Below are 72,089 nucleotides of genomic sequence, written 5' to 3' on the forward strand. Positions count from 1 at the left end.
TTGGAAACCAATGTATTTGTAATTGTGCATTGAAAGGAATTCAAGAGCACCTTTTGGCATGCAGGAATACAAAATGAACTGAAGTTTTAGGCATTGCCAAAAGTACCAAGATGACGCGGAACGCTTTGGCAATGGATGATTCTAGTACTGTACAATCAGTGTGTGCTGTACATGAAAAAGAAAAGGTTAAACACAGTGGTAAAAAAAAATTCTGCTTGCTGTGGGTGTGGATCAACATAGCATATGGGCCATAGCTCAAACTGTCCAGCTATAAGCAAACGTTGCAATGGTGGTAAGAAAATAGCCCATTTACAAAGTGTTTGTAGAGCTAATGGACAACAAAAAGTTGGTAATGTGAATTTAGTCAATGCTATAGTTTAAATTAAACAACAATTGGTAAAAAATGTATTACATACAGTTGATGTAAGGGAACATATTCAGAGTACGCATTTAAAGGACCATTAGCCTGGGCAAATGTAAGTGAAGTAGCTATACAAACTATTGCAGATTCAGGTTCGCCAATAACTATATCACCTGATACCAACTTTAATAAATATTGGAAAGATCTGGATTTAAAAAAAATCTGATGTGAACCCCAAAGCATTTTGGGAATTTGACATAACAACGCTTGGTTATTTTTATGGCTGATTAGGGCTGTTAGGTTGTTCTACAGAAACCAAAATATACGTGGTAGAAAAAGGTAAGGACATTATAGGATGGCAAGAAATGCATAAAATGGGTATTTTAGAAAAACCTAAAGCTGCTTTTGGATCTCCCATCGAGTGAACCAAAACTTCTGAGCACAAGATAAAACTCTAAAAAGGGGCTGTTCCTGTTGTGGATAAGGTACGACCAGTGCCTTTCAGCATCAGTGAGTCTTAACAAACACTGAGATAAATTGTCTGAAAACTGAATAACTTAGGCCACTGATTCATCAGCGTGGGTCTGAGCAGTTGTTATCGTACTCTATAAATAAGGTGAGATTTGCCTTTGTGCTGACCTATGCTCCTTAAATAAGAATTAAATGGTTGACTGCCATCCATTGCCTAAAATAGAGGAATTATTGGCAGCAATGAGGGGAGCAAACATTTTCTATAGAATATGTCTTAAGTCTGCTTACCATCAGGTTGCTGTATAATTGGAATCTCCGAGCACTCGGAGATTCCAATTAAGCATCGAGGAGAAGTTTTCTTTTCCAAATGAGGAAGATTCAGTGGCTCTCCCTCCTCCTTAGCACCGACTAAAGTATATGGAAATTAAGATATTTAGCAAAATTACTCTGTACCAGTATTGTGTGTGCGCTGATTTTCCCAGCCACCACCCTATTTTGTATCAGATTGCTGTATCTGAGGATTCATCTGATATAACAACTTTTGTTATGCCATTTGGGGCATATAGATATTTGAAGTTACCTTTTGAGTTGGTCTCCGCTGCCAGCGAGTTTTCAAAAACTAATGGATAACCTTTTTAAAAGTATTCAAGGAATACAAGCATTTCACTCCCAGTGAAAGCCAGTTTAAGACTCATTTGAAGACCTTTCTGTTTCTGGAATTGTAGATTCTGTTCTTACTCATATGTTCCTTTAGACCCAGGACGCTTCTCCTGAAGCAGCGACATATGCAAAAGAAACAATTGATGGACGGAATGCTGGATAATTCAAGCATTCACCCCCAGTCACAAGGATCTGGGTTAAATCCATCATTCTTTTTCTCACCACACCACCCCAGTTTGGACCCAGCCATATGCAAATCAGTCTTGACCCTGTTCCTTGTGGGAACAGTCCAGCCCGAACTGCCAAGGCAGATTCTCCCTGAACCAGAAACAAGCATCCTGGGACCGGTTTCAGGGCATCACCCTTCATCAGCCAGGCTAGCTAGAATCCAGTGGTGTAGTGAGGACGGGACCCACGTCTGAGCATACCCTTCCCACTTAGGGCGACATATGCAAAATAAACAATTGATTAACAGAGTGCTGGACAATTCAAACATTCACCCCTAGTCACGAGGATCTGGGTTAAATCTATCATTCTTTTGCTCACCACACCACCAAAGCCATATGCAAATCAGTCTTGACTCTGTTCCTTGTGGGAACAGTCCAACCCGAACTGCCAAGCCAGGTTCTCCCTGGACCGGAAACAAGCATCGTGGGACAGCAGCGATATTTCGATATGTGCAAAAACAATAGAAGAACAAAAGTTGTTGGACATGGTTTTACAAATAGTTGAGGATCATCACATGACTGTGTCTAAGAAAAAATACAAATTTAATAGCAAGCAAGTTGTATATTTGGATCATAAAACTGAACAAGGTATAGTTCCAAAAGATGATCTGGTAGATGCTATAAACAAAAGACTGAGAAACCACATGATATAGAGGCCCTAGGGTATTTTCTGGGTTTAGGAGAGTATTACACAAGATTTATTCAAAGCCATGAAGTGCACGTAGAACTTTTAAAAAGCTCGTTGAAGAAAGGTGAAAGTTTTATAAGGTCCATTAACCACCTCCATGCTCAGGACGGCTCCCGGCCGTCATGAGTCACGGTAGTCGTGGGCTCACGACGGCCGGGAGCTGTCCGACCGTTGCCGCTCCGCCCACGCGCGGCTAATTCCCTGCCTGTGCGGGCGAATGAATTAGTGGGCGGAGTTCGGACGGCTCCCGGCTGTCATGAGCACACGCCCACCGTGACTCATGACGGCCGGGAGCAGTCCTGGGTACCTGGGCGCCACGCCCAGCCCAGCCCGCCCCCCCTCACATCGCGGCGGAATTTGCCGCGCGTGGAAGGGGTTAAGCAACAAACTGCATTTGAGGCTGTGAAGAATATGATTGTGAATGCACCTGGACTTAAGCCTTTTGATTGCAACGGAAAATGCATTGTCACTGTAAATGCAAGTTCAATAGGTGTGGGAGCTGTTTTTAACCAAATTGTAAGGCAGGAAGAACACACTATTGCATTCATTTGAATGAACTGTGGGGGTGCCGTCACGGAACTTTAACAAAATGAGGCTTGTTATAAACACACAAATGGAACGTGTCATAAAAATAATAGTGGATGGTTGGCAGTCACATACCGATCTAGAGGTTAGTATGAGGAGTGTTGCTCCAGATCAGTGTAGCGCAGTGTCGAAGGGTGTAATCTTATTTAGTGACAAAGGGGGTAATAATTTATTTGTAATGCTGCAAGCTTTGAAAGAAAGGTTAGCACTCAGAGGGCAACCAGGATCCACTGCTACAATATAATGATTTAAACAACATTACTTGTGGCCTTTCATCGAGAGTAATGTGGATGCATTTGTTAATAATTGAAAGTATTGTTTATGTTAAAAAATTTAAGAAATTTAAAGAATCAATGCGTGTAAGTGAAACCCCAAGTGGTCCGTGGAAGGTTTCTATTGATTTTGCCGGTCTGTAAAATGTATTGCGGGATGGTATGAGATTTTTAGTAGTTCTTACTATTTTTTAAATTGGGTCATTATGCTTTTTTTTTTTTTTAAACAAAATCCTACTATGGATGCTGTTGAGTTTTTAGACCAAATATTAATTATTGAGGGTATGCCTAAACCACTTGAATCTGATAACGTTCCTCAATTCGAATATGATAAAATGGTGGATTTTTTGAAGTAGCATGATGTTAAAGAAGAAAAAGTTGCCTCTATGTTCTCCTTCTGTGAATGGCCTTGTAGAGTGCATGAATAGGTTTTGAGAAGAAGGAATAGACTGCACATGCAAGCAACATGGATGTGGTCACATTTCTTCAGGAAAAAAGTATGGACTTATCACAATACTCCACATACGGTTTCAGGGGTATCTCTGTTTAAGATGTTAATGGAGAGAAATTCTAACCATGAATTGACACAAACATTGAACTAAGGGAGCAAATATGCTCTATGTGAAGAAGTGAGAAGGCATAGTTTATTTTTATTTGTTTATTTGAAAAGTTTTATATAGCGCTGGCTAGACTCGGAGGTATCGAGCGCTTTACATGAGTTTCAGACCATAGTTACAAGTTACATAGTTACAAAGTTACACGGTTTCAGAGCATAGTTACGTAGTTACATGCGATTAAAAAAACATATACGTAAGGAAAAAAGCAGGCAAGGGTAGAGATTCAGGTGAGAGGGATTAGGAGCAGGGGGGTAGACAAAGAATGAAAGAGGGAAAGAGGTAGGGGGGGTGAAAGAAAAACTACCGGGAGCCGAGGAAGAACAGTGACCAACGTCTGGTGTGCTGTGATCCCAGTGGAAATGGTGTCAATCCCACACCTCCGTTGAGTGGGGCTCCCTTTACGCTGTGGACTCTCTCAGAGGGGTCTCTGAGACTCCAGGGCATACATACTGGATCCTTCCCTAACAAGGGGAGAGGGAGTGCTTTGGCAAGGAGCGCCATACCTACACCTCCGATGTGTGTGGCTCCCTTGATGCTGTGGACACTCTCAGAGGGGTCTCTGAGACTCCACGGTATAAATGTTGGATCCCTCCCCAACAAGGGGAGAAGGAGTGCTTTGTTAAAGGGCACAAGGTTACAGTAGTTACCTTTGCAAAGTCCAATAAAGAAGAAACAAGTCCCCAGGAGAGGAAGGAGGGGGGAGTTACAAGTTACATTAGTTACAGGGTTACATATTAAACCAGTAGTAGACCAGTTCTCTGGTGCGTAGGGAGTAGGGGGAATAGAAAGGGGGTAGGGAAGCAGATTTAGGTCTGGCCGACGGGCCATGGAGGGTAGTACGTCAGGGGAAAACACCACAGAGTCAGAGTAGGCAGGTCACCAAGACGGCAAGGGTCCAGAAGATCCGTAACATCCAGGGCCAGACTCCCTCACTGCGTTGGGTCGCATTAGAAAAGGAATAAGACCAAAGGAGGGGGCGAAAGGGTGCCTCACAGTGACGATACCTGAAAAGAGGGGTGGAGGAGATTCCAAGAGGGGATTGATCAAGGCGATGGACAGAATGGAGAGTACAAGGCCCTGGCCAGCAGTAGGAGATGATCAGGGAGTCTGTTGAGACCGCAAGATGGAGGATCCAGGACATGGACCTCGATAAATTACACATGATGCGGGTTGAGTGTCTTCTGCTGGGCGGACGCCATTCCACAAGTCGGTATAGCTGAGTATGAGGTCTGGACCGTTGCTGTTGTCAACATGCCCCGGGGACTTGTGCCCCACTGATATGACGCTATTTGAGTGCAAGCGCCACTTGAGCGGTCTCCATCTTAGGGCCAGGCAGAGCCGAGAACCGGAGCGTGCCTCCAAACTTATAGGGCTCAAAGGAACCGAAATTAATGAGAACCCTGTATGGTGGTTACCTTGTTAAGACTTGTGTTGCACTCTGTCCGCAATCCGTGCACGAGGAGGAAAAATGGAGCTCGGCTATGCAGCAAGCGCCGCCGAAGGGCACTCCGCCATCTTGCGCCCAACTAGAGCGCATCCGACCCAGTGAACTAAGGGCTGCTTTGCTGGAGCGGGTAATGCAAAAATGTTGTATACCCTCCCCATTTTGCATGTTTATTAATTAGATTAATTAATTAATTATAATCGAACTAATGGATTGAAGTGGAAATTATTAATCAACCTTATTAATGACTGAAATACACGTGGGATTGCTTTGCATGACTTTATTAAATTGTAAACTAAAATATGTACGCATACTAATGATAGACAATTAGAATATTGCATGATATTTGTCGCTTTTGTCATGTATTTGGGATTTGTGCTTTATTTTGTAAGTATAAAACCGCTTGAGTGTTGCTTATTGCTAGATAAATACACACACATATGGGTATTAGTGAGGGAATAACATTTATTTAGTCATTTCTATGTATTAATTACGTTTTGTGTTTCTTCTGCTTAAGTTGACCATTTGGGCCTGCAACAAAATGGCTGCCTCTGGTACCTAACCCGACTGTCGGTGCTGTATGAGGCTTGGGTGAAGTGCGCCTGCGCTAACGCCAGCTACAGGGGCCTCGTCATGACCCTAACCAGACTGTACCCATCAAGGTTATCCTGGGAAGCAAGCCAGCTTTTCAGAAAGAACAATAATGTGCTTCTAAAACCCGGAACAAGCAAGATTGATGACATCAGAGACATTATTTGGTGTGAACCCTGTCAGACGATTTCGATTAACCAATCAGAGGAACTGAAGATCCGTTTTTGTTACAATTTGTCAATGATTTTTACTATAAATTATGGTAGAATAGAGAGGTTGGTGCGGGTTCGTTTCTGGCCTTTCTCGATTTCTTGACGTTATGCTGACGGAGAGGACGGTGACACTGCAGGACAGCTGTTTCCCTGAATCTTTGACGGACTGAATTAATGCCCAAACTCCTGATGAACTGAATTTACTAAAATTGATGGGCATAGATTTGCGAGACTGCCAGATTTGACATAGAGGACGACAATTAGCCAGAATAGGTAAATATGAATGGCGACTTGATTAAATGAATGATTTAATTTGCATTAATTAGATAAAGATTGAATTGAATAACTACAGAAATGAGTTGGGTTGTTTATTCATTGAAAATGTGTTAACGAAAAGGTTAATTAGAGAATTGGAAATCAACCTAAACCTGCAACTAACTGATCCATCCCGATTTATGAGAGGAATACTAAAGGTGAAGTTCAGGGCCTAATGAATATCAGAAGGTTGTGTAGATTTGGCACTCATTAGGGTAAAAAGTGGTATTTCCTTTCATGCCAGCGTTTGGAAGATAATCGCCTCCTAAGAAACACTGATTGATGGTAAGTGAATGTTGGTTTTATGGGCCCCACCAGCGAATGTATGGATAGTGTGTGTCTGTGAGATCTGTGGTCTGTGACGGAGGGAGGGATTTTGCACTCCACGCTGGAGTAGTTTTTCTGGTAGCAAGATGATGGTTGTTATTGTTTTGGTTTGGTGATTATTGCTTGTACATTGCTTATTGATTATTGGTTATTGATTGGTATTGATTTATGTACTAACACTCTATGTTGAGTTGCGTTGAGTTTTATGTCGTTAGCTCGGCGTCTGGGATGTAGGAAGTCGGAAGTTTGTAACGGTTCCGTAGTAGAGCAGAGGTAAGCGCTGCTCTCGGGAAAGACGGAATTGTTGTTGCCCTGTAGATACACAGGGGAAACGTGTGACAATTGAAGTTGCACGACGCATTGTCTGGGTTCGATTCGGTAGCATCGTCGTGTGTTGCCATTAGAGACATTTATAGTGCGAGAGAAGAGTGTATGATAGCGAAGGTTACCTGTGAAGTTCTGGTCTTAGGTACCAGGGATCCAACTGGCATTCCGATAACGCTTATCACTGGAAAGGTAATAGCTACTCTCTGAGCTTGTTAAAAGGACAAAGGAGAGGTAAGCGCTGCTTTGTTAACGTATGTCATAATTCTGTAGTAGACCAGACTGTTCGCTGTTCTCGGGAAAGACAGGATTCTGTGTGAATGTACTACATTTTTCTTGTGTGAACGTGCGTGAATGTAAAGGCATTCGGGTTTATTGCGAAACTCTGGGTTTATTTCTCAGGAGCATTGGGTCTCCAACTATGTGTCTTAAATACTAGAGAAACAATTAGCTAATGCTTGTTAGAAGGGTGAAGTAGAGGGATGTGCTACTTTATCAACGGATGTAACGATTCCGTAGTAGGGCAGAGGTAAGCGCTGCTCTCTGGTGAAAGACGGAATTCTCGTGATAAAGGTCTTTTGCTATTCTTTGGTTAGCGAAGCGGACAATGGAGATGTTTCTATGTTGTTACTAACAGAAGTGTAGAAATTGAAACAAAAACTTACGGAGCAGATTTGTAAAGGAGGGGTAGACAGGGAATAGGAGCAAGAGTTGCTGCAGCGGCTGCTGACGTCAGAACGACCGTGCTGGGATTGGACAGTCGGTCAGAACTGTGAAACGCTCCGGATTGGTGCGTTAGTGTACGCCGCGCTTGGAGTGGAGAAATACAGGGTGACGTAGACGCTCCTTATTGGTGCGTTAGTGTGAGTCGCGCTGGGATTTGAGGATTGTGACAGTGACGTAGACGCTCCTTATTGGTGCGTTAGTGTGAGTCGCGTTGTGATTGGATAGAATAACGGTACTGTTGTAAAGAGAGACTAGCGACACACGGAAGACAAGAAAATGTATTACGATCCACCAGAAAAAGAGAAAAAGTCATGGTTAGGAAGAATCAAGAAGTGGTTTAAGAAAGACAAACCGGTCAAAATTAGGGAAGGACAGTTACTTCCTCCACCGAAAACCCCCGCACCCTTTATGATTGCGAAATATGGGTATCATACTTGTATTTGGTTAGACAATTGGGTGAGATATATGAAAGGAGACGGAGTATTAGCTTTTCCAGAACATGGTTCATTTAATTTGGCTGTTTTGAGAAATTTGAGAGAGAAAATTATGAATTTAGAACCAAGACCTAGACCGACACAGTTTGAGGCTTTAACGGAATGGGAAGACGAAATGCATGAACGAGAGAGACAAAGAAATGGTAGAGGAAATAGGTACCTGTTTGGAAGACCATACGGACATGAAACGCATAATGATCGAATGAGAAGATGGCGGGATGCGAGTATGACTGAGGGTGTGTTCCCTGTAAGAACTATAGGAGAGAATGAAGGACAAAAGTGTGTAGGAAAGAGACATAATGTGGAATCGAGAGGGTATGGAGTGAATGAGTCCGAGGATGATGTTCTTGATGATATGTTCTATAAGAATCCACCACCGTATCGACCAGAACCAGAAATATTAACTCCAGGTGCCCCAATGAGAGAAACAATGCGAATCATAAAATCGGAACCGAATGTTATGTTATGTTATGTTATGTTATGTTAGGAGCTTTTATATTGCGCACAGCTGCCCCAGCTAAGGGGCGTCCTGGCGCATGACCGGTAAAACACAACTAACACTGAAATTGGAAGTAAAAGAGGGGGCCGCAAAAGGAGGGAACAAAATTTAAACAAGAGGGTTTTTATAGCTTTCCGAAACAGAAGAAGGTCTTCCATCGCGCGAATCTCAAACGGAAGCGAGTTCCAGAGCGCTGCTGCTTTTACCCGAAAAGCTCGACCACCAACTCGACTGAGCTTAAACCTCGGAACTACAGCGAGCGCTTGGCCCATTGATCTTAAAGAACGGGTCGGAATGTAGCAGGTCAAAAGACTCGAAAGGATCTGGGGAGCTAATCCCCTCATAATCTTGAAAGCCAGGCATAAGACTTTAAAATGAATTCTAGACTTAACCGGCAGCCAGTGTAACGATCGGAGAGTACTTGAAACAGAGCAAGACCTAGGCAAGCCAACTATGGCTCTAGCTGCAGCATTTTGAACACGTTGAAGGCGGATGATTTCTGCCTGGTTTGTCCCTATCAGGAGCGAGCTGGCATAGTCCAGACGAGATATTACTGTTGCCTGAACCACCAGCTGCCTGGTAGGGGGGTCAAAAAACTTCAGGATAGGTCTTAGGCCCCGAAGGACCCCAAAACAGCAAGCTGCGGTTTTCTTGGTGTGCCCAACAAAGCTCAGAGAGGAGTCCATCCACACTCCCAAATTTCTCAACTCCGTAACCGGAGTTGGAGACGGCCCAAGTTCCGGAGGCCACCATCTATCCCCCCAAAGTTCCTTACCCCTCCCGACCACCATAACCTCAGTCTTCTTAGCGTTGAGCTGGAGACAGCTGGCATTCATCCAGCTCGCCACCGCTCTCAGACCATTCTGGAACCTAGGGGCATCCAAGTCAGCATCCCCGCTGATAGTAACCGCCAGCTGTGTGTCGTCCGCATATGACACCATATTCATGCCCCACTGCTTGACGACATCAGCCAGCGGTCTCACTTAAAGATTGAATAACGCGGGACTCAGCGAGGAACCCTGCGGCACCCCCAGGTCCAGGGGATGGAATTTGGACTGATACGGTGGTATAGCAACGCAGAAGGACCGGTCGTCAAGAAAGGAACGGAACCACTGTAGGGCTAACCCACCAATGCCAATCTCCTCCAGGCGATGTAAAAGGATGCGGTGAGAAACAGTATAGAAGGCGGCGCTCAGATCTAATAATACTAGCGCCGCCGTCTGTCCCCCATCCAGCACCGAACGCAAATGTTCAACCATGGCGAGGAGGGCTGTCTCCGTGCTGTGCCCAGCCCGGAACCCATTCTGGGTAGCATCCAGAATGTTAGCACGGATGAGATGGTCGGCGAGAGCCTGGTTGACGTGAGCCTCCACCAATTTTGCTGGCCAAGGAAGCAGAGAGATGGGCCGGTAGCTCTCCAACCTTAAAGGATCCAAAGATGGTTTCTTCAGGATAGGAGAGACTACTGCACGCTTCCATTTAGCTGGAACGATGCCCGTAGCCAGCGAGATGTTGATCAAAGAACAGATCGTGGAGCGACCCACAAAAGACTGATCCCTGAAAAGGGCAGATCTTACCGGGTCCAAAGGAGATCCAGATTTGATCTTCTGGGCCAGTTTATCAAAAACCTCAGGAAGGAGCAGGGGAAAACAATCCATAGTATGAGGAGCGGGAATAATATCCAAAGCCTCCGAGGGTGACCCCGTGCAACGAAAGGCCCGGTAAATGCCCTGCACTTTCTCCAAGAAGAAAGATGCTAAAGCCTCACAATGAGAGATAGAAGCCATTGCCGGAGAGGAAATTCTATTTGACAGAAGATCTTTAAGGGCCTTGAATATGGTTTTAGACGGGTTCTTGCTGTTGCGGAATTCTAGAGAGTAGAACGCCGCACAAGCTCTGCAAATGGCACGGTGATAAATCTTAATGGAGGCCAGATACACCGCTTTCTTAGCCGTCTCATAAGACCTCCGCCATTCTCTCTCGGCCCGCCTACAATTCCCTTTCAAAGCACGTAAAGCGCTGTCGTACCAGGGATTCGACCTTCTGGGGCTCAATTTACTTATAGTAATCGGAATCAAAGAGTCAAGCGCCCTGGTAATCCATTGACAGAACAGGTCATAACCCGTTTCAACGTCATCCAGGGGTCCTAGCGGATCGATAGCCAAAAAATGATGCAGGTCCTCTAACCTAAGTTTACTCCAATGCCTTCTAGGGACTGATCTGACCAAAGGAGTAGGAGGAATATCAGACAAGGAGGCCCGAATATCCACTAGGAAATGATCGGTCCATCCTACGGGTGAGATGGAAGAGACTGTGGCTTCAGTTAGATTCGTAAAAAAGGGGTCCAGTATATGCCCCCCTATATGGGTGGGTTGCGCTACTTTTTGAACCAACTGAAGGGCCTCGAGATCCGCTAGGAAATTCAAGACAGCCGGGGTGCTCTGACTATCAAAGTGGAGATTGAGATCTCCCAGAATAGAAAAATTGGCACAACCAAATGCCAGGGAACTTACGGCGTCAGGGAAAGCATCTCTAAACTCAACGTCGCAGCCTGGAGGTCGATATACCACCATCCCTGAAATCGAAAATTGTGGGCTGATCCAGATCTTGAAGGAGGCGCTTTCGCACCCAGCGATACTTAAGACATTCCAGCTGCAGGGGAAACTAGATTTAACAGCAAGGGCAATACCCCCTCCTCTAGTAGGATGATTAAGAGTGAAGATTGAATATTCAGGGGGGAAGGCCAGATTAATAATAGCTGCATCGTCCTCCTGCTGCCAGGTTTCCGTGATGGCGAATACATCAGGGGTCTTATCCTGCAAGAGGTCCAAGATGTCTTGGTGGTGTTGCACCAAGGACCTAACATTCAGGCTGAATATTCGAAGAGCACGCACCGAACCTTTACTTCGGGCGACGAAAGATGAAGGCTTCTGACGGGTATGAGCCGGAGAGGCAAGAGCCCATCTTTTGCAGGCACACCAGTATGGGCCGCTTAGAGGGTGGATATTTACCTGATCGCATTTAGGAATGGACAGTCCAATGGTCCACAGCGTCTCGTTGGAATATGCGATCATCGCGGCACATGAACTGAGAGTGCAAATAGAGCAACCCGCTATGCCCCGCGTGTCCTTAGCGCGGACGGGCGCAGACGGGCAGGACTCTGGCACGACTCCGGCTAAGCGACGGCGTCCCACAGCGCGATCCCGCTGCGCGGGAGAAAGCGACTTTAAGTAGGCGTCCCGCGAGGCTAACCGAGCGTAGTCACGCTCAAAATGGCGCCCGCCGGAGGATGCAGTGCCCAAGCCAAGATGGCGCCCAACCAGAACAACCCCCGAGACCCGGACCCACCAAAACGGCGGTGGATTTGCTCAATTATATGCGGTAAGAGGGAGGGAAAATGCCTAACCTGATCCCAGTTAAAACCAGGGACAAATAAATAAAAATGAAAGAAAATACAAAACAGGAATATATTAAAATATTAAAGCGCTAGCAGCAACGCGAGCGTAGGTAAGCTGTGCAGGTACCTTGTCTGGCAATCGGCGAAGGAGAAACCGCCTTAAGTAGGCGTCCCGCGAGGCTAACCGAGCGTAGTCACGCTCAAAATGGCGCCCGCCGGAGGATGCAGTGCCCAAGCCAAGATGGCGCCCAACCCGAACAACCCCCGAGACCCGGACCCACCAAAACGGCGGTGAATTTGCTCAATTATATGCGGTAAGAGGGAGGGAAAATGCCTAACCTGATCCCAGTTAAAACCAGGGACAAATAAATAAAAATGAAAGAAAATACAAAACGGGAATATATTAAAATATTAAAGCGCTAGCAGCAACACAAGCGTAGGTAAGCTGTGCAGGTACCTTGTCTGGCGAATCCCTAAGTTTGGGTAAAAACAATGCTACTAGAGAAGTAGAAAAGAGGTCGGAAGAAAAAACAGATGGAGAAAATTCTGTAGAATTAGCGAAAACGACCCTAGAATTAACTGAGAAAATAAGAGAATTGACTAAGAATCTAGAAGCGGTAACTGTTCCAGTAACGATAGGTCCAGTAATGCCTATTTTTGACAAACAGAAGGACAGTGAGCATTGTTTGACAGTCCCTTACAGAAGTAATAAACCGGTAGAACAACCAAGAGTGAGTCAGAATGAGAATCCATTGAGGCAGACTATGAGTGTAATTGAACCGAATTTTTCAAATAATCCGTTTGTAGGTCAGAATTGGGCAGAGAGACGTATGACAATGATAGAGACAGTGTCAGAAACACAAAAAGATTTTGGACAAGGAGATGTAGAAAAACCAGTAGGACCATCGACAGAGGAGTTAAGTGAATGGTTAAGAAGCTTGCAGAGGAAAGACAAAGAATCCCAATCAATTGATGTGGCCAAGTTACGAATGGTATTGAAAGAATTAATAGTAGGGACTATCCCAACAGAAAAATTGAAAACCTATCAGGATGAAGAATTATTATTTTTGTGCAAAAGTGTGACCTGGAGAGCAAAAAACTTACATGAAAGGTTAGAAGAAGTGGCAAATGAGATGGGCATTGATATTGAAAAGGTAAAAAACTTACAGAAACCATATCGAGTAGATTTCACTGAAAAAGATATTGAAAATATGAACACCACAGGACAAATAGATCAAAATAAGGACATAATCATTTTGCTGAGAAAATGGGGAGATGTGGATAAATGGAGAAGCAGGTGGTATAGAAAACGCGATGATGCCTCAGATAAAACGTTTTCAGCATTTCCTGTAAGAGAAAAGGAGAAGGTAGTGACAGAATGCCCCATGAGAGAGATTCCAGGAAGAGGATATGTACATGTCCCATGGACAAGACAGGATATTTTGTCTTTTACGAATGATTTCCCTCGACTGCGTGAGAAGCCCGTCGAGTGGTACAGGCAGGTAGACAGATTTGTGAAATTGTCTAAAGTATTATGGATTGATTTGAATAGTCTGTTTGACATAATTGTACCAGCAGATCTATGGACAGAGTGCAAGCTCATGATTAATTGGCCAACCCAGGAATATCCTAGGGATCCTAAAACAGGAGCTCCAGATCCCGAGGTAATGAAGAAATATGAGCAGGTTATGGTATTTTTGAAAAATAAAGTGCCCCCTAAAGAGACAGATTGGGTAAAAATTGATCGAACACACCAAGAAAGTAAGGAGTCAGTACATGCATACTACGAGAGGCTAATACTAGCTTTTAAGCAGTTTAGCGGAGATGAGAATCTGAGTGAAAAGGATTTGAGTCATTTTGTATACAGATTCGTATATGGTTTACGTCCAGAAATTGGTGAAATGATTAAACAGCATACGGTAGATTGGCAAAACAAGAAAATAGATGAAGTATTGAGGCATGCTAAATATTTCAGTGATGAAATTGAAGCAAAACAGCGGAAACTAAAAGAGAAGGCAATGTGGGCACAAGTAAAGGTAGCAGAGAGACAAGAAGCACAATTAGTGGAACAAGCAGGGTCAAAACCGAAATGTAATCCTGGGAAGTATAAAGGGAATATTGAAGAAGCTAAAAAGAAATTTCCGTGTCATAATTGCGGTAGGATAGGGCATTGGAAATCCAAGTGTAAGTTTCCCCCGAGTATTAACAATGAAAATCCATCATTGAACCCACAGGTGCAGCATGAGGTGAGTGGTCAACTGCAGCAACAGCAGCAAGTTGTTCCCCCACAGAATCAGGTGCCAAAATCGCCTTTTCCACAGAGCAGAAACTCACAGAAGTATAGTAGTGAATCGGGATTCTACAATGAAAAACAGGTAAATAAGCTGCCACGCGCTAGCGCTGTCTCGCAGTATTGGCTGTAACGCGATGAGAGGGACTCAGAAGAGAGCTATTGACAGTGCCGAAGGGAGGAAGGAGAGTGCGTACTTGGCGCAACTCTAGAAGTAGACCAGACAGGACCTTTTGTAGATGGGAAGGTTAATGATGAAAATATTACTTTCCTAGTGGATACTGGTGCTACTCGATCAACTGTTAGATCAGCTGATGTTAAGAATCTTCCTCTCTCGGATGAAACGATCCAAGTAGTTGATGTGTCCAACAGACAGATTAAAACATACCTTACAGAACCATTGAAAGTTAGCATAGGGAAATTTTCAGAAATGCACCGCTTAGTGGTGTGTGACACCAGTCCTGTGAATTTATTAGGTAGGGACCTGTTGTGCAAAATGAATTGCACTATATTTTGTACTCCGGATGGAATAGCTTTTGAAACACCGGATGATGATGTACTGTATAAGATGGCCATAGCTAACAGAGAACATGAAGTTACTGAAACATATGCTGTATTCAACCCTGATGAATTACCTAAAGAATTGAGACAATCTGTAAAAGCAGAAGTTTGGGATTTCACTGGAGGAGATGTAGGGCTAATGAGAAATGTAGATCCAATAATAATAACAGTAAAGGAAGGAGTAACATATCCAAATGTTCCACAATACAAATTGACACCTGAAATAATTGAAGGAGTAACTCCTGTAATAGAGAAAATGATCAGGCAAGGAATTTTGAGAGAAATAATGAGTAGTCCATGTAATTCACCGATAATGGGACTGAAAAAGCCTAATGGGAAATTCAGGATAGTGAGAAAGGTGAATAAAATTGTGGTATCATGTTGCCCTATAGTACCAAATCCATCAGTGATTTTATATCAGATTCCCCATGATGCAGAATGGTATACAGTAATTGATCTGTGTCATGCATTCTTTTCCATCCCATTGCACCACGACAGCCAGCAAATGTTTGCATTTCGTTTTGGTGACCGTATTTTGGCATGGTGCCGAATCCCACAGGGGTATACAGAAAGCCCCTCAATATTTAATCAGCTATTGAAGAAGTCTTTGGAGAGTCTAGAAATGCCCGAAATTTCTGTACTAGTCCAGTACATCGACGACCTTTTGGTGGCGTCGAAAACACGTGAAGCTTGTGAGGTAGACACAATAGCTTTGCTGAATCATTTGGCCGATGGAGGACTTAAAGTGTCACCATCGAAATTACAGTTTTGTAAGAAGGAAGTACAGTATTTGGGACATAACATTGAGAAAGGACTAAGGAAAATAACCATAGACAGAATCAGAATAATAAAAGGAATGAGAGCTCCCATGACTCAAAGAGAGGTGAGAATGTTTTTGGGAATGGTTGGATACTGTCGTCAGTGGATCAGCAACTTCTCCTTGATCGCAAAACCTTTGGTGCGATTGACGAGAAATGATGTGAAAGATCCCATCGAATTGAACAAAGAGGAATTGGCAGTGTTTAGAAAATTGAGAGATGGTTTGTGTGAAGCACCTGCATTAGGTATGCCTGACTATTAGAAAGAATTTGAGTTGTATTGCAGTGAGAGAAATGGATGTTCACTTTCTGTGTTGATCCAGAAACATGGAAAACTGAGGAGACCAATTGCATATTTTTCATCAATGCTTGATCCAGTAGCTGTAGCTTTACCTGGATGTTTGAAAGCGGTGGCTGCAACATATCGAAGTTTGGAGTAGAGTGAAGGAATTGTGATGGGCTATCCATTGAAAGTGTTTGTACCTCATGATGTAGCGATCCTGTTAACGAGGAGTCGTACTCAGTATATGACACACAGTCAGATGTTTGAATGTGAATCCTGCAACATTGTTGCCTGATGCTGAGATTGTGGAAGTAAGAGATGAAGTAGATCATGATTGTTTGGATGTACTTGATTTTTGTACAAAACCACGACCAGATATAAAAGATGTAACTTTGCCAGAAAGTGATTTTGTGATGTTCGTTAATGGGTCATGTTTGAGAACAGATGAAGGAGTGCTGAGTGCAGCGTATGCAGTATGCACAGTCGCAGCAGTAATAGAAGCATCCTATTTGAAAGGAGTGAAATCGGCCCAAGTAGCAGAGCTCATGGCTTTGACTAGAGCATCAGTGGCGGCTCACCCATTGGGGCGAGGGGGCGTCGCCCACTGCTTTCTCGCAGTGCGAGAAGGCAGAAACATAAATGGTAAAAACTACCATTTTATGCTTCTGCTTCTCGCACTGCGAGAGAGCAGAAGAGCCTGGCTGGGGTCGGGAGGGTGGGCGGTCCTGCTCGACGGCAGGGGGGAGTGGCTTACCCACTGTTGCCACTCCCCCCTGCCGTCGAGCAGGACTGCCCACTCTCCGTTTTGAGCTATGTGGAGAAAATGGCCCGCCTGTGGGGCGCTCTCCGCTGCGCCTCACCTATTGTGATTGGAGGAGGAGAGGAAGGGAGGCTGCCTTTCCTGATGACAAGAGCTTCTGGAATTCTAAAACGCAGGACGGCGGGAGTCGAAGCATCCAGAAGAAGCGGTGGCGCGGGAGTCGGACGGTAAGTTATATTATTTTTTTTTTAATTAAACCTCTCCCGCCTCCCCCCCCATTTCCCCCCACGATAACCCCATTCCCCCCCACCCGTCATGCCGGCCGCGACTGCTCACGCGATGCCGGGGAGCAGCCGGTGAGAAGTTGAGCTCCGAGCCGGCAGCGGCGGAGGACTCTCACTCTCTACCAGGGGTCGCTCTGGTGAGATACGGAGGACAGGGACCCGCAGAGAGGAGATCCGGGCGCGCACTGCAGCCGAAGACCCGAGGGAACCAGCTGCGTGTCCGCGTGAGACCCAGGGGAGGGAGAGGGAGAGGGTGCCCGGTGCCCGGGCATGGATGGGTGTGAGCGGCGTCTGGAAACAGGGTAAACTGCACCGCGACATGTGAATACAACGAAGGGGCATGCAGATCACATTTCAAATGCATCACGGTGTGGATGTGTATAAATGTGTCAATACAGCATGAGCTGCACTTTATTAACACTCACAGCACCCAGCACGCACAGCTACATTTGCAAAAATATATTATAATAAATAATATTAATACAGCGCAACGCGCATGCATCTAAAACTCGTGCAACACATTAGTAACGCAGCGGAGAGCGCGGGTACAGCGATATAATGATAGAGCTCAGAGGACATGCATAGCGCTATACAGATAAAGCTCAGAGTGCATGTACAGCACTACATCTATAAAGCTCAGAGTGCATATACATCCAGACCATAAAGCTCAGAGTGCATGTACAGCGCTATGATAGAACTCAGGGTGCATGGACAGCGCTACATCAATAGGCTAAGAGTGCCTGCACAGCGCTACATGGACAAAGCTCAGTGTGCATGTAAAGCACTGAATGCACAATAGACAGTCGTTAAGCGGGGGTGTAGGAATGACTTGCTTTTGACATAAGCAACAATTCCGTCGGTCCAGCCGAGCCTGGAAAATACAGCTTTTGTGTGGCGCTGCAGCTCGCACCTCGCACCCGGGGCTATTTTTCCACCCTGTCTGGGTGTTTTCCGCATGTGGCTCCCCGGGAGCCTGGTCTGGTTTAAGTGTGGTCTGGTTTAAGTGCGGTGGTGGCGGGAGACCAGGTGTCCTGACGTGCTGCTGTTGCAGAGATTTTGTAGAGTGACAACAGGTTTTTTTGCAGCGCTTCGGAGCTTGCTGCAGCTGTGTCCTTGCAAACGCGCAGGACTTCAAGAAGTACAGTAGTGCAGTGACAGTAGAAAACCATTGTGCAGTTCTAAGTTTAATGATTCTGTGTTAAAACTTAAAATATCTTCACAATCAAAAGGGTGGGTCACTCAAAATTAGAGTTCGTCATCCAAGTAACAACATCTCTCATAAATGTTCAACAATCAAAGACCACTTTCGCCCTAGTTGCTGGTCGGTGTTGAGTGTTTGACGTGTTTTGATAGTAGTGGACGTTCTGGTGTGGCTAGTAATGACACCATGCAGCAGTAAAAGACATACTCTACAGAGATAACGGAGGCAGCTACGGTCTGACAGCAAGATGCAGGTTATCAATTTTGATACCATATCTAGCGTTACTATGTCTATTTATTTTCCTGCTCTTTTGTTCCTCTTACAGTAGCATTGCTATCTTTTATCTATAAAAGTCAATTTGGATTTAGATACTTATTTTGGCACAAGAAGTTCTGCAAGTTGACATCCGCCTTCCCTTTATTCACGTTCCATGACAATACACATCACTTCTGCAACTACGATTCACCCAACTTGCACTGTACAGGCATCTTCCCACGGAAGTAGGCTGGCATACTCTAGTGTACTGCATTTATGTGTATCTCCTTTTTATAAAACACCAATCAACCTAGTAGGTGCCAACAGAACAATAGGCAGGCTTGGGTAATGCGAGAACGGAGAGGAAAAGAGAAGCGGGGTGCGCTTTTTGCAAGGCGGTCCTCTGTTCAATTCCTCTGCCAATAGGTGTGCATTGAAACATTTTATGAGATGGGCCCGTTGTGATCACCGTTAGAACCCCTCCCAGCCCAGATTCCTTTTATCGCTGTCTGGCATGGCGTCCCTCTTTCAAAAGCAACGTCTTCCAGGGTCACTCTCAGGACGCGTCGATGCCTGCAAACGGGATACTGGGCCAGCACTAAGTTTGTTCGAATTAGTTACAGACTGTTTTGCACTATCCTAGCCTTCCTTCCTAGTGGCAAGATATCGGGTGACACTCAGTTCGAGATCTAGAATCGTTTACGGCTACTACCAAAAGAAGTGCACGCTTTACAAATCTTTTCAGATTTGTGTTAGAAAAGTTCATATAAATCTTTTATATCACAAATGTGAAAAGATTTGTAAAACGTGATTGAGTGCAACTGCGTGCAATTCTTTTGGAAGTAGCAGTAAACGCTTCTAGAACTTCCCAACAGCTATGGTCAAAAATAGACGGTGGCGTGACAAGGCTCGGCAGACTGATAAAGCGCTGCAAATAATTTTGCTAGGGTGCCTATGGTCGCCTTTTCAGTGTAAAGAGGAGCAAGGCTGATAGAAGTGGGAGGTAGCGTGGTGAGGATTGGTGAATTGGAAGTGGCTGATGAGACCCGTGACCCTGGGCAGGGAGGGCAGCAAAGCATGAGTTGGTGGAATCAAATGTATGTTTGTAAAGGCAGAGATGTGTGTGTGTGTCTCTTTGGATTCATTTATTTCTCGGACATCTGTGGCCACCTCTAGGTGTGAACGGGTGTGAGGGCTGGGGTAGAATCAGCCACAGCCTGGCCTGCAAACTTCAGTCCTTTGTTGTTCTCAGTGATCTTTTCCCACACACAGTGTCCCATATCAAGCACTGGAGAAGCCCCATATAGATGTGTGCTTGCACTAAAACACTATATAATTGTTTTCCAATATAATGAAGTGGTCCTGGGTTTTTAGTTCCCTGCTTTTCTGGTCTTTGACACTATAGGTATTTGGCATGATAGGCACAGGCTAAGATGAATTATAATATAGTGTAAGGAAGTATAAGTAATACATTAAAAACTGCTGGGGTTCGAAGGAAGTTGAGTATAGTGTTTGTTATAGATGCCTTTGCAGAAGAGATGCAGAAGAGATGCTGTCTGCCCTGGTTTATCTCATACCGATCAGAGGGTTTTTAGGGATGCAGAGGAGATAGTGGAGGTGCTGGCGCAATTTTCAGAATGGAGGTAATGTCATCAATGTTGCGTGACTGACTGAAGTCATAGGGAGTGTGAAAACCTTCTTGCTTTCTCAAATTTGATTGAAAATGCACCCTTTGTCCATTCTTTTTTCCAAATATTCTCTAGGGAGAGGAGGACCCCGCCCCCCCTTATTATGCCGGTTGGGCTTGCTCGTTAACCACAAGGCACTCATCGCAAACGTTTACGCCTCACCACTTTCAAATGCCACCAGCCGCCACTGTAGAGCATGCAAGATTGGGAAGAGTGTGAGAATGACTGTGATAACCGACAGCCAGTATGGCTTTGGAGTGGTCCACGACTTTGGCCAATTATGGCTACAAAGAGGTTTCCTGACCTTGAGTGGAACTCCTATTAAGAATGCTGAAGTGGTTGGAAAATTGCTTGAGGCGATACAGCTGCCTAGACAATTGGCTGTTGTAAAATGTGCTGCTCATAGTCAAGGTGGTGATAATATCGCCACAGGAAATCGATACGCCAATGACATGGCACAGTATTGTGCACGTAATCAGAATTCGGTCAATCGGGCTAAGGAAAAAGAAATGTCTTCTTGCTCATTGATGTTTACTAACTTTGTAGGAACTTGGGAAGAGGTAAGACAGTTGCAAGAAGAGGCAGGAGATGCGGAAATGAGACAGTGGGTAAAAGCAGGATGTGCCCCAAGGGAAAGGATCATGTGTGGGTCTATCGAGAGGGAAGACCAGTTATGCCTGATAGCATGATGTCTACCATGGCACGGATGTATCATGGCCAGGGACATATAGGGAGAGATGCCATGATCAGGTCCTGGTACAATGCAAAATTCAGACTTGTAGCAGAAATTATTTGTCAAAGATGCCTGATATGTCAGCAATACAATCGTGGGAGGAAGACAGTAGTGAGTCTGGGAACAATAGGTCGAGAAGGAGGGCCTTTCACCAGAATGCAAGTAGATTTCATTGAAATGCCTCCCTGTAACAGACTGAGGTATGTTTTGGTTGTGGTCTGCCTATTCTCTAGGTGGGTGGAAGCATTCCCAACAAGGAGAAATGATGGGATGACAGTAGCCAAGCTACTGCTGAGAGAGTTCATCCCTAGGTTCGGGTTCCCAGTGACAATTGAATTAGACCGAGGAGGACATTTCCATAATGATAATGTAGGATTAATTTGTGAACCATTGAATGTACAACAAAAACTACATTGTGCCTACCGACCAGAAGCTTCTGGTGTGGTCGAACAGATGAATGGTACTATCAAAAATAGAATAGGGAAAATGTGTTTGGCCACAGGTATGAAATGGCCTGATGTCTTGCCTGTGGTACTCATGACTATTAGATCAATTCCAGACAGAACTACAGGATTGAGTCCTCATGAAATAATTATGGGACGAGCAATGAGACACGTGTTTATACCAGTCAACAGGCTGATGACTATAACTGATGACATGGTGTTGGAATACTATAAAGGCCTGGCTGACGCAGTTTATTCTGTGTTTCATCAGGTTGGAGCGGATGGCACCACCCTTGAAAAGAAGCCAGCCCATGATCTGAGCCCAGGTGACTGGGTAAGGATAAAGGTCCACAGAAGAAGAAATTGTTTGGTTCCATAGCGGGGAAAACCAAGACAAGTCATTCTGACCACGACAACAGCTGTGAAGTGTGCTGGACTGAAAAACTGGATCCATGCAAGTCACACATTGAGAATTCCGAATCCAGTGGACAGCACAGGAAAATAATGTTTTGATGAATCAGAATCAAGTACTGAGTCAGATGACGAAGAGTCGAAGACACGAGAAAACTCTGAAAGGGGGGAAACAGAAGCAAGTCTAGCTTTGGTCCCCAGAAGTAGCTCTCTGAGAAGAAGATTGCAGATTTCTGAATCCAGCGATTCCGGAAACGAACAAGAAGCACAGGGTTCTAGAAAAGAACACAGAAAGAAAAGAGGGAAAAGCACTGAAGAAACGATAAAAGAAATTCGTGAAAGGGAAGTTCCAGATGAGAGACTGAGAGAAATTCCACCGGAAATAACAAAGTTAAGTGAACAAGGGACAGGTACAGAGAGAAAGGGACAGATTTCTGCGGAAGACCCCGAGGAGGTGTAGGGAACTGCAAAATTCCAGTTAGGTGAAGGGACAAGTAGCCAGCAGGAAGATTGCGTGTCGGAGATCCGAGGAGGGACAGAAGTAGGGAAAACAAAACAAGTGGTGGAAGAAGAAATTATTGAAAAGACAAAGCAAGTTGAGACAGAGTCTGAAGAGAGTGAAAATGAAATACCTGAAGGTCGAGTTCTAAGAAAGAGAGCTTGGAGGAATGAAAAGAACGACAAAGGAAGTAAAATAAAAAGAGTTGCAAAATATGACGTTTGGCCCAATAAAATAAGGAAATTGAGGTATCGATTGACACGAGTGAATTCACCAAGCGCTGAACAGGTGAATGAAGTAACAAGTCAAGAAAAGTCCAAAGAAGATGAAATGACTGAGAATAAAGAGAATAAAAGAACAAGGAAACCTAGCCAGAAGTATAAGTCACCGGAATGGACGTACGTGGCTCTCCCTGAAAAGGGAGAAGAGGCAGATAGTCAAGGAAATCCAGAGGAGGCTGTACTGAAAGTGGTTGAAGAAGAAGTAGAATCGGAAATTCTGAGAGTTCTCTTGTCTGACATTGGAGAAGAAGAAACGGAAATTCAAGAAATTCTGTATTTGGATGATGAGAGGAAAGTGAAGAATGATGAGATGCCAAACTGAATAAATCAAGAAAGCTGTTGATGAAGAAAACAAGAAATCAAGTCAAAAGATAGATACTGGTAGAACCAAATAGGTGTCAGAGCCTTAAGTTAGAAAACTAGTTGTGAAATGAAAGAGGCTAAGTCAAAAGACACGGTCCATTTTAACAAAGATGGCTAACATAGATAGTAGCAAAGGTAGATGTACATTCATGAAAAGATGGGGTAAAATGTGTTGTTGTTGTGCAGGATTATTAATGCTTTTATGGAGCATCCTTGCTCTTGTTATTTCTTTTAAGGTCACTATAGATACATTAGAAGGACATAAGGAGAACAAAACTAATATAGAGAAGAGTCCAAAGGTAGTTCCAACTAGAATAGATAACAATTATTTGCATAAAGACAGGTCAATAACAGATTTTTCTAATAATGTGTTTTCAAAATTATTGTATGAATATGTAAAGACAATGGACGTACGGGACTGCTACGTATGCATGCAGTTACCTGCATCTGTTTCTGAAGGAGTGACTTATCATCACCTTCCAGCAACGTATGGAATAACATGTAGTGTAATAGCTAGTTTATTTTATCAGACAGGGAAATTAGAATATTATTATTCAGATGTTGATAACATTTTTGCGCAAGTACCTTCTTTTAATAAACTAAACAAAGTAAAACCTGCTAGGGTATTAGGTGAATTTTTCTTAGAAACTAAAGAACTAACATTAGAATATATTTTTAGAAACAATTTGATGTGCAGTTTGAAGAAAGAGGAAAGGACATTCTTAGACATGGTTGAAGAGAGGAGACTGAAAATGCAAAGAAAGGCAGCAGAAGGGAAAGTGGAGAAAACAGTCTGGGATGTAGAAAGATAGAAACACTTGAAAGGAGAAGCTAGTCCAACTATAGCTTTAGATTGGCCTCAGAAAGGGAAATTTTGCATTCAAAGGAAAAGTGTATGATAATTATTTTCTAGGTAATAGTGAGTTCCATGATACATATCGAATCATGGGTGGATGGGGATTTAAAGGCGGAAAAGATCCAGTCTTTCCTGGATTATATTTTATTTGTGGGAACAGGGCATATTATCGTTTGCCAGACCATTGGTATGGCACATGTTACGTAGGCCTGGTCTTTCCGAAAAAATTTCATATGGATAGAGGAGAAGATGGTGTACATAGTTTAAGTAATCATTTAGTGCGTAGTAAGAGAGAATCGTGGGCAGAAATTGTAGGTGACATTTTTGGAGCATTGATACCAGCAGTGGGAATATCTCTGAATGCAAACAAAATTAGAAGACTTTCAACAGTAGTGGATCGCTTGTCAACAAGCACCGCTGGAGGATTCGTATTGGTAGACACTGAAATGGTTGCCATGCGTGCTATGGTAATGCAAAATCGACTTGCCCTTGATATATTATTGGCAAAAGAGGGTGGAGTCTGTGGAATGCTGAAAGTTCAACATTGTTGTACTTACATTCCTGACGAAAGCAAAGATCTGAAGATTTATATTAGGACTATTACTGAATTGCATGATGAAATTGTACCTCTGGAGGTTGAAGGTGTTTGGGAAAAGATTGGAAAGAAAATAGCTGCTATTAAAAATTTCTTAGTAAAGCTTGGTAGTAAATTTGTAGGCAAAATATTGTTTCCATTAACATGTGCCATTTGCATAATATTAGTGATAAGATTAGGCTGTATTTGTTGTAAAAATAATAAAAACAAGAAAAGAGTAAAAAGCGAAAAATTAAAAAGAAAAGAGAAGAAACAAGAAAGAGAAATTGAGGAGATAGAATTGGAGGAGTGGAAGGAGAGTATGTATGAATCAGCAAAAAGAGAAGACGTAGGTGAAACTGAATTATGATTAAGGGCAAGAAAACATTTTAAAGATTCCGTAAAGACAGAACAACATTTTTGGGTGGTATGGTGATAAAATCACCAAAGGGGGGATTGCTGGAGCGGGTAATGCAAAAAGTTTGTATACCCTCCCCATTTTGCATGTTTATTAATTAGATTAATTAATTAATTATAATCGAACTAATGGATTGAAGTGGAAATTATTAATCAACCTTATTAATGACTGAAATACACGTGGGGTTGCTTTGCATGACTTTATTAAATTGTAAACTAAAATATGTACGCATACTAATGATAGACAATTAGAATATTGCATGATATATGTCGCTTTTGTGATGTATTTGTGATTTGTGCTTTATTTTGTAAGTATAAAACCGCTTGAGTGTTGCTTATTGCTAGAAAAATACACACACATATGGGTATTAGTGAGGGAATAACATTTATTTAGTCATTTCTATGTATTAATTACGTTTTGTGTTTCTTTTGCTTAAGTTGACCATTTGGGCCTGCCACAAAATGGCTGCCTCTGGTACCTAACCCGACTGTCGAAGCTGTATGAGGCTTTGATGAAGTGCGCCTGCGCTAACGCCAGCTACAGTGGCCTCGTCATGACCCTAACCAGACCGTACCCATCAAGGTTATCCTGGGAAGCAAGCCAGCTTTTCAGAAAGAACAATAATGTGCTTCTAAGAGCCGGAACAAGCAAGATTAATGACATCAGAGACATTATTTGGTGTGAACCCTGTCAGACGATTTCGATTAACCAATCAGAGGAACTGAAGATCCGTTTTTGTTACAATTTGTCAATGATTTTTACTATAAATTATGGTAGAATAGAGAGGTTGGTGCGGGTTCGTTTCTGGCCTTTCTCGATTTCCTGACGTTATGCTGACGGAGAGGACGGTGACACTGCAGGACAGCTGTTTCCCTGAATCTTCGACGGACTGAATTAATGCCCTAACTCCTGATGAAGTGAATTTACTAAAATTGATGGGCATAGATTTGCAAGACTGCCAGATTTGACAAAGAGGACGACAATTAGCCAGAATAGGTAAATATGAATGGCGACTTGATTAAATGAATAATTTAATTTGCATTAATTAGATAAAGATTGAATTGAATAACTACAGAAATGAGTTGGGTTGTTTATTCATTGAAAATGTGTTAATGAAAAGGTTAATTAGAGAATTGGAAATCAACCTAAACCTGCAACTAACTGATCCATCCCGATTTATGAGAGGAATACTAAAGGTGAAGTTCAGGGCCTAATGAGTATCAGAAGGTTGTGTAGATTTGTCACTCATTGGGGTAAAAAGTGGTATTTCCTTTCATGCCAGTGTTTGGAGGATAATCGCCTCTTAAGAAACACAGATTGATGGTAAGTGAATGATGGTGTTATGGGCTCCACCAGCGAATGTATGGATAGTGTGTGTTTGTGAGATCTTTGGTCTGTGACGGAGGGAGGGATTTTGCCCTCCCCACTGGAGCAGCTTCACTCGATCACTACTTTGCCCAACCGAAGCTCGACAGATCTTGAAGATGCTTCACAGCATAGGGACACCGAAGACGATCTAAGGTCCTGTCAGATTCACTGAAGTGCAGCATCGGCTGCACTGTTGTCTCGTTATCGGACGGGGAGACGCGGCCAGGCAGCCTCAGGCATCGTCGATTCTCGGCATTCTCAGGACGATCGGCAAGCCCGGTGATCGGTGTCACCAATAAACAGAACTGGGAGTCTGGGAGTCTGGGAATCCACAGGACACGATCTCTCGGCAAGGTGAGTCTCAGGCGGGCAATGTCCAGGGGCAAAAGCCAAAAGGCAAAACCCCAGCCCGGGAGCTCCAGGTCGGAGCTCCTCACCTGGCAGCCATCTTGCCTCAACGCGATAGTGTTGAAAGTAAAAGTCGTAGTATGGAAAATCTTGTCAAGGTACATAGGAAAACATGCCAAAATACCAGATTCGGGGGAGGTGCCCCCGATTTGATTTTTGAAGACAAAACTGTTTTTATTTTAGCTGTCTTCTGCCTAAAATTCCATTTGCTTTAATGTATGCCATGGGGGAAAATGAAGTTCCCTGATATATTTTTCCAAAACCTCCCTCATGTTAGTTTTAAAAAGTTGCTAAGTATGCATAGATCAAAAGGATAAAGTGATTAAGTAGGAGGCCGAGTTTTAGTTCAGAAACCGCGTAAAGTTACTCAAGGCCTACTGCATATAAAGCATTGAAACGGCTATCTGGGGGCGGCGGCAATGTTTATATACCAACTTCCCCGAACTCTGAGTCAAACTGGAATCTGCGCTGCCTGACTTCAAAATGGCACCTGCAGAGGACATAATGCCTCGCGATAACTCCGGGCCATCTCAAACAACCAGTCCCTCGCCAGGGTATCCTTTCCTATGCTGCGTCCCCTCTCTGACTCTACTCAATGGAATCCTGCCCTCTGTGTTCTTCTTCTGGATTCTTGACTTTGGTGACTTTTGTGCATCCCACCATTTTTTTTGGGAGATTGTCCCCTTCTATACCAATGACCCGGACCCGCCATCTTGTCTGACCTTTGTTCCATTCCTTTTTCCCCTCACGACTCCTCCTGATGACCCTTGATCATTTTTCTCTTTTTGCTGGACTGCCTTAAATGTGTGTGTATATATATATATATATATATATATATATATATATATATATATTTTGCTGGACTGCCTTAAATGTGTGTGTGTATATATATATATATATATATATATATATATATATATATATATATATATATATATATATATATATATATATATATATATATATATATATATATATATGGAGTCCATTTTGAGGGATGCAGTTCTTAAAATGGAAGCTAGAACCCGTGAGTCATTATTATTAACAACACCAAATTCCATTGATGATAATGACTCTACAAATAGTAACCAGACCCCCAGGCTCATCATAGCCTATAGTAAACAGGCGAGACAAATCAGGTCCATTGTTCAAGAACGATGGCCGATATTAAAAACTGATTTGGTCTTAAAACCCAGGTTATCGGATGGGCCAATAATTACATATATGAGGGGGCCCTCTTTAAGGACCCAAGTTTGCCATGAGTTTCCCGAGCTCAGAAAACAAGAAGAGTGGTTGAAATCCCGGCCGGGATTTAAGCGCTGCTCTACATGTAGAGCATGCAAATTTGGCAAAAATACCAACCAATATTGCACACCTTTTAGCCCAGACCCATTTAACATACGTGGATCGTTTACATGTAAAACCGAATTCGCTATCTATGTACTAACTTGTACCTGTGATCTTAGATATGTCGGGAGTACCCGGCAACCAGTACATGTTAGGATTCTTCAGCATTTACGTGCCATTGTAAACAATGATGCAGCGTATCCGGTGGCGAGGCATTTTAAGGCTTGTCACAATAACAATCTACAATGCCTTAATTATTTTGTAATTGCCTCAGTTCCTAAAATCAAGAGAGGGGGTGACCGTGACAAAATGCTTAGAAGATTAGAATCTGAATACATTTTAAAACTAGATAGCAGATTCCCCAATGGGCTTAATGCAACTGAGGATCTACATGTATTTCTTTAACTCTATATTTTGTTTTGTATAAGGATAGATTTTTATGGAGTGTATTGCCCTGCTTGCTTCCGCGCATATATATCATGAATTTCCAGTTTTGATCCCATTTCCTTTTTACACTCACAATGTTATTTTTCCTAATGTGTTTAATTACATGATTTAGGAATATATAACTGCGTTTTTTCACTTCATTTATTAGACATAGACTCTTTGACATGTCTGTTTGGACCATACAATGAATAATAGTGAATTCACTTGCGATGCTTTATAACATCTTTTCATATCTCAACTCTCAGGTGCTTAACAATACAATATGGTCATCATTTTGATTATGCTAATTGCATTATATGCGTTTAGATATTTTTTGTATTTTTATCTCCATGATTTGGTACCTGTATCCAAAAAACATATTGTATCATTGACAATTTTTGCATTACTTGCACAATTTTTTGTGTTTACATTATTGCGTAATTTGCACAATATTTGTATATATATTGAATTTTAATCTAAAATATTTGCACTTTATTGCGTAATTTGCACGGTCAATCTAGTTTGGATATCATTGAATCAATGAATATGGAGTTTTATGTATTTTACACTAAATAATGATCCTGAGTTTGTTTGGATTTTAACCTGTTATTCAATTGCACAGCATATTCAATGTGGTCCTAAATGTATTGTTTGGAAAACAGACTTTCGAGGTTGGAGTAGTGTGTCTTCACTTTCTAAATGTCACATGGTGCAAAAAAACGGTGAAAAAAATGCAGCCAATTGAAAGTCTTGTTGTATAAAATGGGCTCATTTTATTTAACTGATTGTCTGTGAGCAAGGGCGGATGCCCGAAACGCGTCAGATATTTGTGAAGACTCGGCTTTAAAATAAACTAACAACTATTGTGCCTGACTTTGGATCTGCGTGGTTTCTGCTTTCCGTGGACACGGATTTTTTGGAGACTGCAAACATGGGATATGTATATATATATATATATATATATATATATTATCTACTGGCGGTCGCCAGTAGATAGTTATAGTTAGGACCGTGTTTCCATAGGAAATCTGAAAATTCTATTTTGAATAACTTTGGCGCCGGTTGACGAATCCTCGCGAAATTTTCAAAATTAATGGGGCGCTCCGCTCAGCTCCTACCCTGAAAGTCTCGGGGTGATTCGTCAAGCGGGGGCTGAGAAAAAAGGGGGGTCCCAAAACGTGTTTTCCCCATGCATTTTCCCACAGGACCTTTAGTCGCAGGTACAGCCCGAACGGCTGAACAGAATTACTTGAAATTTGGCAAAGAGGTAGTCCTCAGGTCAGGCATGTGCCTTTTGCATATATGGTGTCAATCTGTTCAGTAGTTCCTGAGAAAATTGCATTTAAAAGCACATAAATATCTATAAGCGCGCACCGTGCGTGCTCAGTGCGCGCACCGTGCGCGAGCGTAATTCTGATTGGTGGTTACATGTCAGTCAACATTCGAATCGGTCGAAATCAGGAAGTGTCGGCCGCCATTTTGTGTGTTTTGTGTGTGACAGTGAAAAAGAAAGGTGAAGAACGTGAAAAGGGGGCAGGGTAGAGAGTTCCTGACCCCCTAGCCTTTGTCAGGGGGTCCCTGAAGGACCCCGAAGGGTGAAAAAACCATTTTTTTTTTCAAAAAATCGCGGGGTGCGCGCACCGTGCGCGCACGGTGAAAAACCTGAAAAAAAACAAAACATTTTAAACGAGCCATTCCATATTACAGGATACAGTCAATCTATAACTATATACATAGGTAGCTTATTGTAAAATAAATATATAAAAAATATAATAAAACATACATAACTTAGCATTTAAAAAAACTTTACAAATTCACTTAAAAAACCATAGGTTTCACACATGTTATAGTTAGGAATTAGCATTTAAAAAACCTTGCAAATTCACTTACAAAACCATAGGTTTCACACATGTTATAGTTAGGTGGACATTTCACTCGTAAAAAACCAATGAAATTCCCCGTTATAGTTAGTTCAGATAACTATAACTCGCGCGACCGCCACTCTATCACAAGGATGATGTCATCAGTGATGTCATGAGTGATGCCACTGACCATGTCATGAGTGATGTAATATGTGACGTCATGAGTGATGTAATATGTGACGTCATGAGCAGTGGATTGCGGGCGCGCGAGTTATAGTTATCTGAACTAACTATAACGGGGGAATTTCAATGGTTTTTTACGAGTGAAATGTCCAGCTAACTATAACATGTGTGAAACCTATGGTTTTTTAAGTGAATATATATATATATATATATATATATAAGTTTGTGTGAAACCTATGGTTTTTTAAGTGAATATATATATATATTCACTTAAAAAACCATAGGTTTCACACATGTTATAGTTAGCTGGACATTTCACTCGTAAAAAACCATTGAAATTCCCCCGTTATAGTTAGTTCAGATAACTATAACTCGCGCGCCCGCAATCCACTGCTCATGACGTCACATATTACATCACTCATGACATGGTCAGTGGCATCACTCATGACATCATCCTTGTGATAGAGGGGGAATTTCATTGGTTTTTTACGAGTGAAATGTCCACCTAACTATAACATGTGTGAAACCTATGGTTTTTTAAGTGAATTTGCAAGGTTTTTTAAATGCTAATTCCTAACTATAACGTGTGTGAAACCTATGGTTTTTTAAGTGAATTTGTACGGTTTTTTAAATGCTAAGTTATGTGTGTATTATTATATATTTTTTTTAAGGTTTTTCACCGTGCGCGCACCGTGCGTGCAGCCCACGATTTTTTTTTTTTTTAAATGTTTTTTCCACCCTTTGGGGTCCTTCAGGGACCCCCTGACAAAGGCTAGGGGGTCAGGAACTCTCTACCCTGCCCCCTTTTCACGTTCGCCACCTCTCTTTTTTACTGTCGCACCCAAAACAAACAAAATGGCGGACGACACTTCCTGATTTCGACCGATTCGAACGTTGACTGACATGTAACCACCAATCAGAATTACGCTTGCGCACGTTAGGGTGTGCGCACGGTGCGCGCCTATAGATATTTATGTACTTTTAACTGCAATTTTCTCAGGAAATACTGAACAGATTGACTCCATATATGCAAAAGGCACATGCCTGACCTGAGAACTACTTCTTTGTAAAGTTTCAAGTAATTCTGTTCAGCCGTTCGGGCTGTACCTTCGACTAAAGGTCCTATGGGAAAATGCATGGGGAAAATGCGTTTTGGGACCCCCCTTTTTTCTCAGCCCCCGCTTGACGAATCACCCCGAGACTTTCAGGGTAGGAGCTGAGCGGAGCGCTCCATTAGTTTTGAAAATTTCGCGAGGATTCGTCAACCGGCGCTAAAGTTATTCAAAATAGAATTTTCAGATTTCCTATGGAAACACGGTCCTAACTATAACTATCTACTGGCGACCGCCAATAGATAATATATATATATATATTCACTGAAAAAACCATAGGTTTCACACATGTTATAGTTAGCGGAAATTTTACTGATAAAAAACCAATGAAATTCCCCCGTTATAGTTAGTGCAGGCAACTATAACTCACGCGACCGCAATCCTCTGCTGATGCTAATACTGTATTTAGACACTTATTTGCCCATGTCTTCTTCCATACATTTTTAGCTATACATATATTACAAATATTTTTTTTTCATAAAGACACATATGTCATCAGCAGAAGATTGCGGTCGCGTGAGTTATAGTTGCCTGCACTAACTATAACGGGGGAATTTCATTGGTTTTTTATCAGTAAAATTTCCGCTAACTATAACATGTGTGAAACCTATGGTTTTTTCAGTGAATTTGCAAGGTTTTTTAAATGCTAATTCCTAACTATAACGTGTGTGAAACCTATGGTTTTTTCAGTGAATTTGTACGGTTTTTTAAATGCTAAGTTACTTTACGCCATTCGTGGCGTGCGCGCCCACTTAACGCAGTTCGTTCCGTGCGCGCACCGTGCGCGCACAGTGAGCACGCGGTGCGCGTCGCGCACCGCGCGCCCACTTTACGCAGTTAGTGCCGTGCACGCACGGTGGGCACGCGGTGCGCTACGCGCACCGCGTGCCCACGTTACGCTAGATGGGCCATGTACGCACGATGCGCTTCGCGCACCGTGCGCACATGGAGGACATATGATGCACTTCATTTTGAAAGGTAATATTTTAATTTTTCGTATATTTTATAAGCCATGCACAAATGGTGCCCTTCGGGCACCATTTGCACACGGGGTGGAGAGAGTGTGGATAATTTTTTTTTTTATTATTTTTTTTTTTAATATTTTAGTTTATCTCATGTGTAATAAGCCATGCACAATTGGTGCCCTTCGGGCACCAATTGCACACGGGGAGGAGAAAGTGTGGATAATTTTTTTTTTTTTTAATTTTTTACCGTACGCGTACGGTAAGCGTAATCGGCGAAATTACCGAAAAAATAAAAATTCCGTTTTTGGCCTTGGGGGATCTTTGGGGACTCCCTCAACATGGCTATGTGTGTGGGAGCTGTCTAAACAGCCCCTTTACATGTTTTTGGGCTTTATATTTTAAAAATCACTCTCAGTGCGAGAGAGAAAATGGCGGCCGCCGCTTCCTGGTTTCGGCCGATTCGAATGTTTACTAAGATCTAAGAGCCAATCAGAATCGCGCTCGCGCACGCCACCGTACGCGTACGGTAAGCGTACCGTAAGCGCACCGTAAGCTGGCTCAGATATATATATTGATTTAAAGGCTATTTTCTCAGAATCTACTGAACAGATTTACACCAAACATACAAAAGGCACTTCCTTGACCTGAGGACTACCTCTCTGCCAAATTTCTAGTAATTCTGTTCAGCCGTTCGGGCTGTAGCCCTGTCTAAAGGTCCTATGGAAAAATGCATGGGAAAAACGCGTTTTGGGACTCCCCTTTTATCTCAGCCCCCGCTTGACGAATCCCCCCGAGACTTTCAGGGTAGGAGCGGAGCGTAGCGCCCCACCTATTTTGAAAAATTTGTGAGGATTCGTCGACCGGCGCCAAAGTTATTCAAAATAGAATGTTGCGGATTTCCTATGAAAACGTGGTCCTAACTATAACTACCTACTGGCGACCGCCAGTAGGTAATATATATATATATATATATATATATATATATATATATGTGTAAATGTGTATTATATAATTGTCCAAGCCAAATTGCTGTTAAGATGTAATCCTGTGTGAATTTACTATTTGTATATATAGAACTCTAACCACTAGTATATGTAGTAGACCTTTGTACTTACTACCATTCCAGGAAGAGGTGTGGCTCTGCGGCCAGGGCGACTGACTCCAGAATGTGGGCATCACGGTTCGATCACTGGCGGCAGGTCAGCCCAGCACCATGTGACTCTGGGCAATAGCTTGCTTAATCTTCCTGACGGCCCCCAGCGCCTAGAGATCCTTATGGGTGATTATGCCGGGCCCCGGGGGAAGCAGAGTCGCAGACTAGTCTTCCCCGGGGTCATTCGCGCGAGGGTAGGACCAGGTAGGGTCAAGGGGTGGAGTTAGGGGGTGGGTATATGAGCGCAGGGGAGGAAGGCGACTTCCTCTTCCTGCGCTCGGCCCCATCGAGAGGGTTTAGCAAAGGGAGTGTGACGAGGGTTGTGTAGGGTTAGGCCTTGGTTAGTTTTCGGCGTGTTTCACAGTTTCAGTGGCAGGCAGGACGTTGCGGATGGCGTTCAACGGAGCCGGCGGTGTGGCAACCTCTGAGGAGGTGAGGCGGGCGCTGTTGGTTCTGGGACGGGCCGGGCGGGAGGACCTCCTTGCGGCCCGGTGTGCTGGGGGAGGCGTGGGTGGGTTTTGAGAGGGCACCGCGGGCGGCTTCGGCGGGGGTGACGGCGGCGGTATTGGCATGCCAGGAGGAGCCGCCGCCGCCGGGGTTGTGCAGCCGGTGGGGTCCGCGCAGTTTGGCTGTGGACTGCCTGATGGGGGGTCTTTGGGCGCCCGCCCCCCCCTCTGCTCCCGGGTTGGGGCGCGTGGATGTGGGAGGACAGGCTTCGGGAACAGCGCCTTTTGGCGCAAGTGGCGGATGCGCGGTGGGCGAAACAGGACGGGCGGTGGGTGGGGGCGGTGTGGGAGGATGAGGCTGAGGGGCCCCCGTCGCCCAAGTCGGAAGAGGAGAGGTGGGCGGAGCAAGAGGAGTTAGTGAGGGCAGAGAGGGCGAGGTCGCGGGTGGGGGGGGCTGTCAGGGGTCCGCGGAGGCAGGCAGGGACGGCCAGGACGGCTTTGAGGCCCGATGGTGCCGGGGCCCACCCAGGTTCGAGCGACCTGGGGGGTGGGGGGGGGATCCGAGCCGGCGGCTGTCGGCAGAGTTCGGGGGAGTACGGTGGGGCGCAAGACGGCCCCTTACCGCCGTCAAGAAGCAGTAGAGCGGTCCGCGGCGGCCATCCCTCCAGCGCGGGAGCGGGCAGCGGCAGCGGGGGGAAAGGGGTCACGCATGTCTGGCGAGGCGAGCAGCAAGGGTGTGAAGAGAGCGGTGAGAGAGGTGTTGTGGGTGCCTGACAGTGTGGAGTCAGCGGTGGAGTTGGATTATGAGGCGGAAAGTGATGAGCTTGAGGACGGGGAGGTGCGGGATGACTGTGACGGGACGGGCGCAGGCCAGGACAACAGAGATGTTTGTGTGTTACAGGTGCCCCGGAGACCGGCGGACAAGGAGAAGGTAGAGACGCGGCGGGCGGCCCCCTCCGGAGGACGACTCAGTGGGCGACATCCGACTTTGACAGGTGAGCGGGTTTGGTGGTCGGTGTGGGATGGGGGTCCCAAGGGTGGAAGGAAGAAGGCTTGTAGGTCGGTTGGGGTTGGAGAAGGTTCCGTGAGGGAAGTGGTGGGGGCTCCCAAGGGTGGGCTCACGGTTGAGGGCAAAGCGGTCGGGAGCAAGGCGGTGGCGTCGGCGGGGGTGCAGACAGAGAAAGATGGGGGTAAGGAGGAGGCGTCGGGGAGTAAGCTCCCGAAAAAACTGCCTTACATGGGCCTGGCTATGCCGTTGGGGTCGCACTTGTCCGACAAAATTAAGGGTAAGATCTGGAAGCACGAGTACGTGGACGTGTTTAAATTACTGCATAGGGAGGTGCAGGCCAAGGAGGGCTCCAAGGAGGAGGAGTGGGAGCTGACTAGGCGGCCAAGGGTGCCGGTGAATATGGAGAATTGGACCTCGGCCTTTCTCATTTATGCGAGTATATATTGCGAGAAGCATCCCGATAGGGCGATCGCATTGTTGAAATATATGGATATAATCAGGAAGGCTCAGATGCAGTTTGGGTGTTTTCGCTTGGCTGAGTTACGATGAGGAGTTCAGGGCACGGGTCAGTGCACACCCCGAGAAGCATTGGGGTGAGGTGGACCAGGAATTATGGATGCAATGGATGGCGTCCACGCACTCATCCGCATCCACTCACATGGCGAGTGGTTTACCGGTCACGTACCGGTCTTTTCAGTCGCGTCCCGCCCATACTGGGGCAGGGGGGACCACAGCACCCACAGGTGGGGCCGGACAGACTAGCAAGCCCGGCACTTACAATACCGGGGCCTGTTGGAGTTACAATAGGGGATATTGTTCCAGGTACCCGTGCAAGTTCAAGCACGAGTGTTCTAAGTGCGGGGGGAAGCACCCCCTTACGCAATGTCTTACACTCACCACTCCTTCCGAACAATGGCGGAATTCCAAGGGGAGGGGGCAGACTGGACAGAAGGGCCCCTACACCGGTTAAGGTGGAGGCGATGGCCCCGTGGCTCTCCCTTTACCCGGACAGGGAGGCCGCCTTGAAGATTCAGTGGGGGTTTACGGACGGTTTTCGGGTCGGGTATCAAGGTCCCAGATCACGGAGATGGGCCGACAACCTCAAATCAGCGAAGGAATTGCCGGGGGTGGTGGCGGCCAAACTCTTGAAGGAGGTGGAGGAGGGGAGGATTGCGGGCCCCTTTTATGACTGGCCGATGGAGGATTTGATCATTTCTCCACTGGGGGTGGTGCCCAAAAAAGAGGAGGGTGAGTATTGCATGATTCATCACCTATCGTGGCCGGAGGGACAGTCAGTGAATGACTTCATCGCGGTGGAGGATTCCCAGGTGCTGTATGCGTCGGTGGATGATGCGATCCGCCTTGTGCGGGTGTGTGGGCCGGGGGCGGAATTGGCGAAATGTGACGTGAAGTCGGCTTTCCGCTTGCTGCCTATACACCCGGCGGATTTTGCGCTCCTCGGGATGCAGTTCGGAGGGGCCATCTTCGTGGACAAAGTCCTGCCCATGGGGTGTGCGATTTCTTGCGCCTTGTTCGAGATGTTTAGCACCTTCCTGCAGTGGGCATTCACGCAGCGGAGTGGGCACCGGGATGTCATGCACTATCTGGACGATTTCCTCTTCCTTGGGAGGGCAGGTTCGGGGGACTGTGGCAGGGCTCTGTCAGGGTTCCAGGAGTTGGCGGAGGGATTTGGGGTTCCGTTGGCGCCCGAAAAGACGAGTGGGCCGGGTTGCGTTTTGACATTCTTGGGCATTGAGCTGGATTCCATCCAATGGACAGCGAGGCTCCCGGTCGCGAAGGTAGTGGAAATTCAGGAGTGCCTCCAGTGGGCGATTGGTGAGAAACGGATTGCGCTGCGGGCGGTGCAGCGGCTGCTGGGGTTCTTGAACTTTGCATGCAGGGTGGTCAGGGCGGGGCGGACGTTCTGCCGACGGCTCGGCATGGCCATGTCGGGGGCAGTGCTTCCACACCACAGGGTCAGGATCTCCATGGGAGTGAGGGCGGATCTGCGGACATGGTTGTTGTTCTTGATGGATTTCAATGGAGTCTCCTTGGACTTTGTGGAGGAAAACACGGTTTGGCAAATCCAAATTTACTCGGATGCAGCTGGGGCGGATGGCTTTGGTATTTTCTGGGACGGGAGGTGGTGCGCAGAGACCTGGCCGGAGCACTGGAGGAAGCAGGGGAGGAGCATTGCATTTTTGGAATTCTTTCCTTTGTTGGTGGCGCTGGAAGTGTGGGGTTCTGAGTTTCAAAACAGGGCGGTGTTGTTCCATGTGGACAACATGACGGTGGTCGAGTTGGTCAACCGGCAGAGGGCAAGGGACCTGAGGGTGTTGCGCTTGTTGAGGAGTTTCATGCTGAAGTGTTTGCGTCTGAATGTGACTTTTCGAGCCAAGCATGTTCCGGGGGCGAATAATGACATTGCGGATGCTTTGTCTCGTTCGCAGTGGCAGCGATTCCGGCGACTGGCACCTGGAGCGGATCTGTGCAAGACGGGGCTGCCGGATGGCATTTGGGCCCTGGGGGAGTGAGGGTGGTTGGCCTAGTGGAGAATTATGTTGCTGTTACCACCAGGTGGACCTACAGACAGGCGTGGGCAGAGTTTGTCGCCTTTATGGGTTGGAGCGGGGTTTCTGAGGCTGGGGAACAAGTGGTGGTGGAGCGTGGAGTGTTACAGTTTGTGCTGCACTGCGTGGATAAGGGGTTGTCGGCGGCTACCATTTCAGGAAAGCTGGCGGGGGATGTCCTTTTATTGCTGTCTGTTTTTTGGTTTTGACCCTACAAAAAGTGTGATTGTTAGTAGGGTGTTGCGGGGTTGGGGTAGGGAGAGAGCGGGGGGCACTGTGCCAAGGGAGGCCATAACGTTTGAGGTGTTGGTTCGGTTGGTTGCGGCGTTGCCGCTCTGTTGTTATGATGAGTTTGAGGTTCGGATTTTTCGCTTGTGTATGGTCTGGATGTTTTTTGGGGCATTTCGGGTTTCTGAATTGCTGGGCACGCGTGCGGGGGAGGGGCGGAGGTATGAGGAAATCAGATTGGATGCGGGGCGCCTGGGAATTTGGCTCGGTCGGTCGAAGACAAACCAGTTGGGCCGGGGTAAGTGGGTTTGGCTGAATGAGAATCAGGGAGGGGGTGTGTGCCCGGTGGCTGAGTGGCGGGCGTTTGTGAGTGTGAGGCAGCTTGGGGTAGGGGAAATATTTTGTCACAGGTCTGGGGCACGAGTGACGGCTGGCCAGTTGTTGGCGGTGTTGCGCATGGCATTGGTGCGTGTGGGTTTGGAGCCGGCGGGTTTTGGAACTCACTCATTTCGGATTGGGGCGGCGACAGCGGCAGCCCGGCTGGGGTGGTCCTGGGATAGGATCCGGCAGATTGGGAGATGGAGGTCAAGGTGTTGTGAGCGGTATGTGCGGAAGTGACAGGGTGGGGTGCAGGGCATGGGGGGTCGGATGGGGCTGGGAGTGGCTTTCTTTGTGCGTCTCTAACCTATGTTTCTCTCTTAGGTTGCGTGGGAGGCCCTGGGGCCAAGACGGTCACATGGATCGTGGAGCATTCCTTTGTGCACTGGGCGTCGAAATACGCGGAGCAACAGGTGTACGGCCGTATCCTGGGACTCAGAGGACAACTTCACGAAGTGCACTGGTGGGGTAAAGGGGGAATGCGATGGGGGGCACTACTGCCCTGGCTCGCGAAGATGGTCCCACAGAAGGGTTGCCCGGATCTGTTGATTATACACTTGGGGGAGAATGATTTGGTTCGGCTGTCGGGTTTGGCGCTCTTACAGCTGATGCAGAGAGACTTGGAGGTACTAAAGCACAGACTGGCAGGGGCTTGCATTGCCTGGACGGAGTTTCCGAGGAGGATCTGGAGGGGAGCTGTTAAGCATGGGGCAATTGAAAAGGCGCAACGGAAATTGAACAGAGCTATGCGCGTTTTTTGTGGGAAGAAAGACATTAAGGTGATCAGTCACCCGGGACTACGACTGGAGGAACCACTGTTATTTAGGGATGACGGGGTGCATCTGTCTCGACTGGGGAACGCCTACTATATGATGGAGATGAGGGATGTGGTCAGCAAGCTCTGGAATGAGGCAATCTGGTGTCGCAGGGATGTGTGAGGGGTCCTGGCCTAGGGGGTGGGGCAGGTATCCGCCCTACAGGGGGCTACCTGGTTGGCGGTACTTTGGAGGGGTGGGGGGAGTCATTAGCGGGCACACCCATCCCTCGGGGGGAAGAGTGAACGAGGTGGGGGTATTGGAGGCGTGAGTGAAATGGCCGAGGAGAGCCGGGAGGATGCAAGGAGGTTTGGGGAATGGTGAGGAACGGAAGGGGCATGGAGTGGTACAAAAGGGGAGTGTGGAGTGGGTGAAAGGAGTGAAGGATGGTAGAGTGTTGTGGGAAAGTTTATTCAGATAATGTTTGGTTATTGTTTAATGTTGTGCAGCCTGGTCCTAATAAATGGCCTTTTACGCTAAAGACACGGTGTGGTCTGTTTATTGCGCGATGCCGGGCCCCGGGGGAAGCAGAGTCGCAGACTAGTCTTCCCCCGGGGTCATTCGCGCGAGGGTAGGACCAGGTAGGGTCAAGGGGTGGAGTTAGGGGGTGGGTATATGAGCGCAGGGGAGGAAGGCGACTTCCTCTTCCTGCGCTCGGCACCATCGGGAGGGTTTAGCAAAGGCCACCCACCCGCCCTGCAGTTGAGGGTTAGGTTTCGGGGTTGGCTACAGCGTGCCAGTTTAGGACAGGCTGCGGGGGTGGCGGTACTTTGGAGGGGTGGGGGGAGTCATTAGCGGGCACACCCATCCCTCGGGGGGGGGAAGAGTAAACGAGGTGGGGGTATTGGAGGCGTGAGTGAAATGGCCGAGGAGAGCCGGGAGGATGCAAGGAGGTTTGGGGAATGGTGAGGAACGGAAGGGGCATGGAGTGGTACAAAAGGGGAGTGTGGAGTGGGTGAAAGGAGTGAAGGATGGTAGAGTGTTGTGGGAAAGTTTATTCAGATAATGTGTGGTTATTGTTTAATGTTGTGCAGCCTGGTCCTAATAAATGGCCTTTTACGCTAAAGACATGGTGTGGTCTGTTTATTGCGTGCTTTGCGCTTTACAAATGTGGATTATTATTATTATTCCTATGTGATTTTAGAGTTTTTCTGTTTGTATCTCTTCCTTGAGTGACTTTACAACTTGTACATTTGCAATTTTTTTCTGTTTGTATCGCTCATGCAACTCATGTAATCCAAAGTCCTTATGTAACGCAACTGGTTCTTTTGTAAAGCGCTCTGACACTTTCGGGTTCGCGCTATAAAAAATCGCATTAAATAAATAAAAAAAATATTATTTTTTTTCATAACCTATTCGAGCGAGAAAAGTATCATCAACTGCCGTACTCCTAGGGGGCAGAGGAGGGTGGAATAAGAGGTCAGTAGTTAACCTCAATCCTGGTCAAGGTGAAAGCTCGTGTACTTCTGTTGTATTTCCCCATTGGGATATAGGCTTTCACTTCCTCTCACCAGTTTCGGGCAGCTACACAACCAAATGAAGTGGTGGGCGGCACAGCACGTACTTTCCACGCCCCAGGGCCCTGCTGACGTTCGAGAACGCACGCACGTTTTCCAGACGTATCCGCCTCACGTGATGTCGTGAAAGCTTACTTAACATGCTCAGCCGGGGTGCGGCCATCATTTATTTTAAAAACAGTGAAAGAAAAAGACGAATAGTGAAGTCGATGAGGGAGTCCGATGAACGAGCCAGATGAACGAGTTATGGCCGTGAGCGATAGCAGGAGGTGCCCGAGGAGTAGGGACAGACGCCGCGAACAGGACCCTACAGCTGCTGCTTTTTGTTGGAGCGCTTACCTGACGGGCTGACGTTATCTGGTGAGTGGTGTTGCTATCCGTTTCATAAGTACCAGTGGCGTTAGTAGTTCACATACCCAGTTACAGCGGGAGACTCGTGTTTTTAGAAGCCATAAATGGCTTTAATATATCTGCCTCTCGTCTAAAATTGCCTCCATTTCGGTTAGTTCATATACGAACGTAAACTGCCCTTTTTTGCTCTACCTACTTCCGGTTTCTAAATGTTGACCTGTACCGTCGCCCCAGCTTAGTGTTGAGTAATTATAGCTCAGTCAACAGTCGGTACTGAGGTACCATGGTCTTAGTGGACTTGGTCTGCGATGTTGTCGGTGCTAATGCTCCGTCCAGCTCTGACCTGTAGGCCACATAACGAGTCCCAGTTGTCACTGAGCGTGACATTCTAAACTAATATTGGTAATGGTGTCTGCGTGTAATGCAATTACTTCGGGTACTGTTGTCTTTGATACCATCCGTGATGGGTTCTCGTTTACAGTTCTCTAGTACCGACACTGGCATGTTAGGACAGATGCCGCGGTAATGCAGTTCTGAGGTATTAATGTGGCTTTTGGAATATCGCCTATTCAACGGGAGCGTTGGTTGTGTGGTTAAAGATGCTGCAGCAGTCAGAACGGATGTTGAGACAGTGGTAGTGTGTATATATTACTGTACTTGGCCTAACCACAGGAGTTAAGGCAGATTAACGCTAGCGCTGTAAGCAAACGGCACTGACCACTACTACACTTTTCTAGAAGCGTGTTGTGTAAGGCTGTTGCCTGTTAATAGTCCCCCTGGTTCCGTCCCACCTCTCACTCAACTTTCATTTTCGACAAGTGAAGTAGGCTTTCCACATTCAGTGGTATTTCAGTGCAGCGGACTCGGTCTCCATTCGCAACCAAGTCACTGCTATTAGTGACTTACGTGAAAACGAATTTCCCATTGCAGGTGGTTGTACGCAACGTTATATTAAGTTGTCCACAGCCTCACCCTGATGACCTCAGAGCGTTGGCGTCCACTTTTGCATCAGGTAATGCCTAATCGTGTTTGCGGTAGTCATAGCAGAAGATCACGTTGTACTGTAGACGATGCCTCTGTTTCTATGTGGAACCGGGACTGCAATCGTTACGTAAGCAGTACGACTGTCATACGATGTCCCTGTGAAATATTAACGCACGTGTCAGCGTGATTATATACTTTCGACTCCCATGTTCTGAGTATCTCATAACCCAATTGCTTGTTCCAAAGGTGCACACATGTCCAGGTGTAGGGAAGAGCAGCAATGCCAAACTTGATAGATTAGCTGGTGGGTATTTGATGGCCAGGAGTTCGTTATTTTTTTCTAGTTTTGTTTCTTATATAGGTCGCCTGGCATAGCTACTTTGGGTGTTTCATCACTTCACGTTCCAATTGCGGGTAGATGTCCTCGCTTTAGTAAAAAGTGAGATATTACCATGGGTGACGGTTTACCAAATGGTGAGATGTAGCTGATGCGACACCCTGGATCCTTTCAGGTCCAGTCCTGCTACAGAATTGCCTCCTAGCCCGCCCCATAACCACTTAGACACTTAACAGCCTCCATTTTGCTGACCTGGGCTAGCAGGGGGATAAGGAGTGAAAATTAGAATATATAAACTGGGTCTCTGATAACTGTTTGATTTATGTTCTTGCTGTTGCCTGTGCGACCCTTATGATTAAGGATATCTGGAACACCAAAGGGAAGGCTGGAGCAGTGGTTGTTACCCTTCGGCTGCCCCGATTCCCATAAGGCCCACTCAAGCGCACTCCCTTGTGGCCAGTGGCAGACCCCTCCCAGTTTTTTCTCCTTTGTTTACTGACTTTCCGAGTATTTAGTCATTACAGATTTCCCACTTTCTGTACATGCCAATCCTGAGTTTTGTACTTTGTGATACAACCTTTTAGAGCGAGCAATGGTGATAATTTGATATACGTTGTTTTTGTATATTGGTGGGCTATCCCGTGCTTTCTGCATGGCTTGTTACCAAAAAGGGAAAAGCATCATAGAACTCAAAGGGACATATTTTGACTGTTGGACATTTTAATGGAGAGAATATCAGTTAAGCTACACTTTGCATATTTGCATAATCTAAATTCCTGCTTTTTTCCCACACAGAAATGGGTAATTGTGTGAATTCTGGCCCGAGCTACCTCAGATGCAATTCTGCCATGTGGAACCGCACAGGATTTGCCCAGTCTTCCCAAGGAGGCACCCTCTCCATCATGGATATTCTGGAAGGGCAGTGTTATGCTCCGGTGGATGCCGGCTTTCCTGGACTAGACACTAACATCAACGAGTTGATCATGGCTGCAAAAATCCTAGAGTATGTGATCTCTCTGGCCGGGAGACTCTTGGCCAGAGAGACCCACACTTGGAGGGCTCTCCCTACAAACTGGTTGAACAAGATAATCTGCATGGGCAGATGGGTCTATCAGAAAGTGTGGATGAAAGCCAGTGGAGGGCAGAAGGCTGGGCAAGGGAACCCCAGAATGGAACAAGGCACTGTAGAAGAAATGACTCCAGAAGAATACTCTTTAATTGGTGCAGTCACTGGATTGATGCACACAAACATGGAACCATACCTGACGGAAGGAAGTGACTATTCAGAGACCGCTGAGGGTGTCTTCAGCATGAGGGGAAGCCAGAATATGCTTCCTCCCCTACGGGAGGAGCAGAGAGAGAACGCAGCCTTCCTTACCTGCACAAACCCCTTTATTCTTTCCATGGTCTGTTGGCCAACGGAAGATGAAGACTCCTTATCAGACTGGTCCAGTGAGTCTGAGGATGAAGATGCAGCGCCAGGGGAAACAGTTTCATTGGTAGGTAAAATGAACGATGTGCAGGATGTCTCGGAAGAAAGAATTGAAATGCAGAAAGAAGAGGATGAATCCTCTGGCACAAGTGTGTGCTGGGTTAGTGCCTCCAAGGACAATGTGAATGACTCATTCTACTCTGTAAGCGACTGGTCTGATGATTCAGATGACGATTGTGTTGGGACATCCTGGGACTCTGGAGATGAGGCTAGCTGTAAGGATGAGGATGAAGACCTTTGGCTTTCCTTCTGTCGCCGTGATGACCCATATAATCCATTCTCGTTTGCAGTGCCCACCACTAAAGGTACCCAAACCTCAGATATGCAGGGACGTGGCCTCAAAAACACCCCTGGTGCGTACCGCACACATTCAAGATTAGAAGAGCCAAATAGTGAGAATTTAGTCAATCGGTTTCATGTGCCACCCAAGCTGTTCACCAAAGGACATGTCCAACAGGCCTATACTAGATCTGCTTATCACAGTAACTGTTTACAGACCAAGGCAAGCACCAGTGAAGTAGCAACCAAAGCTTCAGAGGACAACCTTGGGTGTGACAGCTGTCCGACTAAAAAGGTGAGTTGCTACAGAAGCTTTTGTATCGGTTGTTAAATGTGAGACTGGTGGGTTGAGGTTGGGGACTTTAATTCTACTCTCACTACTGTAACTCTGGTAGAGCCACAGCACCACACAAGACTGGCCAGTGCAAGGACTTCTCATTAGATCGGTCCTGCTGTTTTATTTCCCACTCCTGTATTTGAAATCTGCTTGGGCAGAATTTTTTAGGGTGGCAAAATTGATTAGCCCTATTTAGTCAAGCCTGGGCGTGTATCCTTCTCCCAAGTGGTAATCCACGGGAAATGAGTGTAGACTGGAGACCTCCGCAGTCCCCTTTCCTGCTGTTGCGTGAGATTGCGCGTGTGATCCTGATGCCACCGCCTGCAAGGGCTGTTCGAGTGAGGTGGAACAATGGCCTCTAGGGGAACACAGGCGGTGTTGTACGAGTAAAGGGACATGCGTCTTACACAAGGAGCTGCAGCTCCCAGTCCCTGGGTGTTCCCGTGCTGAAAGCAGATTCTAGTGACTCACAGCAATGGAGCTGTCAGCCGCGAGCTCTCCCCTAGCAGGCCCAGGCTCCCATGTGGCTGCCCGTGACTCAGTGACAACGCACGTGTTGGGTGAGCTGAAGTAAGAAGGCCGTGAAATACTTGCATCAGAAATATTCTGGGGAGTTCTTGCCGTTTCGCTCGAACTCATTTGTCATGTTCTACCTCGGTCTTATATGGGTTTCATATCTCGTTCTGGCTTGACAGCCCTCTGCCTCACACTGTTACGAATTGTTTAAACAATGCATAGGAGTGGGCTTTGGCTGCCTCCAGCGGAGCATTACATTAACCACGTTTTTGGCTATGTGGAGTATCATTCAGCCTTCCAGGAAGTGCTCGCGTTGAAATGAAGGAGGGACTGGCTTACGTCTGAAAAGTACACTGAATTATAGCACAGTTTGTCACTTATGGTCCTTTTATCTCCTACATACATTTTATACAGAAAGCTGACTGTTTGCTTTTTGCCAGAATTGCAAAGCCAGTAGGAGGGGCTTTAAAGGTGGTAAACCTGTGCACATAGTGCACGCAGAGCATTTGCACATTCCATTTACATGCATTGGCACATTTGCCAATGTTACATATTGTATTTTTTCATTTGTCAGTGGTCTTTGTTCAGCAAGCTGTGATTCAATCTTGGTCGTTTTTTTAAAATGTGCGTATTATCCCTGTGAGACCCGTCTCAGTTACTCTAGTGGGTGTGACATCAAGTTTTTCTCGACTTACTGTTTTTTTGCTCTATCTTTAGGTGAGATTTTCTCCAGTTGTCAAAGTACACCCGATTATTGCCTGGAGTTATGCCCATCGGGCTGCTCGACGTGGACCATGGGAGGAGCATGCTCGTGACCGTTGCCGCTTCCAGAGGCGGATCACAGAAACTGAATCTGCCATTGGCTACTGCTTGGACCCAGCACATAGGGAGTTAGTGTGGGCACGGCTCCATGGGAGTTTGGACATGGGGGTCAAAGCTATCTGTGCCAGCGACCAACTTTCTTGAGGTGCTTAACTACAATGGACATTAACTTGCCCGAAATGGAGCATTCGGCCACCTTGGGCATAATGTTTACATTTTGTTTTCTACGCTAGTCTTTTGGATAGTATCTTTACCTAAGGTCAGGGCCACTGGAATTGTGGCCGTAGGCCAAATTATATGGCAGGGCTGAGTAAATTATGTGGCAAGAAAAGGAAACTGGTATTATGCAGCACATTTTGTGACAGTATTACTTCATTATTTTGTCAATTTTGAACTTGACACTGTTTGGGTTTGAGTTGCACCTCTTTAGTGCCAGTTTAACACCAAAATGTAGCAAGCTACAGAAATGTGCCAGTCAACAGTTGCAAAGTGCCTTCTACCGTGCAGCAACACTTAATGCTGCGTTTTTAGTACATTTTAAGTAGTTTGTTAGAAAGTCTGTTGAACATCTGCAGATTATGCACCAGATGAAGGATTGTGCAGCAAAACGAACTATGCGAAAATCACTTTGATAAGTGTTGAGGGGGAGGGTTGCAGCATCTTATAGATTATGGAGTATTGATCCCACTGCGTTTACATTCCTTGTTGAGCTAATTTACCTGCATTCAAGTGACGGACTGAGCAGCACTTATTTTCAGGGAGACACCTTGTTGGGAAGTGTGCTTTGGTATTTCCTTTTTGCCAGACTTTTCTTTTTTCACTACTTTTTTGGCATGCAACAGTGTTAAGGAACTAGATGTGCATTTGGGAAATTCTTTGTTTAGATTTTTTTTGTATTAATAGCCATGTCAGCACAGAATGATCTTATTTATTGTAATTTATATGAAGCATGTAGTGGCCTGGTGCCATAGATGGCATGTGTGGATGGTTTCCAGGAACTACAAGGCTGGCGCTTGTAGGCACTACTTTGTAATTTGTGGTTTCTATAAATAAAGGAAATATTTAACACAACCTGGTTTTGTTTTCAGATGTCTCGTAATTTTGTTTCAAGTTAGTATTGTTAATGTTGAGTGTCTGGAAGGCCTGGACTGGGGTGGCATATAAATGGGGACCAGGGAAGTTGCATCTTTGTTTACGGTCATGTAGTTACCCCCGGGCCCTATGGGCGGGAGCCTGAACTGGATATAAATGCTTGATGTGCCGCTGAGAATATTTCTCTGCGACAATCTCAATAGATTAATGTAATACTAAATGGGGAAGGTAAAAACACTTTGGGCTCTACCAGAGTTGGTGCCCTTTCAAATTGAAGACAACAATTTTTGAGAACTCAACCATTCGAGCTTACATAATGTGCATGTGTGAGTTATGTGGAACATTTAAAAATGCAAATCTGCTTTCTATTTGGCTACACTTTCTCAATATTTCAAACTGAACTAAATCTAAGCTGCTGTAGTGTTTTCTCCTTTTAACAATTCCCATTAAGGTGATCACAAATGAAATGAAGGAAAGCAAATTTAATGTGCAGTTAACCCCTTAGAAAGCTAGCTCCATCAGAGAAAACATTGTGCCACATTTTCTTTTTTTTTTTTTAAATTGGTGGGGGGGCAGGGAGCATAAGTTTGTTTAAAAAAAAATGTAACCAAGGGGTGAAATAAAAAAAATACAGAAGTTGGTGCAGGAACATGCGTAGATGTCTACCTTGGGTTCACTCATGTAAGGATCTCACCCTAGTATCTTGCTCAGTTTGAGATATTAAAGCCCAAAGGGCCTTGCACCCCCCAATCCGGACTGGGCCGAACCTGTGGCTGTTGATGCTCATTGCCTGAACTCGATGCTCAATGTCGGAAGCTATTTATATGCACTTGTGTGTTGGTCCATTGATTCTTTTTAATATACGGCATGCAAAAAAGTGATGGCTGGAATGCTTAATCTCAGACACTGGTAATTACTATACGCCGCTTTCCTGTCCATTGTTTTTGACACCACACATTCCACCTCAGTTTGGACCTAGCGATATGTAAATCAGTCTTACACCTGCTCCAATATGAACAGTTCAGCCAAAACTGCCTGGCTAAGTCCTCCCTGAATGGGCAGATAAGCAACCCCAGATGGTTTCACACTGATTGGGGCGAATCAGTCAAGTGTAGACTGGTTCTAGGGATGCAGTGAGCGCAGGACCCACGTCTGGCCATGCCTGTTGGTCTTAGGCTGTCACACTGAAATATAGCTATGAAAGTGATTAGTACGTTTGAATTAATCTCAGCCACTGGTCATGGCCTCATCCAACTCCATTATTATATTGCATACCATCCACCTAAGTTTTGACCTAGCCAAATGCAAACCATTCTTGTCACAATAGCAACAGTGCAACCTGAATTACCAAGCCCTCCCTTAGCTGGAACTCAAGCAACCCAAGACTGTTTTCACCCAGATTGGTGCTAGTCTGGTGTAGCTCAGGCCAAAACTGGTCTAGGGTTGCTTGTGTTCCGGTAGGAGCTGGTCTAGTAGTTTGGGATGTACTGTTCCTGTTAGGGCAGTGTTAAGAATGATTTACATATGGTTTGGTCGAAACTAAAGTGACATAATGGCCTTGGATGCCGCCTGAGTAATTGCCAGTGGCTGAAATTAATTCAAGCATTCCATCCATCACGTTTTCATGTACTATTAATATCTAGTGCTATTTATATTAATTTGTTTCTGGTCCCATTGACTCCTAAATACATATCACTGAGGCAATGGATTTATGTAAAGATAACTGAATTTTACTAAACAAAAAATTACGGTGGACAATTGGTGAATATTGTGGCAAAACAACTTCTTGGGAAAACATTAAAGTGGTATCTTGACATCCACCATACTTTGTACCGGCATATGTACAGTACCACATCAATGATATCCCCAATGATATTGCAAATACTGGCACATGGACGAATTATTGCTTTAAAATGAAAGTGGGTACTCCAGCATACAACACCACAACTACAATCCTATGGTGTAACGAAAGGTCTACTGCATGGCTCTGGAGAGCGCCCCCTCACCTCAAGTTCATAGTGAGCTCTGGATCCGACCTCCAAGCGTAATCATATGGGTGTTCTGAAGGCCTTTTTGTGACGTGGATTGATGTGTGGTCTGGTGGGGCACACCATGCGCACCCTGCTTACTCCGTGAGTACACAGCAGCTCACCAGTCTGTAGACGACTGACATTAGTGGCGAGGCAGACCCTTTTGCCTGTTATTTGGAATAGTTTATTACTGGCCTCTCCTGCGCTTGGGTCCTTCACCCATCCATGTAGGATGTGCATGTCGTGTATACAATACATGTGTGGCGGATGTGTGGGCTGTATATCACAGTTGGCCTAAGGCACACTGGAATGGCTATTTCTAGTTCATGAATGAGGAAGAATCCTGGCAGCAGTGTGAGCTGCAGGGCTCCTGAAAGCCTTTCTGGTGGGTCAGTGTTGGATGTGGATTAGAGCAGACAGTGATCCATTTAGAAACTTTCCCAGCCCCTTCCTACTCCTTTGTACTCTGGCAGGCCTACCCCCTACTTGACCGGTTATGATGTGGCTGTCTCGGGCCGCTTGTGATGTGTTCTCCCCCGACTCCCCGCTTCGCCCCATCTTAATGCGGACACTTTAAAACAGTCTATGGCAGGACCCCTCTGAATGGATTGAACATAGGACAGGAACTGGACTCACAGCTGACTGATGGAATAAACCAGCACTAGCTACAACTCAAGTACGAAGATGGGGTAATAGTCCTAGCCGGTATATTTTTACAAGGGGTTTCCTACCAATGTAAACTCCCATCCCAGGTGGGTAGCAGCTGTGAGCACTTCAGGCTGGTTTAAGTGCCCTCCGCTGGTGTTGCACCTCCTCCAGCGCTACCTCCTTTTAAACCATCCCAGGCTGGTGCACTAGCTACGAACACGTCGGTGGGTGAGGCAGACACAGCCACCCTGCAGGGGAGGGGTGTTAGCCAGCATCAACAGCCCAGGCCAGTCTCCACATGGGTACTAGCCTTTCTAATACCGAAGACTGCTGTGGGTTACAGTGGGTATACAATTAACTCCCCACAGGGGCAGCCCCAGCTGTCTCCTTGGAACTGCTCTAAGATTACTGGAGTACAGCATAAAAAATGATTTTGCCTCCTGAGACCCCTGTGTACAGTATTGTATTATGTAAATAACTATCCATACCAATGTAGGAGTAGTAAAGTACTTTTTTCTCTACGATAAAACATTCTGTACTTTGTGGTGTTCATTTATTTATATCGCATGATTTAATGAGTTCCTAACCCCACACTACTTCACCGAGGCAGCCTTGGATTCCACAGCTGTGCTACCTTTAAGGTAAAATGCTAAAGGGGTTAAACCCCAGGACACCAGTGGTAAAAAGTTCAGATTGTCACAATCTCAGCCTAGCAACCCAGGTTTGCCCTGGGACTACTAACAAGTTTCCATGTTGACCTAGCATGACATATTTGGCCTGCTAACAAACGCAAGCTTTGAGTCTTCAGTATCATATGCTCTTTGTAAATCATGCTTGCTCAAACGATTGCACGTTTATACATTTTACTTCCTCTTATTGAGGTGTGTATATATACTCTGTGTATATTATCTACTGGCGGTCGCCAGTAGATAGTTATAGTTAGGACCGTGTTTCCATAGGAAATCTGAAAATTCTATTTTGAATAACTTTGGCGCCGGTTGATGAATCCTCGTGAAATTTTCAAAACTAATGGGGCGCTCCGCTCAGCTCCAACCCTGAAAGTCTCGGGGTGATTAGTCAAGCAGGGGCCGAGAAAAAAGGGGGTCGCTAAACGCGTTTTCCCCATGTTATTTTCCATAGGACCTTTAGTCAAAGGTACAGCCCGAACGGCTAAACAGAATTACTTGAAATTTGGCAGAGAGGTAGTCCTCAGGTCTGGCATGTGCCTTTTGCATATATGGAGTCAATCTGTACAGTAGTTCCTGACAAAATTGCAGTTAAAAGTACATAAATATCTATATGCGTGCGCGCACCCTTACGTGCGCGAGCGTAATTCTGATTGGTGGTTACATGTCAGTCAACGTTCGAATCGGTCAAAATCAGGAAGTGTCGGCCGCCATTTGGTTTGTTTTGGGTGCGACACTGAAAGAGGTGGCGAACGTGAAAAGGGGGCAGGGTAGAGAGTTCCTGACCCCCTAGCCTTTGTCAGGGGGTCCCTGAAGGACCCCGAAGGGTGAAAAAAACATTTTTTTTTTTTTAAATCGCGGGTTCGCGCACGGTGAAAATCCTTAAAAAAATATATATAATACATACATAACTTAGCATTTAAATAACCGTACAAATTCACTTAAAAACCATAGGTTTCACACACGTTATAGTTAGGAATTAGCATTTAAAAAACCTTGCAAATTCACTTTAAAAAAACCATAGGTTTCACACATGTTATAGTTAGGTGGACATTTCACTCGTAAAAAACCAATGTAATTCCCCCGTTATAGTTAGTTCAGATAACTATAACTCGCGCTACCGCCACTCTATCACAAGGATGATGTCATCAGTGATGTCCTGAGTGATGCCACTGACCATGTCATGAGTGATGTAATATGTGACATCATGAGCAGTGGATTGCGGGCGCGCGAGTTATAGTTATCTGAACTAACTATAACGGGGGAATTTCGTTGGTTTTTTACGAGTGAAATGACCACCTAACTATAACATGTGTGAAACCTATGGTTTTTTAAGTGGATTATATATATATATATATATCTACACAAGCTGTGTGTGTATATATATATTTATATATACACACACACACACAGCTTCCCATTTCATGGTGGGTGTTGGGGTAGTATCTCAACTGATGAATTCTTAGCTTGTGTTGTAGCCACAGTTGTCCTCCCAACATTCTTAACTAAGGGTTCTTCTGAAGAATGTTTGTGTGTTTTATATATCCCAGACAAGCACTACATTTCCTGTAGCTACGGAGTATTATGGACTGTGAGATAAGTTAAATCCGTCCACCAGGCAGGACACATACAGTATTTGAAGCCTGGACACCACGTGGCTAGATGCTAAGCAGGCAAGTCTGTCCTAATGGAGGGCTGCTTTCATCTTTGTCTCCACGACTGGTGTATTAGTTTGTGTTGCATACATCCTAGGAATTTTGGGGGTGGGGGGGGGGGGAGGTGATAATCACATCCCATTAAAGGCTAATAACTTGTATGAAGCTGTGGGCTCTACTATTTTGTACTTCAGTGGTAGTTCCCCGTGGAACTCCTTCACGCCACTCCCATTAGCAAACTCAAGTGTCGACCTTGGGCGTACAAGGAGAGGAAGTTCTGTTGAATTGCTCCGGCCAGGGAAATTGAGGGCGAGATGGTGAAAGATGCTTTTGGCCTTACTAGGCTCTCTTGTGTAGTTTGAGCCACAAAATGAATGAACATATTGTTGAGAGCTTTACAAACTTAAGACACATACAACCAAATCCTGCTGTTTGATAGGAAACACTGTAATTACACAGGAGTAATATGGTCCTATATAGTCTCTGCAAGTAACACTTGTAAAGTACATAGCAATAATTCACTTATGATGGTCAGCACCCCGCTTCAGGAGGTCACTGATCATGCAGGGGTTACTGGGCCCAACCAGTGTAGGCATTTTACTCCTGGGGCCTGACCTAGTACCCCATGACTCTCAAAGTAACTGTAGCCTGAGTAGTCCAAGGCTCCACCTAGGGGATGGGGGTAGTTGTGGATACCGCGGCATGAACACCGGGTCACAAGTCAACGTGCACACAGTAGTCCACTACAGTGTCTCCCTCAGTCAGGCCTCTAGTGTTTCTTTCAGTGGTTTCCCTGGTTTCTCTCCTTCCTCGTGGTAATTCCTCATTCACTACAGGCAACATCTAGGGTAAAACCCACTAGTAGTCTGAGACGCCAGTCCACTGACTATTTCAAAGTCAGCAATGACATTCACAAACTACATAGTCCCCCTGAGTTGGGGTTCTAGTGTTTCTTTAGATGGTTCCCCTAGGTCACAGTTCTTCCTCGTGATCATGCTTTTTTCCATTCTGTATAGCCAATATCCAGGGTAAGCCCCACTAGAATGAGACTACAAAATCCACTCTGACACTATTTTGAAGTCTAGTGTTCCAGTGCTACAGCTCTATGTAGCAAGCAAGTTCCCTCTGTCGCCTGGCCCAAAATCAATCTTGTGCAACTGCAAGCTGTGAGCGATCGGAGTTCCTGAGCAAGACCTGAGCTTAAGTGCTTGGAGTGACAGCCAATGATTTGGGTGAGTTTGCCGCACTCTTGTACGGTGGGCTGCACTCAGTGGGCATATAATTCCTCACACACGGCCATGCCACTTAAGCGACTGGAGGTTCTTAGCCTGTCCTTATTCACTGGGTATATTTCTGGTTTGTCTTATGGCGGAGGGGGTGGTGACGATCCTGAAGTGGGTCTATTGCCTTGATGAGTGTGCCAGTGCTTCCACGGGGGCCTCACTTGTCCAGCAAGAGGTTCCAATCCAATCGCACTTCTTTGCTGCTCACGGTGACCTTGTCTGGCATACAAGGTCACGGTATGCCCTCAAAGGCTCTGAAGCAGCGGGCACGGGTTGCAAGACTTGTCATCACATCTGCCTTACTCCCAATAGTTGACATCTGGAAGGGGTGTTTGGGGTGGACCCGCCTCATTATCGGACATTAAACAGACTCTGGCCCTTTGAGTGGCAACTAAGTAACTTCTCCCAGAGAGGGAGTGATGGGACTAGGACGGTTCCCTCTTGGACGTTCTGCTCGTGTGGTGAGACTTGTTGACTATGCCTTTGATGTGCCTGAGGATGGCAACTTTTAACGAGAACATGACTTGGAGCGGCCCTGTGACTTGGAGCGGGGCTGCTGCTTGGAGCGCAACCTGCCCACTTGCGGTTGGTAACGTCAAGATTCGCCTCCCCCTCCCTGGTGGCATTCAGGTAAATAAGGGAACACCTGTGCAAACCATGGGAGTCCTGCTTTCACCCTGGATATCACAGGCAGACATTGTGCGGATCTGTGGCTGACCTCTGCTTCCTACGGTCACAGCAGGTTTGAAGCCTGTGGTCCTCCGAGGAGACCTTTCCCAGCACATGTTCAGAATCGGTAAACACTGACAAAGTTGAGAGCCGAGCTCTGTCAAGGGGCTCATAAAGAAAATGACCTCAGAGAGCAGAGGTGGCATCTTCATACAACTGTCTGACACAGGCAAACGTCCTTTGATTTATGGGCTCTCAAAATACTAAACCTTTCTTGTTGTTTAAAGCAAACTTTCGTTTGCAGTTTGGGCAAACCTGGAAAAATGTGCTCCATGTCAACAAAAAAGTGTAGTCTTAAAGAAAACCTCACAGTACCCAGTCTTTCATTTGGGCTTAAGCAGCGCTGTAAAACGCCTATGAGTCCACCAATAAAATATATATATATATTAAAATGCATGGCTATTGCACCATTTAATGAGTAATTGGTTTTTGGAGTAAAGACTACATTTAGGAAAAGTCATGCGGGCAATATGGCTCACGTAAATATCAAAGGAGGGAGTGGAGAGAGGAAGTGTGCAGAAGGACACGGAGTGGATTCAATCTCCCCTGGCTATGGTTACTAAACAAATGGAATCCACCCACAAGAATTCAAAGGTGTGAAAAGACGTATGGTCTTGCGGGTGATGTGTATCCTACAATGGTAGGAGGCACACAGTGTTTCTTAAAAATACCCCTCACACACCAAAAGGGCCCTTGGTGTCATGCTTCATCATAGGGTCTTCGCACTCCTCTCCGGAGTGAGGCGTGCTACTAACCAACAGATACATGGGAGCACTTGATGTAACCACTATGTGTAGTGTGTGAGGGTGCGAGTGGTAGGGTCTATAGTGAGTTTAAAAAAATACCTGGCAAATGAGGACTAAGACATTTTTTATAAACACCTTTGCTGGTATTGTTAAAAGCAGTGAAACGGAGGTTTAACGTATTAATGTACAACACCTCTTGCGTGTCTGTGTCAACATGTTTCTAAGCCAAAAGCTTCTTCAGGACTGGTACATAGATTCCCTACCCATCTCACAAGACAGTAAATACCGTCAAAAAACATAGGGAATTCTATGTGTAATTTCATACCTTTGAATTCTTGTGGCAATATGGCTCAGCCGGAAGATGTGTTTACAAGGTTATAGAGGACACACGACTCAAACACTAGAATTCACTGCCGGATTGGTCTATTTCCCACACAAATGAGCAATATTTTTCCGATTTACGCAGGTTAAAACCTGACTGGCGGGAGTCTAATTTTTGGGCTTGTTTGGACACTGTGGGGGATATTCACAAGGAAGTGGCAGAGAGAGGCGTTAGCCTTCTTGGCTTAATGCTTCTCTCTACAAATTCGGAAACGCAAGGCTGCACCATATTCACAAGGATATGGCGCAGCCTTGCTTTTCCCCCTGTGATGGCGTTAAGTTTAACAACTTAGCGCCAACGCTGTGTGCAGGGGAGGATTGTGTATGTGTAGGAATGTGTCCCTCCCTGCACATAAACAATCCTAAATGCAATTCTCTCACTTTCATGTGTGCTGTTTTATGTAGCACACAAGAAGATGGCATTGTTAAAAAAGGTTTGTTTATTTACAGGAAGTGACACCTTCCTGTACATAAACAAACCATGGCATTTTGCCTTTTCAATATGTGCTGCATAAGGCAGCACACATGGAAAAAGTAAAAACGAGGAGAAATAAAGCATTTGTCCTCGTTTCGCCTGTTTAAGACCAGGATTTTCCTGTTCTTAATTTTGGCGCTGACTGCTATTTACGTCACACTTGTGAATAGGGGGCAGCGTCACAATTAATGGATGTTGCGATGGAATGCCCACCGCAACACCCAATACCCTTCTCTTTCACGCTTAATACAGTGTGAAAGGGTGCAAGGTTAAAGAAAACACCCCGCTGCTCTACCCCTCCGCCTTGCATCTTTCCCAGAGTTAAAAGGTGATTGTAAAACCTAATGGACGAGGGTGGTAACCGCATTGTTCAGGGCAGTAGAGCTCTTATAGCATGTCAATTGTTTTAAATGCCTGAAAATTATAACCAATCAGCAACTTAAATATAATGCGTGTTTGCGTGAAAAAAGACATACCTGCCCCTCTACCAATTTGCTGAAAGAAATCAATGTTTGTTTTCTGAACCTTTTACAAGAAAGAATTTGATAACAAGACAAATATAATAAAAACTCTATTCTGGCTTGCTTAACTGATCACAACAGTCTGCATTTCAACTATCATCTTGTCCAGGCTACAAACAATGGCACTTTAATAAATCGGGTAGTTAATGCACTTGATGGAAAGTTCTGTGTGCATTCTAATCAAAGGTTCAACTTAGCATAAAACTGCATGGACAGTCAATGTGCCTTCTGGAAAGCACAGCATGAAACATGTAGATCACAGATTTGTTTTTTATATAGATCGCTCAGTTGGTTATTGCTTTTGCTGCAGAGATCCTTGTGTTACCTGCATGTCACATATATACAGCTGGTAACTTCTAATTTTGCATCAAAGAAATGCACGCAAATTACATGGCATACGTTTAGAAATGTTGTTTTCTCAACATTTTGTTAATCTAACGTGGCTGAAAAAGGATTACTTTTGTTAATATTAAATACTAATTAGAAAGTGCTATATAAATGGTTACAAGTGTAATAACTCATTGATTGATATATCAGACATTCTTACAATGCATACAGATTTCTTGCATACAAAGCTTAGAACGGTTAAAAAAAAAAAACAACCTAGTCCTGCCCCACCCATAAGCCCACCAAACTCCACTTCTCCTTTTGGTAAGTACTTGCACTTATTTTTTATGTTCATTTACAGCCCTGACCTGCTGCAGAGCACAATGTGTAACCTCCAGGTCGTCCCTTCAGGTGTTCCGACATTTTAAGGTCCTGAAGAGACCCTACATCCTATATAGGGTCGAAACGCCGTCGACAGTTAACAAAGGCGAATCATTACTCAGCACTTATGATTGTATAAAGTGTTGTGAACTACATTGTCTTATTTCCTATGATCGCCAAAATGTTTAAAAATTTAAATCTTGTACATATGTCACGTAATATGTCACCATTAGTTTAGGTTCAATTATTTTCTCACTGGGACACCTCTCACGATTGTTTATTGATTTCTTTACTGTACTAAAATGCAGTTTCAACTCTAATATTTATGTATACACTGTCTATTTTGCTTATTTAATATATAAACAATTTTACAATTTATTGAATTCCTGATGTGTACAGCCAGCTTTCTTTCTGACATTATCCTAACCCTATATATTGCCATCGTGCATATTCTTATTAGAAAATTGATTATCACTCCACAGGAGCCATTGTTTCCCGACTAGAGTACTGCTATCCCACAACCGCTGGTCTAAGCAATCTCCAGAGCCTGTGCAGGTCCTTTATACATGTCACAATAGAATTTACCTGGCGCCGGTCCTAAAACTGACTTTAAAACGGATACCTACGTTCAACGCAAAAGCACAAATCAATTTCTCAACAATAACTGTAAAAACCTTATGGTAATCCATGGCAGCAAAGCAGCCCCGGTTTACGTTTCACATGCTTAACCTTAGTCATAAGAAAATCTGCTTTTTCCAGATGTTGTTTCTGTTTTATTTTCATGCAATATATGACTATTATTTAGTACATATTCAGAAATGAGTCCCACAATGGTCACATATATTCCAATTGCAAATGAAAGCAGCACTACAGGTGTGTAACAGGATTGGTATGGGACAAGAGGAATGATACATTGTCAACAGCGTTGAGGGAGCATCAATTTTCAGATCCTGGGGAGAAGGTGTTGCTGTATGTTCTGAGAAAAAGGGTAATTTTGACACCAAACAAACATCTGCTTCATGTCAAGACTGCAAGGTTTAGTCTGTTTTTTGCTGCAGCATGAAGGCAACACACACTCTGTATATGTTTTAGAGTGAGGAAAGCTGGCTATGGTATACCACTAGGTGCACCATGCACAGAGTCCAGAGATTCCCCCAGAAGTGTACGGGTCTCAATGCAACCCTAAGGTGGTCTATTTTTGGTAGTGTGGGTGAGCAGTCTTAGGCCTAACAGGGAGGTGTGCAAGACATTAGTTGTGCACACAATGACACATGACTCAAACATGGAATCCACACCAATTTTATGAAAATAACTTTTGCTCAAGTTTTATTTTAAGACCAAGAACTTCACAAAAAGGTAAGAATGTTTTTAAATAGAAATAATTTTTAGTTTCAGACGTGTACACTTGGTGCAATTTCAGTCTTGTTAACTGTGGAGGAAAACAATAGAACAAGTTACTTACCTTCGGTAACAATGTATCTGTAAGAGACGTAATATTAGCTATAGATTCATTACCTTAGAATTACCCCCAGGTGTCAGACTGGACCTGGATAATTTTTTCTCTCTCTCCGCAATACCCCTGCACGTCGGTGGGGGGCATCGGTTGACTCCACGTCCGTCGTGGTGGTCGCCAGGATGACACTGCGGTGTCTATTTAGACGCTGCCCCTGCGTGCTGACGTCCGTTCTGGCATGACTTTCCACGCCAGAAGCGCAGAGCCATGAAAGATACGGACCACTGGTGCGCAACAACTAGGGCCCTGCAATGGAGTCCCTTACTTAGAAGTCAGTTCACAGAGAAGAGAGAATGGGTGGTGCAGTAAGGAATCTATAACTAACATATGTCTCTTACAGATACATCAAAGGTAAGTAAGTTGTTAATCTGAAAGAGACAGTTAGTTATAGATCCCTTACCTTCGAGATAGATAGCCCAGCAATATCAACTCCGGAGGAGGGTCTGCAAACCAACTTCACACCAGAAAGTCCTGGAAGCCTGAACGGGCAAAATAGCCTTCCCTCCGAACTTGGCTGTCCAGGCAGTAATGTCTGGTGAACATGTGTAAGAATGCCCACGTAGCTGCCTGACAGATGTCAAGTAGTGGGACTCCACGTGCCAAAAGCAGTGGTTGCTGCCGTAGCTCTAATGGAATCAGCATGTAGCCCCACTGGAGGTTCCTTTTTCGCTAAAGCGTAGCAGATCTTTATGCAAAGGGCAACCCATTGAGAGATGGTACGCTTTTGAACAGCCCGACCCTACTTGGCACCTACATAGCCAATGAAGAGTTGATCATCCACCGAAAGTCCTTTGTGGGGTCATGATAAGAAGATAGAACACGTTTAGGGTTTAGACCGTGGAGTCTCTCCTCTTCCTTGGAAGAAATGCAGAGGTGGAAAAAAGAGGGGGGGGGCAAAGTGATCGTTTGTGAAATGGTAAAACCACTTTAGGAACGAACAACTACCTTGTCCTAAGCAGGACTTTGTCCAGATGCACAGAGAAGAAAGGGGGCTTAGAAGATAGAGCTTGAAGCTCACTCACTCAGTGAGCAGAGGTGATGGCCACAAGGAAGGCAGTTTTCAGAGTGAGGAGCCTGAGAGGACAGTTGTGAAGAGGCTCGAAGGGAGCACACAGAAGATAAGTTGGGGCATTATGAAGGGAGGAGGAGGAAAGAGATGAGTAATGCCCTTAAAGAATCTATTTACAATAGGAGACTTGAATAAGGATGGCTGATCTGGTAGCTGAAGGAAAGCAGAAATAGCGGAGAGGTAGCTTTAAGAGTGCCCAGGTCAAAGCCTTGCTACGCTAAAGAAAGTAGATACAAAACAACCTCTGAAAGGGGGGCAGAGAGTGGATCCACAGCCTTTGCTGCGCACCATGCCACAAACTTGTTCCATCAACAGGCGTATACTGTTTTTGTGGCGGAATGCCTGGCTGTCAAGATGACTTTACAGACTTAAGGTGGAGGGTCAAAAGCTGTCAACTGTCACATCTCAATCTCCATGCAAGGAGGTGGAGGTTTGACAGGTTTGGGTGAAGAACTGTACCCTGCTGCTGCGACAGAAGATCCTCCCGAAGGGGCAGTCTAATCGGAGGATCAACGGCCATGCTCAAGAGCTCGGGGTACCACATGCTTCATACCCAGTCCAGAGCCACCAGAATAACTTGGGCTCACGCTAGATGTTCTTCACCACTCTGGGCAGAACAGGTACAGGCGGAAAGGCGTACAGGAGGCCACAACTACACTTGTGACAAAAAGCATCTCCAAGCAAGAGCAACCTTGTAAATTCTAAAGCGCAGAACAGCTGTCATTGCGTGTTCTCTTCAGTGGCGAACAGATCTAACCAAGGCTCTCCCCATTGCTGAAAGAAACCTTGCACCACCTCCGATTGAAGATGCCATTCATGATCCACCAGGCACAGACTGCTGAGTTTGTCCGCCCTGGCCTTCAAAGAACCACCCAGATGTTGAACCACCAGGGCTATGCCATGATGTTGCAGCCATGTCCAGAGGCGAAGAGCCTCCTGACACAGGGTCCACAACCGCACCCCGCCCTGCTTGGTGCAGTATCACATGACGGTGGTGTTGTTTGTGAACACCTGCACCACTTTCTCTTTCAGAGAAGGAAGGTATGCTTTCAACGCTAGTCGTATTGCCTGGAGTTCCAGCAGGTTGATACGGAGACCGGACTCTGCGGAGACCAGACGCCTCTAATCTCTGCCTCTCCCAGATGGCCACCCCATCCCAGGAGTGACGCAACTGTCACCACTGGTATATCTGGCTGGGGTATGGTAGAGGTATCTGCCTCTGACCCAATCTTGGTTCTTCAGCCACCACTGCAAGTGTTGCAGTTCTCTCCAAAATCTGGATGCAGTGGGAAAGATTCCCCTGATGCTGCACCCACTGGAACTTCAGGTCCCACTGCAGACCCCACATATGCCTCCTGGCATGATCTACTAGCAGGAGGCCATGAGGCCCAGCAGCCTCAGTCATTCTCACCGAAATCCGGGACAGAGGCTGAAACATCGGTATCATAGCCCGAATATGCCGGACTCACTCTTCGGGAGGATAGGACTGAAACTGCACTGTGTCCAGAACAGCTACGATGAAAGGGAGAGTCTGAGAGGGAGTCAGGTGTGAATTCGGCATGTTTATAGAAAACCCCAGTGAGTGCAAGAGGTCTGCCGTAGTCTGGAGGTGGAAGACGACAGCCTGAGGCGAGGACTCCTTCAACAGCCAGTTGTCGAGATAGGGGAAGACTGGAAACCCTGATCTGCACAGATGAGCTGCATCCACCGCCATCACTTTGTGAACACCCGAGGGGCAATGGTAATGCCAATGGGGAGCATGGTAAACTGAAAATGCTCGTGGCCTACCATGAACCAAAGGTAGTGTCTGTGTGCCGGCAGGAGGTGAATATGGAAATAGGTGTCCTGCAAGCCCAGCGCCACCATCCAGTGTCGAGGGCAGACAGGCCCTGAGCTAACGTGAGCATTTTGAACTTCTCATTCCCGAAGTAGCGGTTGAGGGCACGTGGGTCTAGAATAGGGCTTTGTCCTTTTTGGGCACCAGAAAGTAGCGGAAATAGTTACCACAACCTACTTCGGACAAAGGGACGCTCTCAACAGCTCCCTTGGCCAAGAGAGTTGACTTCATGGCAAAGAAGTGCCAAATGATCTTCCGACATGCGATCAAAAGGCGGTGGCATGGAGGAAGGGGCAGTCTCGAAGGGGAGGGAGTAACCCCTTCGGACTATTTGCAAAACTCACCCTTCCGACATGATGGATTGCAAGAGGGGGAAGTGATGGCCAATCCTGCTGCCCGCTGGCTTTTGATGGCCCTGCAAGGTCAGACTTGGAGGCTAATGTGGGGTGGGGGGGAATGGCGGTCTGGCCCGCCGCTGTCCCCCAGTTGCTCAAGATCGCTGGGTCCCATGGCCACGCAGAGGCTGGGCAGCTTGCGTGAACCAGTGGCTAGACTGGACTGGATGTGGCTGGGCAGCCCTTCCATAGCCACGAAATGGACGAAAAGCAGACTGGAGTGGGCTAGAAGACGCAGCGAGGCCCAACGATCTGGCCATAGCCCGAGAATCTTTAAAAAAAAAAAGCACACCAGCGCCAAGTCTGCTTTGTCACCAAAGAGGCAACAGCCATCAAAAGGCATGTCCATCAAGGTAGACTGGACATCCCCCGAAAAGCCATATGTCCTCAACCAGGCGTAGCGCCAAAGGGCTACCGAAGTGGCAATCGTTCAGCCTAGTGAGTCGGTGGTATCCAGTCTTATTGTGAATTTGGCTGCGTGGGAAAGATCGGCACAGACCTCCGTCGGGCCCTGAGGTAGCACTTGTGCAACCGAGTCCTAGATGGCATGGGAGTATTGGTCCAGATGCACGTGGCATGAACAGATCGCAGTACTAAGCTTACCAAGGTGATCCAGCTTCTTGGGTTCCCTTGGAGCAGAAGGGAATGCACCCTTGGAGGAAGAGGCTTGGACCATCAAGCTCTCGGGGGAAGGGTGAGGAAAAATGGGTCCCCCGGGGCCGGGTGATCGTCCTTTCCACAGGAGCCCCTGTGTTAGGCTTTAACCAGACACCCAAAAGGACGTCAGTGAGGGTTTTATTGAAAGGCAATAGGGGTTCAGAAGTGGATGCCGCAGGTTGAAGCACCTCTGTCAGGAGGTTAGTCCTAACCGCCACTGAAGGGAGCTCAAGGCGCAAGACCTCAGCCGCCATGTCCTCACCACAGCGTACAACGCTCTATCCTCCGTTGCTACGGTAGGGGGAGAAAGCATGCAAAGGTCTGGAGAAGTGTCCAGACCACTGGCGTCACCCAGGTCCTCTCCCAGTCTGGATCTTCTAGCTGGTCTGCTAAAGGGTCTAGCAACCTCACCCAGCCTCAACACCACCTTCTGGGCGATAGGCAACACCAGGGATGAACAGGGGAACAAAAGAACCCGTCGCATCCGACGTCGGGTTGGCTATCTCCGGGGTGAGGATGGGGATGGCGTCAACCAGGAGCACGGTCATCGCCGGGGGGGGCACGGGGGTTTGCCAGGATCAACGCAAGGGAAAGTTGGGTAGGATCGACCGGGATTGGTCCGGATGTGGACCTGCAGCGCTGGGGCCGGAGCTGCCGGCATCAAAGGCCCAGGACCCCCAACCAGCTCCACGGGGCCTGAAGGCGTGCCGGCGGAGTCCAGCTGCCCAAAGACGAGGTGGAGGGCCTCGTAGAACTTACGAAGTTTGGCAGGGGAGGCTACCGTAAATGGGTGGAGGCGCGGAGTCGTCCCTAAAGGAGGCTTTTTTGCCTTCTTCTTGTGCTTCGACTTACCCAAATATGTAGAAGATTTTGAGTGCGAAGAGGTGTGGGTGCTCCGCGAGTGGCCTCAAGACCTTCCTCTCGAACAAGACTTGGAGCGACGTAGAGCTAACCACCGGGCCTCTAAGAGCTTTCGGGACCGCTCAGGCAAAGACTTTGGATCCATGGCTCGGCAGTCGTAGCATGATTTCGGGTCGTGGTCGCACTCCAGACACCAAAGGCACACAAGGTGCGGGTCCGTCAGACATCAGCCTGTGACAGGTTTCGCAAGACTTGAACCAGGTCTGACAGGGTCAGCAGAGGGCAAAGTTCAGGTAAGCACAAACACTGCCTCACCATCAGCACAGGGGCGGCTGGGTGCAGAGGTCAAAGTTGAAGATCAGGCCCAATGTTACCCAATGGAGACTGGGGGTGCTTGAAGTCACTGCTTGCAGGTAAGTAAATTGGTTGCAGGGCTCACGCTTTGGAGGTTAAATCAAGCACGGGGGCCACAAGGCGGCACCAAATATACACCACCAGCAACACAGAGGGAGCCAGGTGCAAACATGGTGTCAGGGGCCCTATGCAAGAGAATGGGGAGACCTGGATCCGAAAACAGGCTGCAGGCGTCAGACTGGAGGCCTCACGAGGAACAACGGCGACAGCAGTGGTATGTTGTAGGTCGTAGGAACACAGTCAGTCAAGTTCGTCAAGGGCCAGGGGCCTTGGTGCAGGGGTGTCCTTTGAGGTGGAGTTGCCCTTGCTGGGGGTGGGGGAGCATTTGGATTCACACTGCAGGCGTCGTCGTGGAGTCCAGGTGGGGTCCGCCAATGCTGGATTTGGACTACGGATTGCTGGGGAACCTTTTTTGGATCGGTGGGACACCTGGATACAGGCCGGAGGCGTTAGGTGCAGAGTGATCAGGGATTGCAGATCCGGAGGGCACCAGAGTCCTTTGTGTTGATTTCTTGTGGACAGAGCCGCTGTCCTCAGGAGTTCGGGTCGTTTTTGGAAGGCAGGCAGTTCTCACAGTGGTTGTGGATGTTGCTTACTGCAGGACAGGCGACATTTCTTCGCAGGATCTTTGAGGGCTGGTAGGGCTGGAGGCAAGTCAGTGGGCGTTGACAGTCTTCTCTTCTCTGCAAGGCATCTTCTTCGTCCTTCTTAGGTCGGCAGAAACAGGGTTCAGAGTCTGGGGGAGCCACCTAAATACTAGATTTGGGGGTGTTACAGGCAAGGAGCAGGTAGGGGCCAATGGGTTTCCTACTTGGGGGTGTCTACACCCACTATTATGCCACCCTCCTGTTCAAGGGGGCATAACTATATCCCTGATTGGATAAGTACCACTTTCTTCAAGATGGTGGGCACTGAAACAATTGCCTTACTTTGCCTCCTGAACCTGCGAGTTGGTGAAGGAGGGAACGCCTTCTATTTTGACTAAGTTTTCCCGCCGGTTCTCCTGGCCAAAGTGGGATTGGAATGATGGACTTCCATCTGCTGCTAGCAGCAGAGCCTGGGGGTCACATTACAAAGGTGTCAGGCCTTTGAAGCTCTCCTCTTGAGCACTGTGAGCTTCCTGGTGGGGAGGTGTGACAACTCCACTCAGGATGTGCTTTGTTTCTGAAACCAGAACACGGGGGCTCTCAACCCAGGGGTCCAGAAACCGGTCTGGTGGTGGCAGGCTAACTAAAACCACTCTTTGATCACACCAGGGATGGTAGATTTTCTGGGGACACCTCTAAGTGCATGTTTCAATAAATCCCACACTGGCATAAGTGTGGGTTTATTGAGAGGAGTAGTTTGGTACCAAACACTTCTGTGTTCAGAGAAGCCATCATGGTGTTGTGGAACTCTGGCCCTTACAATATTAGAAAATAGATCTAAATATTGTAGGGGCATATCTGCTCATGCAAATATGCCCAGGCCTGAGATATGTGCACCCATCCTTGGGGCTTGTAAGGCCTGCTAGAGGGGTGACTTACCTATACCTTATCAGGGCTGTTTGGCATGGCACACGGGGCAGTGTGGCATGTCTGTCATTTTCCACTTCTGCGGCAGTTTGCATGGCCTGGGTGAGGGGGGTCCTTAGGGTGACACAACTGGTGCCGCAGCCCTAGGGTACCCTCTTCAGTCCCAATACCCTAGATACCAGCGGTACCATTTACTAGGGACTTACAGGGGTAGCTGAAGTGGTAACAAACCAGGAACAGTTTTAGGGAAAGAACAGTGATGCTGGGGACCCGAGTAGCAGGAACCCAGCACACTTTCAGTCGAAGTTGCACCAGATACCAGGCAAAAAGTGCAGGGGGTGGGGGGTACTGAACAGAACTCCATTTTCTCACATAGTGCCAGTGTATTTAGTCATGATAAAGGACTTTGAATTGGAGGGAAGAGAAGGGAATTGGTCAGAGTAAGTTAATGTATTTTTCTTCTGCCTCTTTCAGTACATTTTAACTGAAGGGGTGTGGGCATCTCATCTTACTGCGGCGACCTTTGCAGCTCTCAAAAAGGACACTTTTAGTGTTTTAAGTTTTCACTTGGTCGCTTCATATTTAAACACACTTGTTACTTGCCTGTTTTAATATTGATGTTCATAATATGATATATGTATGTATAAACATGAAATCGAATCACTGCTGTCGAACTCTCCCGCTAGGACCTCTCTATCAACTCCCAGTCATAAAAAGGCAGTCAGGCAGGCCCGCGACCTAGGTCTGAGGCTACTGATTGACAGATCACAGGTGGGGTGGTAGATAACCAGCAGGACAAATGAGTGACTGAGGGATGCACATCCCCAAAACACCATAAAGTTAGAGGCAACATGAAGTTAGGAAACAGCACATGCAGTGATCATGCGCTCCCCATGCCGATCATCTGGACACGTTACCCACTGGCCCTCATTGTGTCCACACAAGTTCGAGATCCACCTGCATTTGTCATCAGGTAGAAGTAATTTATGGCTCCATGACTAGGCCTACATTCCTCTCCCTAAACAGAATTTATGAATTGTTTTAGGATGCTTAACAAATGTATAAAAAAGACGCTCAAAACAGTAGCACTTTAAGTCAGTCGTCAGACCAATTTCTGTATGCTGTACTACCGGCCACAGTATTTGGCAAAAACAGGAACAGTTTGTTTAAACCCTTGCGTGCTCACGACGGAACCACTCCGTCATGAGCCACGGGCGGCGTGCGCTCATGACGGAGTGGTTCCGTCATGCTGCGCCCGCTGCGGCCGCTCCGCCCACGCGTCGCTGATTCCCCGCCTGTGCGGGCGAATTAACGAGTGGGCGGAGTTGTGACGGAACCACTCCGTCATGAGCACAGCTCGTCCCGTGACTCATGACGGAGTGGTTCAGTCACGAGCATGGCGGCGCCACGCTCACCCCGCACCCCCCCAGCGCTGCGGCGGAATTTGCGCCGCGGCAAAGGGGTTAATTAAACGCCTCTTGCCTTTGTTATTCAAGGTATATTCATATTCAAGCAACATCTGCCTCAATGATTATTTTTATTGTTGTCCCATACTGCCATTAATGCATTGTAAAAGATGCTTTTTTTTTGTTTAAACATCTTCAGACAAATAGAATCCAAACCTTGCCAGACAAGTCATACTGGAATTATTGTAACATAAGGGGCATTTCATTTAATTGTATTATTATGTGATGTTAATCTTCTGCTGAAATAGCTTTAATGTTCCCATTCTTAGATTTCATTAAAGGTCGATTATAAACTGCTCTTGATGTGTGCCAGGCTTGAGTGACCATTGGAAAGGTGAGCGGGCGGGCAAGGGCCCTGCTGATGCCAATTAGCTCCATGCTGAGCAGCAGGCCAACTTTCCCCACGGGAAGGAGGAGCCCGGCGGGCCCCAGAGAAGTTGGGAATAATGGAGGACCCTCCTTGGGGAGCTGAGCGGCCTGGCTGGGACCAGCTGACATTGCTTAGTTCGATACTGCACGGTTTTAGTACAGCAGCTTACAGAACTTCACACTAGAAGATATTGTGGCTTGAGGTTTTTCCACGTTGTGGGGTGTTGGGTCCTCTTGAGAGCAGTGAATTGGCATGGATCTTTGGGCCTAACGCATAAACATTACTATACTGCGGGTCTATGCCTGGACTGCCTAGCAGATCAGTGTTCACCCCCCTGTATATGTGCTCGGAGACCACGATCTCCCTGTGGGGTTAGACAGGCTGCTAGGGTCACTGTTACCCTGGGTAAGGCAGACCTGAAATGACAGAGTAAACTCACTTTTGAAAGCCATACTCCTGAAGATCCTGCAATGGCCTGAGGGCGGCAGCATGGCAGAGACCTGTGAGAGAGGTGCCCTGAGCATCAACAAGGTCCTCCTGTTGAACCTAAAGGCAAGCCAGACGTTGATCGACGATGCCAAGATTGATACCCTGACTGGCTGCTTAGACCGCCCCATCTTGCACCTAGACAGACAAAAAATATGTGCCTGGATGGAGCAGAAAATGGAATCTCTGACAATGGAGTTACATTGACGGAGTGGATGGCACCGATGCAAAAGCAGATGATTGCGTCCTAGCCACGAATGAAACCTTGGAGGCACACTTATGCTGCATTAATATTCTCATCACCAGCATACCTGAAAAAGCAGACCCTGGGCACACTATTACGGGCCACTCTTGGCAGGTAGTAGTTTTCCACCAGCTTGGTGTAGAGGGCACACTGCTCTTTTGGACAGAGGCCCCCACCATGACCACATCTCAGACCGCAACACTGCGCTTCGTCTGGCCAGAGAGAAGGGTCCGCAATGATATGAGAGGTCACAGATCTCAATCTTCCTTGATTTTACAGTGGATCAGAAGGCTATGCGCAAGTTCACAGATTAAAACACCCCCTGTTGTATCCTGGCAGCCTCGGGGTCAACATAGATGGTAAGACATCTTCTTGTGGACTACCGGTGCCCAAAAAAAATAAGCCATGCAAGAGGCCGCTTCCACCACATCGGCCCACGCCAGATCCCAGTCATGCGAATCAAGACACCGAACAATCATGCTCACCTATATTAATGAGCGCAGTTGAGTTAATCACCCAGGATCCCCACCCGGTGTACTATCAAACATCTGAACCCAACGCTGGTTCTCATTACTTGCAGAGTAATGCCGCCTCCTGTGTGATGCTGCCCACTGGCCCTTGCTTTTAGTCAGTAGGGAAATATGATGCCCTTGTTTTTCCCATTCAGACACCATTCATTATCCTTCCTTGAGTGAAGTGGTCACCATTAGCCATGCCCAAAGTGTGTATCACCCAAAATGTTTATCACCATATGTTTGCCCGTAATGGGTCAATCATTGACTTTCTGGGGTGTTTGGCACTGACAGTTGAGGGATTTAGGGTAAAAGGTGGTTGGGTAGGGTTTTAGGTTTGCCGATATTAATTTATTTGATCTCTTATCAACACGAAGGGCCTTCCACAAGTAGTAATGGACCACACATCAATATTTCTCCTGTTATTGTTCCTGGTCTAGGGAAGCTGGTATAGTAATTTGTCAGTGTACCAATTACAAGCTCAAGAAGTGTGTCACGGATAGGGAGGGCAGGTATTTCCCTTTTAAGGATACACTACACGACCAGAACTTCATGTTCCTTAACATTTACACTCCAAATATAGACCATTCAGAATTCTTCCGAGATATCCACGCCCTAAGCCATAGAGGCACCATGACTTTTATTTGGGGTGGGGACTTAAATCTAGTCCTCGACCCAGCACTAGAGTGCTCCAGTAGGACGGGGGAATAGACTTCCGTATTCTGGCAGCACTCACTGAATTCCAGGACGCATGCTCCCTCATAGATCTTTGGAGGGACACCCAATGACCACCAAATTCTCCTTTTCTCCCCACCCCATAACTACTTGTCCCAGATAGATTTTGGGCTAGTCACTCCAGAAGTGAGTTCTTGTGTCCGTGGGTTAAGTATACCACCCCAGAACCCTTTCAGACCACTCACCGGTAGAGATGAGAATCAAGGTGCCGCTGTTCCATTTGGCTATGACACCCTGGAGATTTCCCTGCAATGCACAGCATGGTCCAGTGTTCAAGAGGAGCTGCAGACTGCCTTGCAAGAATACTTCAAACTAAATGTTAATTACATGTTGTCTGTAGCTACACTTTGGGAGGCCTTTAAACCTATATACAGGGGATTACCATCACCAAACCGTGGGGTCCTCAGAGATGTAAAGAAACAGATAACACTCCTGGAGCAGAAAAATAAACAACTAAAGGGAGAATTGAGTAAGAACCCACAAGTGCAGCTCCTCACAAACCTTCATAAGCTATTACTGAATACAAAAATCTAGCAGAGTTCCATTATTTGGGAAGATTTGCTTGCGCCCGTAGATATGGGGAGAGTGATCGCCAGGGGCCCACCCAGGCCCAACTCTTACGACAAGACCACCATCGCACTCACATAGCGGAAATTATCTTGCCCACGGGGACCACAAATTCCTCTAATGAGGAAATACTTGGTACCTTTGTCACATATTATACAGATTTGTACAGTTCACGCACTACTGTCACCCCTGACCAAATAGAGCCCTATCTGGATGAGCTAGCCTTGGCATAGCTAGACCATGGTCACAGGCAGTTCCTGGACGTCCTTTTTATGCTGGACGTGGTCACTGTTGCCATTAATAGCCTTGCGAAACAGAAGGCCCCCTAGCCTGGATGGTTTTCCATTCGAGTTCTAGGAGGCGTATAAGCCCATTTTGGCCCCCCTATTGCCTCCAGGTCTAAAATGAGGCTTTGCAGAATGGCATTGTGCCACCAACGTTACAGGATGCTGTCATTACTGTGTCCCCCAAGACAGGTAAGGATAAAACTCATTGCTCCTTGAATCGTCTCTTGTTAAATCTTGACAAGAAGATATTAGCTAGTGACATTGCTACTTTGCTGATGGTTCAATTCATCAATCAGATGTCTTGTAAAGCATGACTATTCACCCGTAAGGCTCCCAAGGCACTGTCGGGGGGGGGGGGGGAGGAGGGGGGGGAGGTGTTGCAGCTGGTCCAACAGGGCACTGTGGTTCTGTTGAAGAGCCTGGTCTTGAGGTACTTCTTGAAGTGAGGCAGTGTGGATTGCCTGCCTGAGGTGGAGAGCTAGTGTGTTCCAGGTCTTTGCTGCGAGGTAGGTGAAGGATCTTCCTTCGGCTGTGGTCTTGCGGATACGTGGGACGGTAGCCAGGGCCAGTTGGTGGCTGCACAGAATGCAAGGTGGTTGAGATATGCAGGTCCCGTGTCATGTAGGACTTCGTAGGCGTGTGTGAGGAGCTTGAAGGTGTTTCTTTTGTTTACTAGGAGCCAGTGGTGGTCTCTCAGGTGGCTGGTGATGTGGCTGCGGCAGGGGATGTTGAAGATGAGTCTGGCGGAGTCATTCTGAATGTTGTGCAGTTTCTTTAGGAGTTTCTGGGTGATGCAGTAGGTTGTCGTAGTGGATTCTGCTACAGATGAGTGCGTGGGTAATAGTCTTTGTGGACTCTGGGGATCCACTAGAAAATCTTTCGGAGCAGGTGCAATGTCCGGAAGCAGGATGATGAGACAGCATTGATCTGGTGGCTCATGGGGAGCGAGGAGTCCACGATTATGCAGAGGTTCCGTGCCTGGTCTGTGGGTATTCGGGGGGATTACAAGCACCACGGACACCAGGAGTCGCCCCAGGCGGAGGGGGGTGGAGCCCATGATGAGGAGTTTGGTCTTCTCTGGATTGAGCTTGAAGCAGCTGTTCTTTATTCAGGTGGTTGGAATAATCTCTCTAGCACAGTCCAGATTTCTATTGTATATATACACAGCAATCGCTGGATGGTATTTGCTTTACTACATCACCTTAACCCAGAATCTCAGGTGGTAGCTGCTTTTTTAGACACCAAAGAGGCTTTAGATTCCTTAGACTGGCCCTTCTCGATTGCTGTGATAAAACAATTTAGCAACCTGCGGAGACTGCTGGCCCCGATACAACTCTTATACTCTGCCCCAATAGCCAGGGTGCGGGCCAATGGCATGATCTTGAACTCCTTAGCAATGTCCTGGGACACGAGACAGGAGTGCCCCCTATTGCCACCACTACTTGTCCTCGCCAGGGATCAAATGGTCAGAAGGCTGCAGCATTTCTATTCACAAAGAGGCCTGGCTATTACGACAGGCTGTTTATAGTTGTCAATGTACATGGACGACATCCTCGGTTTCATCCACCGCCCTGGTGACAACTTGTCCCCCCTGATCTGAGAAATTATAATAGTTGGGAATATTCTGGAATAATTGGGACAAGACAGAGCTAGTGGTCAACTTATCTAGGAATATATTATATTTTTCACAGAGAGAGTGAAGGATTGTTGGGATAAACAGCGGACTGGCTATGATCAAGCAGCAAAGCCAGGTACATACTTGGACCACTGTCCATTGCGGGACAGGTGGCTCTTTGTATTACCCAGGTTTTTGTACTTATGCTTCAATATCCCTATTATTTTTAACACATACTGCTCAGTTCCCTTCAAACACTGCTATCCGGCTGATATGGGCTGCCAAAATACTTCTGACTTGCTGGGAGACCATCACATATGCAGGGGTTTAAGGGCCCCGATTTGGAAACCTATTACCTTGCGGCTCAGGGACATTTTGTCAGATGACTGTATCACCCAGACAGGTAGCTCCCATACCTAATTCACGAAAAAGAGCAGAACACAGGCACCTCTCTCTAGTCTCTTATGCCAAGGGGAATCCCCAGTCCTAGGACTGGCATTGTCACTACGGGTGCTACGACTTGGGGCTGAAGAAGGTTGGCGGCACTCCCACTACCCTGCGCACAAGCTCACATGTAACCCTTTCCTCCCCTTGACAACATAGATCGGAGTGCACCACATGCTACTATTGGCGAGCTTGGTGGATTTTGGGCACCTGTGAAAAGTTTCAGACCCATGAACAATTCTCCCAACGTGGCACAGATCCTTGCTTTCTAAATAAACATACTTGAGACTGCAACATTCAGTACAGGAGGCCATCC

The 72,089-nt window shown here is 46.1% G+C and overlaps 1 protein-coding gene and 1 long non-coding RNA gene across 2 annotated transcripts; both read left to right on the top strand.

The window, feature by feature from the left end:
- The first annotated feature begins 17,037 nt into the window (after nucleotides 1–17,037).
- Nucleotides 17,038–39,317, top strand: LOC146809445 (uncharacterized). The gene is made up of 3 exons (XR_014966428.1): nucleotides 17,038–17,149; nucleotides 35,100–35,193; nucleotides 38,708–39,317. It is a non-coding gene; the product is annotated as an uncharacterized LOC146809445 (long non-coding RNA).
- Nucleotides 39,318–40,846: 1,529 nt separating this feature from the next.
- Nucleotides 40,847–46,904, top strand: LOC146809446 (uncharacterized). Its single transcript, XM_085616296.1, has 3 exons — nucleotides 40,847–41,075; nucleotides 43,183–44,453; nucleotides 45,729–46,904. Exons 2-3 carry the CDS (start codon nucleotides 43,185–43,187, stop codon nucleotides 45,975–45,977), a joined length of 1,518 nt encoding a protein of 505 aa, XP_085472422.1. The 5' UTR covers nucleotides 40,847–41,075; nucleotides 43,183–43,184; the 3' UTR covers nucleotides 45,978–46,904.
- Nucleotides 46,905–72,089: the final 25,185 nt, after the last annotated feature.

This window comes from Triturus cristatus, chromosome 7 (assembly GCF_964204655.1).
Source record: "Triturus cristatus chromosome 7, aTriCri1.1, whole genome shotgun sequence".
Taxonomy (NCBI): domain Eukaryota; kingdom Metazoa; phylum Chordata; class Amphibia; order Caudata; family Salamandridae; genus Triturus; species Triturus cristatus.

Bases quoted from the DNA above. Each gene is read 5' to 3' on its own strand.
- LOC146809446 (XM_085616296.1), top strand. From the start codon at position 43,185: ATGGGTAATTGTGTGAATTCTGGCCCGAGCTACCTCAGATGCAATTCT. The intron at 44,454-45,728 runs GTGAGTTGCTAC...CTCTATCTTTAG, and splicing joins ACAGCTGTCCGACTAAAAAG to GTGAGATTTTCTCCAGTTGT.